At 38.9% G+C, this 60,995-nt stretch overlaps 1 protein-coding gene and 1 long non-coding RNA gene across 3 annotated transcripts in view; both read right to left on the bottom strand.

Moving 5' to 3' along the window:
* Nucleotides 1-6,043: 6,043 nt before the first annotated feature.
* STARD4 (StAR related lipid transfer domain containing 4) lies at nucleotides 6,044-29,508 on the bottom strand. 2 transcript variants are annotated; one of them, XM_082835659.1, is made up of 6 exons: nucleotides 29,304-29,508; nucleotides 15,168-15,281; nucleotides 14,171-14,220; nucleotides 10,105-10,231; nucleotides 9,127-9,241; nucleotides 6,044-7,851 (listed from the first exon to the last, which is right to left on the bottom strand). In XM_082835659.1, the coding sequence occupies exons 1-6, from the start codon at nucleotides 29,340-29,342 to the stop codon at nucleotides 7,622-7,624; spliced, it is 675 nt and encodes a 224-aa protein (XP_082691785.1). In that variant the 5' UTR covers nucleotides 29,343-29,508; the 3' UTR covers nucleotides 6,044-7,621. The 2 variants fall into 2 exon arrangements, with proteins under 2 accessions (XP_082691785.1, XP_082691786.1); XM_082835660.1 differs by lacking the exons at nucleotides 10,105-10,231; nucleotides 29,304-29,508 and having other exon boundaries at nucleotides 15,168-15,233.
* Nucleotides 29,509-42,258: 12,750 nt separating this feature from the next.
* Nucleotides 42,259-60,995, bottom strand: part of LOC309959740 — a 318,024-nt gene continuing 299,287 nt past the window's right edge. The window contains exon 2 of the long non-coding RNA XR_014326094.1: nucleotides 42,259-42,573. This is a non-coding gene — a long non-coding RNA (uncharacterized lncRNA). The remainder of the gene's footprint in view (nucleotides 42,574-60,995) is intronic.

Raw genomic sequence — 60,995 nt, 5'->3', positions numbered from 1 at the left:
GATATATTACAGTATTTTTTAGGTAAACATGTAAGTCTGACCTGGCCATAAATGTAAATATAGAGTATGTTTACAGAGAATTCATCAAAATCATGCCCGTTTGCTTTTGACTGAGCTACCGTTTTGTTCGATGGCAGTGACTGACAGTCCCTGCTTCCAGCATATGGGACACATCAGAGTCACTGGCTCTCAGCTGCCCAAAGCCTGGGGCAGACAACATGACAGCCACAGACAACTGGCTTCTTCTTGGACTCAGGTTAGACAACCCAAGTAAATGAGTAAACATGCTCATTTTTTGGTGTTTCCCAGGAACATAACAGAAGAATATGTGACATGAGGCAAAATGGATGTTGGGAGACTGTTGAAATTGACCTTAGTGAGGGCCAATGTTGCTTTGTGTAAGTTCATTCAGATTTGTCAGAGCATGCCAAAAGAAGCATACACCTTACTGCTGGGAAACTTGTAAAGCAATCTGCATGTATGGTATGATAATAAATCATCTAAGAGCCCACCAATACTTTGCATTCCGTGATTTGAAATGTTAGCACAATTCAAGAGTGACACAATGGACATTTTCCTTATATCTGAAATATGAAGTCGAAGCATTTCTTGATTGTTTTTCCATTCTCTCAGGCAACATTACACTTTGAGTTTCACAGCATTTTTAATATTATACAGTGATGTCATAAAATCATAAAGTTAAAAGGGGATCTTAGTAATCATTTAACCCAACAAGCTCATCTTATTAAAGAGAAGTAACACCCAGAGAGGTAATGACTTATCTAAGATCGCAGTTAGTGGCTGAGAAGAGATCTGGGTTGCCCATCTCCTAGTCCAGTGCTCTCACGACTGAGAAGTCAATTCACTGGATACAAAGTCAATCCAGCGATTCATATAAAAATTGATTTTCATTATAAAAATATGAAAATACAGAAAAGCAGATTACCATAAGAACGCCTTCCAAAGACAAGCATTGTCTTTTTAAAAATCTTGCACTAGTTTATTTTTTTCTTACAGACTTTAATCATATTGTAACTTTTTTATGTCAACCTACCACTACAGCAGGCATTTTTTGTATAATCTTCAGAAATAATTTTGATAGCTGCATAATAATCCATTCTCAATTCTTTTTCTTTTCTCAGTTAACACTACATAAAGCTTTTTTCTGAGTTTGGGGAAATCTATCCTAAGGAAATAATCCTAATGTGGAATTGTCGGGCCAAATGATATTCAGCGGTCCCTTCATTATGATGCTTTCAAACCTGCAGGACCTGAGAATGAAAGGGAAAAACCTTTATGTTCCCTCCTAAGAAGCTGATTGTTAGCAACAATAGTTGTAAAAAGAACTAAAAGTCTTTCTTGAGCTTGGCCACCCAATCAGTTAGCAAACATTTATGTGAAATATTGGGGGGAAGGCATAATATGTCAGTGAGGTTCACTCTCAGAATTGCAGCTTGCTACTAACTACTACTAGGTCCAAAATCCTCACCTAAACAATGACTTCTGAATTGAGGGAAATGCTAGAGGAAAACAAAAACCTCTCCCATCTGCAAGTCCATTTTTGACTATATGAAACATCTTTTTATTTCAACCTGGTTTTGCACAGTCTCTGGACTACTTCTTTTAATAAAAAGCCAGCTGCTTGTACCTGAGGAATGTCACTAAAGCAAAACCTAAGAAGGAAGGTAAAGCTCCTGAAAAAGAACAGTACCATCCAAATAATGAGTAAAAAGCCAGTTTTGGTATTTGTACACTATGCTTCCCCCATAATTTTTATTAGCAGAATACTACACCCCACTATTCACCTGTACAGCTAACACAAGTAACATGGATCCACCCTCTATCTCCTGGGATACATTTGCATTTCATGTTTTCCAGCAATTTTCTGTCATCTCCTGGTCTAGAAGTCTTCATCCATAGTGGACCCTTTGCTCCAGAGGAGTAGAAATGGTGTACTCTAGACATAAGTCATTCACATCGGATGCCATGTGACACCAACCATTAATTAACAACCTTCCGAGGAAGCTCCATCACCTCATTACCTCAAGGACGGACAGCTATGTAGAATCTGCCATACAGAAGCGGCCCAATCAATGTTTCATGGAGGAGTGAAGGACTACTTTGCTATTTTCATTTCTGTTTTGTGAGTCTATCATTTTCCTATTGACATTTAAAGGAGCTCTATACACACTTTCCAGAGGTGACCCACTGAGAGATGCTATGATTGGCTAGCAAGAGTCATTACCAACCCTTTCTCCAAGAGGCTGGAAATACTTGCCTTCCCAGCTAGTGGTAGTCACGTGGCCCAGACTACTAGAAAGAAAAGCTATTGGAGGCTCTGGAAAAGCTTTTACTTTCCTGATAAAAGAGACGGAAGAGTAGTGCCATGCCTTCCCCTGCTTCTTCTTTACTTGAATGCACATGTAATTTCCAGGGCTAGCTGGTCACCTTATCATATCTGAGGGAAAGATGAGAACTGAAGAAACACTGGCCCTGACATGCTAATACTAGTAATTACCGACATCCAGATTTTTTATTAAATGAGGAAAATAACTCCCTATTTCGTTTGTTTTTTGTGTGTTTTTATGGTTTTGGTTTTTTTGTTTGTTTGTTTGTTTTTTTGGCCACACCGCACAGCTTATGGGATCTTAGTGCCCCGACCAGGGATTGAACCCTCAGCAGGTTCAATCAGTCCTAACCACTGGACCGCCAGGGAATTCCCTACTCTATATTTGTTTAAACCACTTAATAGTCATATTTTCTACTGCATATTTCCCACAGCATCCATAACTGCTTCCTTATAATATAGATCAACAGTTCCTTTGTAATCACTTCCACCTTTTTTCAACTCCAAAGGAAATCATCACTACAATTGCTAATCAAGTTAGTACAATTATTTTAAAATGTATACAATAAACCTTACCTATACGTTACAGTGGTAAGAGCAGAATATGTCATCATCCTTGCTATATAACAGCAAATCAAACTTCAGCAGTATTGTGGCTAATATTATATGAGACATCGGCAGGGGATTAGCATATGCATTGTTAATCTTAATTTTCCAGTTTATATTTTTCTTTTGTAAGAGTTCAGGAAGCTAAACTACATACTTTAAATTCAGATAAGGTTAAAGCAACTTAGTATAAATGGTCAATACACAAGCGTCTAGAAATTTTATTCTGATATATTTCATAGAAATTTTTAAATAAATACACATTTTATTATATTAATGCATGCTCTCATTAGTTTAATGAAGGTTCCAGCTTTACACATTGGCCCATAAAAGAAATATAAACTTCTTAAAAATAAAATCTCTATATAGTATAGCTCTTATTGAATTGCAAGAGATGAATTTTTATTTAACCATACATGTAAATCTTTGGAAACAACAAAATAATACAGAAATTATAATTCCAATTTCCTGTGCTCTGGGATTAATCTAATGTTTCTCCTAAGCTCAGATCCCACCATCCCCTACTTCTGGAATAAGAAGAAGCTCAGATCCCACCATCCCCTACTTCTTGAATAAGAAAGGCATGGGAGATAGACTGGACAAGTAATTATACAGCACAGGGTCTAATGGACACCTGGTCAAGTCCCCTAGCTTTTCTGGGTTGTTAATTTATGCATAGGTTTGGGATAGCTACAGTATCCACTTAATTAAAAGAAACTGGATTTTAACAACTGATTCTAAGGATGCTAGCGTGCTCTTAAATAAACAGGTAAAGCTTTTATCCACATCAAAGGGAATTACTCATACCTAAAAGCTCAATAGACATTAGGAGTTTAAATTGGGCAATGTTTTCCTATCTTCTCCAGAGGCAACCTCCATTACAGAGTTTTTAGCTTAAGAGGTTAATTTAATTCAACTTGAGTGTTGATAAAATGTCCTTCAGTTAGGAAAGAAAGAGGGAGGAGAGTAAGAAAGGACTTTTTTATTGGGAGATAATTTTACATATAGAAGTCTACAGTTTCAAATATATCCAGCCTCAATGAACAGTGAAATGAAGAGATTTTTAACATTAACAATCTGTTTTTACTACTCTAGCAGTTTATATTATACATAACTGCAGAACACTAAATTCTCATAATTATTTTTGCTGTGTATTGTGTTAAACTTCAAGGATTAATCAAGGATTATCAATACAAACTAATATTTCATGCAGAAGTATCACTTATGATAAATTATTTTTTTCTTGTATGAAACTAATTTCCTTAAAAAAATAGGTATCATGTACTGAAAACAGTACCATGCCAAGTGTTTCCTGCATACACGTGTTTCTAATACAAACTAGCTATAAGCCAGAGAAAATAATCAACCACATAACTACACGGCAGATTATATTCTTTCATTTCATCAACTGCCCTATGAAAAGTTAATTATCTTCAAAGGAAAATCTTTTGGGGCTGTAATTTTTATTTTACTGACAATTACAACTGATTTATTTCTAATGTTAAGGAGTCCACGTTTAGCAAGCACTGAAGGCTTCAGAGAACAGAAAAGATTTTGTATTTAAGAGAGTGATTCTATGAAATTCTCTACTTCGTATTATAGAAAGAAATTAATATACAGATTCATATAGAACTGTGTGTTATTAAAAGTTATTAAAATTAACTTGAAATGTGGCTAGCCCAAATTAGTAAAATATACACCAGAAATCAAAAAATTAGTATAAAAGAAGAATGTAAGCTCTCTTAAAGATTTTTACAGTGATTACATGTTGAAATGATAATATTTTGGATAAATTGAGTGAAATGTACTGTACTATTAAAATTAACTTCAGCTGTTTCTTTTAATTTTTTTAGTGCGCTGCTAGAAAATTTTAAATTACGTATATGGCTCACATTATTTTTCTATTCTACAGCACTGCCATAGAAACAGCAGACTCTATTACATGTTAATATTAATCCCAATCCACATTGTTAAATTTCATATCTTTATGATATTTGACATAACATATATAGTACATTATCACAAGATTCCTGAGCTTAGAATCAAATACACCTCTACTCTTGAAAACAAAACCAAACAAAACGTGCTCTAATCTTTTCCATCATCTTCTGTATACTAGCAACTGTGCTAAACTTTGGTTATGTATGATTCAGCAAACACGCAAAAGGGATCTTTTGGGTGATAGAACTATTCTAAAATTGGGCTGTTGTGATGGCTGCACAACTATAAATGTATTCAAAAATCAACGGATTGTATACTTATAACTGGTAAATTGTATAGCATTGGAAATCATACCTCAATAAAGCTGTTTTTTTTCTTTTTTTAAGTACACAGCTAGAGCCCAGCAGATTTAAAGTGCCATCTAGAAGCTGCATATACATTTCAGGTAATTCAAATATAATTCTTCAATCCATCATACGGCTCAACATTGCAATGAAACTTTTTCCATGAGGGTCTTGTTACCTGCAATGGGTCCTCATTCAACAGTGGATTATGTCATCACTAGTTGGAGGTATAAGTTACAAAAAAACAAAGGGAACACAGAGTAGCTGAAAGTGGACAGTTTATTAGTGGCACCCAGCTCAGGCGATAATAGCCCTTATAATAATGTACATCTTGTTGCAAACTCACCCAATCTGGGCACCCTATAATTGGACATCTGCTGGTATTTTGTCATGCTAGACTGAATACTGGAATGTAAGAAACCTCCTGCCCTACACTAATAAAACCAAATAAAAGACAATAGATTGAGTCAAAATTAACATTTAACAATTTCCATGCGAAACTGAAAGCTAAACTGCTCATTTCTCTTTCCCTATTGCAAGAAAAAAAAAAGTAGCAGAGAAATCCAGCAGCTCAAAAATTATAGTCAGTTTGGAAAAACATATTGGTGATTAATAAATTTCAAGTTAAGAGCATAGGATCGTTTGTGCATTGCTTCTATTTTCAATCTAAATGAAATCTATTTTCAATCTAAAATAAATTGCTTCTATTTTCAATCTAAATGAAATCTATTTTCAATCTAAATGAAATCTATTTTCAATCTAAAATAAATCTATTTTCAATGCTTCTATTTTCAATCTAAAACAAACTATTTTCAATCTAAAATTTGTGAGATTATTCACTATGGATATTATGGTGCTGCCACCTTTTGCTTTTTTTGAACATCATCTCCATACCAAAACAATAAAAATAAGTCAAGTCTACTTTTTCCACTTGAGCAAAATCGGTCTGAAGAACTATGACTTATGCTTTCTTTACACTCAGGAAAACACAGGAAAGTAAAACACAGATCACACCTTCATGCAATTGAACCACTATACAGTTTTGGTGCTTTTGGTGGCCTATCTAGTAAATACTATTTCCAGAGCTCTCTTTACCCCATATTAACCAAAAAAAAAAAAAAAAAGAAGAGAAAATGAAACAGTAGGAACAGTAATAATAACACATAAATAACTCACATTGAACACTGGAACAGATTTCAAGATGTGTGCATGTACACAAATATAAATATAGACAAAAATTTGCACAGACACTGAGTTCCCTCAAGTTCTCATCTTAGATGTAAACTAGGTGGATAGTTCAAAAGTCAAACACCATGTGGAATGTTAAAATCATTTAGGAATGTTCATTTAATGCAGCCACAGAATCGAGAGACATATTATAGTCCATTCTAGTTATAAAATGACTCATCCAGGCATTTAGATAAATCTATGAATGCATTTGTTCTAGTTCCAGACTGAAGTTACATCACAATTGTGAATGCTTATGACATAGTTATACTTTATGAGTTGAGTGACACATTTAAAACTCAAACATGTATAAAACATTCACTGAATTTGACTTTCTAGAGAGATGATTCTCTATTGGTCAGTATTGGATACCACCACCCATTTCACATAACCCAGAATACTGTCCTATCAATGTGGTGTCCCAGCACATATCTGGCAGTTTTTCACACTGCCTTATTCATTCATAAATGCTTCTAAGACTCCCAAAATAAAAGCCCATAAAGATATGAATACATTTTTAAAGATATCTATAAAATAATACTATCCAGGTATCAAAACTGAATTGCATTTTACTATGATACCTATTCTTTTCTTATTTCTGATATTTTCAATAGGTAAAGTAGTACAAGTCAACTGACAATGAAGTTCATCTTTATAAAGTATAGAGAAGAGCTTTTTTTCTTTAGTCCAAGATATTGTTAAACTCATAGAGCATATGAGAAGTAAAGCATTAATATTTAACTCCTCCCAAAATTAAAACTTTTACAGAATGTTCATAAAGCTCTAAAATAGGTGATTTTAACCTACCAGCATGAAGCTTGGCTTTCTCTAATTTCTAAGAAGCCAAAATATTCATACTGAGGCACTATTCAATTTCTTAAGAGTTTCTGTCAAAGAACTATATCTACTTCTTGGTGGATTTCTGGCATACTCTCCATTCCTAGACATATCACCATACCAAACAATGTGCAAATAACTGTTTAGGAAAACTGAAATGCCCACACTAGATAGCTATTTACTTAGGAATAAAATAAACCAAAAACATCTCAAAATTTTCTACAGGCTATGCAGAAGACAGGAAAGGATGATTTTTACAGGCCATGCAGCTAAGAGAGAGAGTTGATTCAGGGAATATAATACTATAAGTTTAAACATATTATGCCTTTTGTAAGGCTTTTTGTAAATCACCATAGAAGTTGATTAAAGTGCTTGCCATGGCTGTATCTACTGCAGACTGGGGAATCATTCCACGCAGATCCGTCTGAATATAGCCTGTCAAAAGACTCCGGTTTGGACTGTCTTTAAGAGGAACACAAAACCAACCACAGGGATGGTTATATCCACGAACAAATTCTGATCTCTTTTCACTCCAGTCAAGACTTATCCCTACAAGGCAATTTAAAATGACACTATTAATAGCAATGACTGACATTAATCTAAAACTCTCACTAAAAAATATTATCAGATTTCTTATTTACATATTTTTCTTCTTATCCATGTAGATGAAAATTAAGCCCCAAGAGTGACCATGGAAGAATGAAAAAGATAATTACTAAGTGGAATTCTGACAGAGGCTGGTAGATATGTAATGGGGAAAGTTCTAATCCCTTCAGAATAAATGGCATCATGTCATCCTGGTAACTGCTTGGAAACTACAAATCTTCTCTGTAGCAGCCAGGCTTCAAGGTACTAATAATCAAACCTATGTACCACCACTGCTCCCCACAGGCACTACCATATCAAACTTTGGTTCTGGCTGGTTCAGATTAAACAGGTAGATGTGTACCTACAACTGCCAACTCAAATATATCGTACATAGAAAAATATTAATTTACCTATAGATATATTTTAGAAAGCAGGAGCCTTCTAATAGTATCTTTAATTTTGAAAAGAAAAATATTACACAGATCAAGGAAGGAAAAGTACTCTAACACATACCAAGCCTATTTTTTCTAAGTATATGACTAAGAAGCTGTTTCTTGAGAGTGACTTAGAAGGAAACCCAACGACTAGATCCCTTTCTTAGAGGCAGTCATGCGTTCCATATTTGTTAGCTGTGACCTGAAGGATACTGTGTAACAGGGAACCAAAACTCATCAGAAAGATTGCAAAAACCTTCTCGATATTGTTATTTTAATCCCTAGGGTTTAGCATTTGCAAACAGAGCTTATTGATTATAAAATAACTATGGGGACTTCCCTGGTGGCGCAGTCGTTAAAAATCTGCCTGCCAATTCAGGGGTCACAGGTTCGATCCCTGGTCCGGGAGGATCCCACATGCCGCGGAGCAACTGAGCCCGTGTGCCACAACTACAGAGCCTGCGCTCTAGAGCCCACAAGCCACAACTACTGAGCCCGCATGCCACAACTACTGAAGCCCACGTGCCTAGAGCCCGAGCTCCGTAATAAGAGAAGCCACCGCAATGAGAAGCCCACGCACTGCAACAAAGAGCAGCCCCCGCTCGCCACAACTAGAGAAAGCCCGTGCATGCGCAGCAACGAAGACCCAACGCAGCCAAAAATAAATTCATTAAGTAAAATAAATTTTTTAAAGATAAGTATGAAAGTTGAAAATGTATCTTGTGTAGAAAGAAACATCCAGCCTAGAAAACTCAAAATTTAAAACAAACCGAGAGAAAGTAAAAGGTTTTGAGACAATTACCACAGGATAAAAGCCCTTCTTTATAGTCCACAGTATAGGAGAAGTCAACAAACTCTCTTGGGGAAATTATATTCCAAAGCTGACCAGCAGTAGTATAACGCATCACACAGCAATTCTGAAAGAGAACAGGTAACAGCTGTTAGTACTATAGGAAATACATACATAGACTCATATATCATAAGTTAATCTTTAGTAAAAAATTAACACTCACTTAAAATGTGTTATAATAAATATTAATAACATTTCTTACAGTGATTCTGACAGGTTTAGATCTCTATTCTATATCTCACGGCGACTGTATGGACTTGAAGAGGATATACAATCAAAACACAGAGGTAAGTTACCCAGTATCCAAATCTCTGTTTCAGTAGAGTCACCTCTTATCCTATATGATAAAAGTGGAAGCAGGTAGTATAGACTGTACGTGTATAAGATAAAATCCACAAGTACTTTGACTAAAACACCAAATGTGTCAATAAAGGAATCCAAACATGGCAAGGAATGAGTTAATAGAAACAGACAAAGAAAGAAAGCCACTTAGGTTACATAATTCTCTAATGCCTATGGTGGCATTTTTATCTTTGATTTTGGCTAAATGTCAATGGAAAACCTACATACTATTACCTAGAAACCTGAATATGATGGTGGTATTTTCAGAATTTTAGATTTCAGAACCTCAGCTAAAGTTTTACAATTAAAGACACTGATGATTTTCTTAAGCAGCAAGGGTAAAGCTATTGCAGAAAACAAACTCAGTTCTGACTAACACTCATTAGTTAATATGAGGAAACTCAAGCTTTTTGAAAGGCAGCAAGGATTCCCCTGTGAGATCTTTGCCATGACTACTTATTCTCAAAGCAATGAATATAATGAATGCAAGTATACGCACATGCGCGCACACACACACATACACACACACACACACATACACACACACACACACACACACAATCTGAAGCAACATTTCTAAACAAATACCTCTTCAAAGTACTCCAAAATATCCAATGAGGTCATTAAGCTGTCCCAATCCAAGCGACAGGGACCTGGGCGTATATGGTCTATTACACTATTGACGACATCGTCTATAACACCTTGGGCTTTGAAGCTGGAGAAAACATATGAAAGTCAAATGCTATTAGAATGAAAAATTTCAGCATGCTCTCACAGTTCAGAGCTCACATCAGAAAAAATAAAATTTAATGAAGATTTTTTAAAAAGAGTAAATCCCGACTTTTCTGATAAATTAGGTTCTGTCAATTATTTCATCAGAATGTATTCTAAAACGTCCTCAAATCTAATAAGAGATTTGAAGCCTATCTTATGCATTATCATAAACATAGTAAAATACCTTCATGTTATGGTGTAGCCAAGAGCAGTCTGTAGAACACTGTAATGCTTCCATTCATTTCGTATGCTCTTCTTTTCTCAGCTATGTTCTAACATGTTATTAGTATATGCATATTCTTACCCTAACTTTTGAAACCTTTTTATTAGGAATAGAAATATAGGTCACCCTAGAATAGAATGCCCAGGATTGACTCATGAATAATATCAGAACTTGACATATTTCAAAGGTGGCATTACATACCAGTAGGAAAAAGATATGCTAGTTCAAAAATGGTGTTTGGATTCAACAGTTATCCTAACAGAGAGAATAAAAACTGAATTCTTACTTCACATCATTCAAAATACCTCCAGATAGACTAAATACCACTATGTAAAAGGTAAAAATTTTAAATTTTGAGAAAAATATACAAGTGACCATCTTTGTGACCTCAGGATACAGGGGGATTACTTGAATACATAAAACACACAAAAACACAAATTACACAAGATGGTTAAAATTTAAAACTTACATACCACAAATGACAAAATAAGTAATTTCTTTAAAAACTAGCCACAGAGTGGAAGAAGATAAGTGCAACACATATATACAGATATATACTTACTATAGAGGATATATGATTAATTCCTATGAAACAATGAGAAGAGGACAATCCAAACAAAAGATGGGCAAAGGACAAGATTGACCTGAAATGTCAATAAACTTAGAGAAGATGCTCAATTTCACTCATAATCAAGTAATTACTAGCAATACACCATCTCATACCCCTGAAAAACTGACAGAGATTAAAAACTTAATAACAAGTGTTGAATGGAAGGGAATGAGAACTCTCAAAGTGCTACCACCACTTCAGAGAGCAATTTGGCAACATGCAGTAAAGTGGGATGATGTATGTCCCTAAGACACAGGCACACCCCAAGAAAATGTTACATGTGTGTAGAAGGAGACATGTACCAAAAAGCTTACTGTAGAGAAGAATTCACAACAACCTGAAAATTCATCAGTAGGCAAACTTGCAAACACAGATAAGCACATTGTGGTATATGAATACAGAAGTGAAAGACTAGATCAACATGTAACAACATGGGTAACTCTTGAAAACACAGTATTGAACAGAAAAAATTAAAGCGTATTACTAAAACACACACACACACACACAGTCAAAGTGTGAAACAGGAATAATACACACAACTTCAAGAGAGTAGTTATCTCTGGGGAGGAAAGAAAAGAGAGGTAGATTGGCTTTAACTCCATCATTGTTTTCAGGGGTCTTTTTTCTCTTTTTAAGCATCTGAAGCCTTTTTATCATTTTGTAAATCTCTCAAGCTCACGCTTATATTATGTTCCATCCTAAGTCTGCTCTTCTGCCTGTGTTCTCTAACTTGGGATGAGGGTGGGGGTAGGAGGTGGGTAATACAAATTACTTCAGGCACAAATTAGAAATCTGGGATTCAATTTCGACTCTTCTTTTTCTCTTAACCCGATTCTAATAGTCAGAACTAATAAGTCACCATGTTTCATCAAAATGATTTTCCAAACGTAAACTGCTTAGAACAATATCTGGTTTTCAATAAATGTTAGTTATCATCGCCATCATCATCATCACCACCACCACCATCACTATCATAAATCTCTTTCAAGTTCATTTGTCCTTTTCAACTCCCATGCTATGTCCTTAGTTTGGGAACTCTGTGTCCAACTCAACACTGCATCAGTTTCTAGCTCTTCTGATCATATAACTCTTTAAGAATCTGAAAAAAGCCACAGATCTCTTCCCAGGAACATACACATTGTCACAAAACTTTGTATACAATCTTAGGGACACTTTAAGAAGCTAGCCATGGACCCCCAGGATACAAGCTCTTCTCTTAACTTTCCATGCTCATTTCTCTTTCACAATTGTTATTAGAATAAATGCAAAATCCTCTGAGGACCTGGGATGTATGGGTAGGGTTGAGCAGTAGGTAACGCAAAACTGAATGCCTTAGTTTAGAATTCAAAAATCCTTCAGAGAGCTTCCCTGGTGGTCCAGTGGTTGAGAGTCCGCCTGCCGATGCAGGGGACACGGGTTCATGCCCCGGTCCGGGAAGATCCCACATGCCGCGGAGCGGCTGGGCCCGTGAGCCATGGCCGCTGAGCCTGCGCGTCCGGAGCCTGTGCTCCGCAATGGGAGAGGCCACAACAGTGAGAGGCCCGCGTACGGCAAAAAAAAAAAAAAAAAATCCTTCAGACATCCTCTCCCCACCCCCATACTTAATGCTCCAGCTATACAAACACAATTTCAACTTCCCTAAATAAACTCCTTAAAGTGTTTCCCATCTGTGTGAACATAGTAAATGAAATGCTCTCTGCCTGGAATATGAATTTATCCTTAATTCCCTAAGAAATACCTATTCGTTCTTTAAGACTCCGCTCCAATATTAGCTCCCCTATGAAGTTTTTCCATATCACCAAGCATAGTGCTCCCTTGGCACTTTTTACACTTTTTCGCCCCAGCAGGGATTACTGATCTAAAGGATTAACTTCTACACTTGCTTACAATGTTTAATCCAACTCCAGTTTCCCTGTCCTCATAAATACTGTACAACTTATCTTCCTGGAAACGCTATCTTTGGTAATACACTTCAAAATACACTGTATATAGTAAGTTCAGTCAACAGTTTCATTTTAAAAAGTGCTGAGTCCCAAGGATGTGACTATTCCACTCCAATTTCACGTGGCAACTATCTCCTCTGGCTTTAAAAAACAATACTTTTTTTACTGGTTAAAGGCATAATTCGTGTTCAACTATATGCAAAAATCAAAAAACAGAAGTAAAAATCACACATAAAACTGACATCTAGAGGTATATATTTTGTGTTAAATAAAACATTTTAATATATAAAAAATATATATTTAAAGTCAACCCATGATTGTGCTACATACAGTTTAGTATTCTGCTTTATTCACTTTTCACTGTATCTTGAGCATTTTATTATGTTTTTAAAGACTGTAAAATAGCACATTTTATAATTTAATCATTCCCCAACAATTGATTATTCAGGTTGTTTGTAATTTTTAATATTTTAAGTAATACTGTGATGGAAAAGACAAGTTTAAATAACTATTAATTTTCCCATGATTTCTTCAAGATAAATTTCTTAGAATAAAATATGCTACAGGGGCTTCCCTGGTGGCGCAGAGGTTGAGAGTCCGCCTGCCGATGCAGGGGACACGGGTTCGTGCCCCGGTCCGGGAGAATCCCACATGCCGCGGAGGGGCTGGGCCCGTGGGCCACGGCTGCTGGGCCTGCGCATCTGGAGCCTGTGCTCTGCATCGGGAGAGGCCGCGACGGTGAGAGGCCCGTGCAAAAAAATAAAATAAAATAAAATATGCTACAGCACTGAATAAATGCAGAAAGAATATTAGAAGGGTCTTATACACCATAGTAAGAAATTAAGATTTTATCAGCTATCTGATATCATTAACGATATCATATTATTTATGATCCCCTCACCACCAACTCTGTCCACCAGGGATATGGACATTTTAAAGGCTTTGAATTCATAACAGGATTTGCTTCTCAGAAAGTTTAACATCTTAAAGCAAAAGCCAAATTTTGCTGGCAATGATCATTCAGTGATCATGTGTGTAGATGTGTATATATCTGAAGTTTAGCAATGTCCTAAGAGCTACGTAACACTACAGGAATTTACTTACAGATATCCATTAAATTCTTCTGAAGGTTTCCTCCAAATTGTTACATCTTTCTAGAAAAATAAAAACAGTGTATGCTGATAATTACATAGGTGGAAACCTGGATATAAAACTGACAATTTCATAAATTCTACAGCATTAGCTTTTGCATGAAAATAAAACATAAGTAAATATTCAAAGAAATACGCAAAAGTAATTTATACCATAAAATAATCCATATCTGAATTTCTTCTGTATCTGAAAGTAGTACACATCTTATTTAAATTACAAACCCCTACAAAAGGTTTTTCAATAGCTTAATGACACCCAAACACTGTTAAGATTCGGTGATGGCACTATCTCATTGGCCATTATTATTTGCCCCATTCCAATCTCATCTATTTACCATTACCGACACATTTAGACTGAGATAATAGAAATGTTAAATACTTCATTCTGAACTTGCTCACATCTTTTTAAAATTAAACAATTCAAATCTATTATGACACTGCTACCTTGAATTAGTCCCTACATTTTTTTCTAGATCATTTCCCAAGAAATTCTGAATAGCAGAATAGCCAGAGGACTTAACTGGAAGAGTCCTGGGTTCAAGGATTGGCTCTGTCAACACTCAGGTATGTCATATTGGTAAAAAAATACTAACTGGCCATTCTCACAGGCTTGTTAAAATATCTGAAACGATTTCAAATTATCAATTACTATACTTCCTTAAACTGACAATGACACATTTTATTTACTGACTTGAGAGGCTGCTCTTTACAATCTTGTTGCCATGAGTCTATTCTTGTGTCCAATATCTGAAGAACTAATGAAAGCAGTGCAGGATTATTATGTTTCTTCCTTTGTGAGACAGTAAACCATCAACTATATTAGCATGTTTATCTATCCCGCACATTCATCTAAAGTATGGTCCATATTTTTCCGTACCATTTTGAAAGTCATCCACCAGCTCATTAGACAGAAGATACACCCTCAAACATAAGTAATTTAATTAATTTACCATTTTCTTAGCAACTCGCCACTTGTCATCTTCAAGGCTGTGGTATTGGATGAGAGTGTTTTTAAGTCTAGTCGCCAAAACAGCTGCATCAGGCAGGTCTTCCATTTGTTTTCCCTGTTACAGAGACTAAGATTATCATCAGCAAATACCAGAGTTAGATGCAGTTGGGTCTCAAATATGGCTTCATAAAAGAATCACCTGGGGAGTTGTAAAAGATACCTATAACTGGACCCCATCCCAAATCAACTAATCAGGATCCCTGAGGGTAAGACCTGGCCATAGTTTTTTTTCTAAAAGCTTCCAAGGTGTGAAACACATAGGGATAAGAATCACATATGTTGAGTTATTAAAATCACTCATGTAAAAAATAAAATACAATCCTATTTCCCTTTCTAATAGAATCTAACCCAAAGGAATAAATTATAAAATTCCAGATAACTTAAAAGAAAAAAAAATACTGCTTTTTCAAAAATACAAAAATAACACACAAGGCATAAACTCTTTAAAAATTCCTTAGAGATTCAGCCATTGAAAATTTTCATTTTACCAGCCAACAGATATAGGACTCATTCTAGCAAACAAATGACAACCACAATTGGAAACCTCCTCTTACATCCTTTAAGGATAGGGCTAGAGACCTTTGAAGAATTTCCAAACTTTGAAGAACTCTATTGTCTTCAATGTTTTATTTCATTTGATGAAGTGTCATAGGATTCAGTGAGCTATCTGTGTAACATAGGAGGTGATATGAAGACCTTAGAACCACCAGTACAGCATAAATAAGTGGTTTATAATTTTAAGGCAATAATTTTAACTATACAGAGAGGAAAGTACTATATCATTAATAATTCCAAAGGTATGTTATTGTTCAACAATACTTTAAAAGGGAAATGATTACTAATCTTTAAAGATAATAAACTTAATATAATGAGGGATTCTATAATGTGATCATTTTAAAACATTGCTGCAAATCCTGTGACACACTTCCCATCAAGAGGGATTGACATATATACACTACTATGTAGAAAATAGATAACTAATGAACACCGACTGTATAGCACAGGGAACTCTACTCAGTGCTCTGTGGTGACCTAAATGGGAAGGAAATCCAAGGAAGAGGGGATATTTGTATATGTATAGCTGATTCACTTTGCTGTACAGCAGAAACTAACACAACATTGTAAAGCAACTATACTCCAACAAAAATAAATAAATAAAGTGAAAAAATTGAATAAAAAGCAACAAAGCATTTACAATGAAAAAAAAAAAAAAGAGGTGCAGTCTGTGACGCTGCATGACCTCTGCAGCTAGGTTAGAAAATTCCATGCAGCCTCTGTACGTCACTCTTAGAATAATCGCTCTGGGAGCCTTTGATCAACATGTAAGCATACAAGAAATCTGGTTATCCTGAAGCTGATATGTGGAAAGGCCCGGGTGGAAAGAAAAGGAAGGGAGGGAAAAAAGGAGAGGGAAGGACAGAGACAGACAGACAGACACACACACACACAGATCCAAAATCCCACATCCAGAAGCCTATATTTAGGGCTTCACGCCTAATGGGCATCTCTTGCTGCCCCAGTCTTCCTTCAATTTGCCTCTGTCTTCCTCATCTTAATAATTTTACTATTAAAATGATAATTGAGCCAGTTGCTCAATGTCAAAAACCTTGGAATAACCCTTAATAGGTATTAGGAGATTCATCACATACCATTGCCTACAATGCTCTTCTCCTACTGGTTTTCTTTCTGTCCCTTAAATACATCAAGCTTGTCACTGACTTCGGGCCTTTGTATTTACTATTATTTCTCTACCTGGATTAGTAGATCCCAAATCTGAGCATGACTAATAACAACCTGTAATAATAATTTCAGATTAAACCTCCTGTCCTTAATACAACCTTCCCCAAATCACTATTATACCCTTCTTTTATTTTCTTCATAGTGCATCACTATGTGAAATTAACTTGTTTATTTATTGATGTACTATATTCTACTCTTTGACTACCATGTCCCCAACTAATAGAGTGGCTGTCCCATGTCTGCCTTTTTCACTACTATATCCCCACCAACTAGAACACTACCTGGAACACAGTAGGACCTTAATATTTGTTGAAGTGTGTTTGCTTCAAAACATGATTTATTTGGTCTTAACTTCTCTCCTTTTGGTGCCATGGTACTCTCCAGTAAAAGGCTAAAGAAGAAAAGGCTTTGGAAGAAAGCTGTCCATTTACAGGATCATGAAGTTACTACTAAAAAGGAGATCAAGAAAAGATCTAAATGAAATATCAAGGCTCAAACCTCTATGGGAATAAGGATGCAATTCTCACTACAAATGCATACATCAGAATCATGTTGTTATAATTTGTAATAGCTGTTAATGTTGACAAAGAATCTCTCCTTGGTTGGGCTCCTCTGAGTCCTCTTTTTTTTTTTTTTTTTTTTTTTTGGCTGCATCAGGTCTTAGTTGCGGCATGCAGAATCTTCAGTAGTGGTGCGGGCTCTTCATTGCGGCATGCGGGCTTCTCTCTACTTGGGCTGCGCAGGCTCCAGAGCACACAGGCTCAGTAGTTGCGGCACGCAGTCTCTCTAGTTGTGAGGCACGGGCTCTAGAGCACATGGGCTTAGTTGCCTCATGGCATGTGGGATCTTAGTTCCCCGACCAGAGATCAAACCCGCGTCCCTTGCATTGGAAGGCAGATTCTTAACCACTGGACCACCAGGGAAGTCTCCTCTGAGTCCTCTTTGTGACGAGGCCTAGCTCTTGGGCTTGTCCTTGGACCCCTTAGTCTAGTTTTAGCAAGAATCCTGCTGAGTCAGTTTAGTGAAAATCCCCTACCCTCAAATTTCCTTATCCCACCCTCAATCTTATCCCCCTGGCCTGCCTTCAGCAAGAATCCTGTCAAGTTGGTTTAAGGCGAATCCCCCTTCCTCTAATGCTTCCTCCTAGTAATTTTCATTCACTGACACACACCCTGCTTCTTGGCTATACACCCCTACGTGCCCTTGTTGTATTCAGAATGAAGCCTAGTTCTAGACCAAGGTTTCTTTTCCACTATTGCAATAGTTATTGAATAAGATTTGCCTTTACCACTTTCATGTGTGTCTGCCTCTGGTTTTCTGTGACACCGTTTTTGGATATTAGATTTCATGGTCCACAGCCAGATAGTCCGATTCAGTGGGTCTGCTCTAGAATAGGCCCCAGATCTAGGTCCTATAAAAAGCCTCACTGATCATTCTTTTAACCAGTCGGGAGTGACAGCCACTAATCTAAAATCTAAAGTGACAAAGTCAGTGCTATAGTCAATATTTAACCAGCACAAAGTAGAACATAAAAGCCATGAAACATGATAAACACTAAAATGATATAAGGGGATTCAAGATGGTGGAAGAGTAAGACGCGGAGATCACCTTCCTCCCCACAGATACACCAGAAATACATCTACACGGGGAACAACTTCTACAGAACACCTACTGAACGCTGGCAGAAGACCTCAGACTTCCCTAAAGGCAAGAAACTCCCCACGTACCTGGGTAGGGCAAAAGAAAAAAGAATAAACAGAAACAAAAGGATAGGGATGGGACCTGCACCAGTGGGAGGGAGCTGTGGAAGAAAGGTTTCCACACACTAGGAAGCCCCTTCGCAGGCGGAGACTGCGGGTGGCAGAGGCGGAAAGCTTCGGAGCCGCGGAGGAGAGCACAGCAACAGGGGTTGTGGGGGGGCAAAGCGGAGAGATTCCCACACAGAGGATCGGTGCCGACCGGCACTCACCAGCCCGAGAGGCTTGTCTGCTCACCCGCCAGGGCGGGCGGGGCTGGGAGCTGAGGCTCGGGCTTCGGTCCGGATCCGAGGGAGAGGACTGGGCTTGGCAGCGTGAACACAGCCTGAAGGGGGCTAGTGCGCCACAGCTAGCAGGCAGGGAGTCCGGGAAAAACTCTGGACCTGCCTAAGAGGCAAGAGACTTTTTCTTGCCTCTGTTTCCTGGTGCGCGAGGAGAGGGGATTAAGAGCGCTGCTTAAAGGAGCTCCGGCGACAGGGGCGAGCCGCAGCTATCAGCGCGGACCCCAGAGGCGGGCATGAGATGCTAAGGCTGCTGCTGCAGCCACCAAGAAGCCTGTGTGCAAGCACAGGTCACTATCCACATCACCCCTCCCGGGAGCCTGTGCAGCCCGCCACGGCCAGGGTCCCGTGATCCAGGGAGAACTTCCCTGGGAGAACACACGGCGCACCTCTGGCTGGTGCAACGTGACACCGGCCTCTGCTGCAACAGGATCGCCCCTCATCCGTACCCCTCCTCCCCCCGGCCTGAGTGAGCCACAGCCCCCAGAGCAGCTGCTCCTTTAACCCCCTCCTGTCTGAGCGAAGAACAGACGCCCTCAGGCGACCTACACGCAGAGGCGGGGCCAAATCCAAAGAAGGAGCTGTGCAAACAAAGAAGAGAAAGGGAAATCTCTCCCAGGAGACTCAGGAGCAACGGATTAAATCTCCACAGTCAACTTGATGTACCCTGCATCTGTGGAATACCTGAATAGATAACGAATCATCCCAAATTGAAGAGGTGGACTTTGGGAGGAATGATATATATATATATTTTTTTTCCCTTTTTCTCCTTTTGTGAGTGTATATGTGTGTGTTTCTGGGTGTGATTTTGTCTGTAAACCTTTGCTTTTACCATTTATCGTTGGGTGCTGTCTGTCTTTTTTTTTCCCTTTTTTTTAGTATAGTTTTTAGCACTTAGCATTGGTGGATTTTTTTTTTTGGTTTGGTTGCTCTCTTCATTCCTTTTTTTATTACTTAAAAAAATTTTAATAATTATTTTTTATTTTAATAATTTTATTTTATCTCTTTCTTGCTTTCTTTCTTTCTTTCTTTCTTTCTTTTTTTTGCCCTTTTATTCTGAGCTGTGTGGATAACAGGCTCTTGGTGCTCCAGCCAGGCATCAGGGCTGTGCCTCTGAGGTGGGAGAGCCAAATTCAGAACAAAGGCCCACCAGAGACCTCCCAGCTCCACATAATATCAAATGGCAAAAATCTCCCAGAGATCTCCATCTCAATGCCAACACCCAACTCCACTCAATGACCAGCAAGCTACATTGATGGACACCCTATGCCAAACAACTAGCAAGACAGGAACACAGCCCCACCCATTAGCAGAGAGGCTGCCTAAAATCATAATAAGGTCAGAGACACAGCAAAACACACCACCAGACATGAACCTGCCCACCAAAAAGACAAGATCCAGCCTTATCTTCCAGAACAGAGGCACTAGTCTCCTCCACCAGGAAGCCTACACAACTCACTGAACCAACCTTAGCCACTGGGGGCAGACAACAAAAACAATGGGAACTATGAACATGCAGCCTGCGAAAAGGAGACCCCCAAAACAGTAAGTTAAACAAAATGAGAATACAGAGAAACACAGCAGATGAAGGAGCAAGGTAAAAACCCACCAGACCTAACAAATGAAGAGGAAATAGGCAGTCTACCTGAAAAAGAATTCGGAATAATGATAGTAAACATGATGCAAAATCTTGCAAATAGAATGGAGAAATTACAAGAAACGTTTAACAAGGACCTAGAAGAACTAAAGAGCAAACAAACAATGATGAACAACACAATAAATGAAATTAAAAATTCTCTAGAAGGGATCAATAGCAGATAGGCAGAAGAACGGATAAGTGATCTGGAATATAAAATAGTGGAAATAACTACTGCAGAGAAGAAAAAAAAAAAGAATGAAAAGAACTGAGGACAGTCTCAGAGACCTCTGGGACAACATTAAACGCAACAACATTCGAATTATAGGGGTCCCAGAAGAATAAGAGAAAAAGAAAGGGACTGAGAAAATATTGGAAGAGATTATAGTTGAAAACTTCCCTAATATGTGGAAGGAAATAGTTAATCAAGTCCAGGAAGCACACAGAGTCCCATACAGGATAAATCCAAAGAGAAAAATGCCAAGACACATAATGATCAAACTATCAAAAATTAAATACAAAGAAAAAATATTAAAAGCAGCAAGGGAAAAACAACAAATAACACACAAGGGAATCCCCATAAGGTTCACAGCTGATCTTTCAGCAGAAACTCTGCAAGCCAGAAGGGAGTGGCAGGACATATTTAAAGTGATGAGAGGCAAAAACCTACAACCAAGATTACTCTACCCAGCAAGGATCTCATTCAGATTGGACAGAGAAACTAAAACCTTTACAGACAAACAAAAGCTAAGAGAATTCACCACCACCAAACCAGCTTTACAACAAATGCTAAAGGAATTTCTCTAGGCAGGAAACACAAGAGAAGGAAAAGACCTACAATAACAAACCCAAAACAATTAAGAAAATGGGAATAGGAACATACATATCGATAATTACCTTAAATGTAAATGGATTAAATGCTCCCACCAAAACACACAGACTGGCTGAATGGATACAAAAACAAGACCCATATATATGCTGTCTACCAGAGACCCACTTAACACCTAGAGACACATACAGACTGAAAGTAAGGGGATGGAAAAAGATATTTCATGCAAATGGAAACCAAAAGAAAGCTGGAGTAGCAATTCTCATATCAGACAAAATAGACTTTGAAATAAAGACTATTAGAAGAGACAAAGAAGGATACTACATAATGATTAAGGGGTTAATCCAAGAAGATATAACAATTGTAAATATTTATGCACCCAACATAGGAGCATCTCAATACATAAGGCAAATACTAACTAACAGCCATAAAATGGGAAATCGACAGTAACACAATCATAGTAGGGGACTTTAACACCCCACTCTCACCAATGGACAGATCATCCAAAATGAAAATAAATAAGGAAACACAAGCTTTAAATGACACATTAAACAAGATGGACTTAATTGATATTTATAGGACATTCTATCCAAAAACAACAGAATACACTTTCTTTTCAAGGGCTCATGGAACATTCTCCACGATAGATCATATCCTGGGTCACAAATCAATCCTTGGTAAATTTAAGAAAATTGAAATCGTATCAATCTTTTCTGACCACAACACTATGAGACTAGATATCAATTACAGGAAAAAAATCTGTAAAAAATACAAACACATGGAGGCTAAACAATACACTACTTAATAACCAAGAGATCACTGAAGAAATCAAAGAGGAAATCAAAAAACACCTAGAAACAAATAACAATGAAAACACGATGACCCAAAACCTATGGGATGCAGCAAAAGCAGTTCTAAGAGGGAAGTTTATAGCAATACAATCCTACCTTAAGAAACAGGAAACATCTCGAATAAACAACCTAACCTTACACCTAAAGCAATTAGAGAAAGAAGAACAAAAACCCCCCATAGTTAGCAGAAGGAAAGAAATCATAAAGATCAGATCAGAAATGAATGAAAAAGAAATGAAGGAAACTATAGCAAAGATCAATAAAACTAAAAGCTGGTTCTTTGAGAAGATATACAAAATTGATAAACAACTAGCCAGACTCATCAAGAAAAAAAGGGAGAAGATTCAAATCAATAGAATTAGAAATGAAAAAGGAGAAGTAACAACTGACACTGCAGAAATACAAAAGATCATGAGAGATTACTACAAGCAACTCTATGCCAATAAAATGGACAACCTGGAAGAAATGGACAAATTCTTAGAAATGCACAACCTGCCAAGACTGAATCAGGAAGAAATAGAAAATATGAACAGACCAATCACAAGCACCGAAATTGAAACTGTGATTAAAAATCTTCCAACAAACAAAAGCCCAGGACCAGATGGCTTCACAGGCGAATTCTATCAAACATTCAGAGAAGAGCTAACACCTATCCTTCTCAAACTCTTCCAAAATATAGCAGAGGGAGGAACACTCCCAAACTCATCCTACGAGGCCACCATCACCTTGATACCAAAACCAGACAAGGATGTCACAAAGAAAGAAAACTACAGGCCAATATCACTGATGAACATAGATGCAAAAATCCTCAACAAAATACTAGCAAACAGAATCCAACAGCACATTAAAAGGATCATACACCATGATCAAGTGGGGTTTATTCCAGGAATGCAAGGATTCTTCAATATACGCAAATCAATCAACGTGATACACCATATTAACAAATTGAAGGAGAAAAACCATATGATCATCTCAATAGATGCAGAGAAAGCTTTCGACAAAATTCAACACCCATTTATGATAAAAACCCTGCAGAAAGTAGGCATAGAGGGAACTTTCCTCAACATAATAAAGTGCATATATGACAAACCCACAGCCAACATCATCCTCAATGGTGAAAAACTGAAAGCATTTCCACTAAGATCAATAATAAGACAAGGTTGCCTACTCTCACCACTCTTATTCAACATAGTTTTGGAAGTTTTAGCCACAGCAATCACAAAAGAGAAGGAAATAAAAGGACTCCATATCGGAAAAGAAGTAAAGCTGTCACTGTTTGCAGATGACATGATACTATACATACAGAATCCTAAAGATGCTACCAGAAAACTACTAGAGCTAATCAATGAATTTGGTAAAGTAGCAGGATACAAAATTAATGCACAGAAATCTCTGGCATTCCTATACACTAATGATGAAAAATCTGAAAGTAAAATCAAGAAAACACTCCCATTTACCATTGCAACAAAAAGAATATAATATCTAGGAATAAACCCACCTATGGAGACAAAAGACCTGTATGCAGAAAATTATAAGACACTGATGAAAGAAATTAAAGATGATACAAATAGATGGAGAGATATACCATGTTCTTGGATTGGAAGAATCAACATTGTGAAAATGACTCTACTACCCAAAGCAATCTACAGATTCAATGCAATCCCTATCAAACTACCACTGGCATTTTTCACAGAACTAGAACAAAAAATTTCACAATTTCTATGGAAACACAAAAGACCCCAAATAGCCAAAGCAATCTTGAGAAAGAAAAACGGAGCTGAAGGGAGCAGGCTCCCTGACTACAGACTATAATACAAAGCTACAGTAATCAAGACAGTATGGTACTGGCACAAAAACAGAAATATAGATCAATGGAACAGGATAGAAAGCCCAGAGATAAACTCACGCACATATGGTCACCTTATCTTTCATAAAGGAGGCAAGAATACACAGTGGAGAAAAGACAGCCTCTTCAATAAGTGGTGCTGGGAAAACTTGACTGGTATATGTAAAAGAATGAAATTAGATCACTCCCTAACACCGTACACAAAAGTAAACTGAAAATGGATTAAAGACCTAAAGGTAAGGCCAGACACTATGAAACTCTTAGAGGAAAACATAGGCAGAACACTCTATGACGTAAATGACAGCAAGGTCCTTTTAGACCCACCTCCTAGAGCAATGGAAATGAAAACAAAAATAAACAAATGGGACCTAATGAAACTTAAAAGCTTTTTCACACCAAAGAAACCATAAACAAGACAAAAAGACAACCCTCAGAATAGGAGAAAATATTTGCAAATGAAGCAACGGACAAAGGATTCATCTCCAAAATTTACAAGCAGCTCATTCAGCTCAATATCAAAAAAACAAACCCAATCCAAAAATGGGCAGAAGACCTTCCAAAGAAGATATACAGATTTCCAGCAAACACATGAAAGAATGCACAACATCATTAATCATTAGAGAAATGCAAATCAAAATTACAATGAGATATCATCTCACACCGGTCAGAATGGCCATCATCAAAAAATCTAGAAACAATGAATGCTGGAGAGGGTGTGGAGAAAAGGGAACTCTCTTGCACTGTTGGTGGGAATGTAAATTGATACAGCCACTATGGAGAACAGTATGGAAGTTCCTTAAAAAACTACAAATAGAACTACCATGTGACCCAGCGATCCCACTACTGGGCATATACCCTGAGAAAACCATAATTCAAAAAGAGTCATGTACCAAAATGTTCATTGCAGCTCTATTTACAATAGCCAGGACATGGAAACAAACTAAGTGTCCATCGACAGATGAATGGATAAAGAAGATGTGGCACATATATACAATGGAATATCACTCCGCCATAAAAAGAAACGAAACTGAGTTATTTGTAGTGAGGTGGATGGACTTAGAGTCTGTCATACAGAGTGAAGTAAGTCAGAAAGAGAAAAACAAATACCGTATGCTAACACATATATATGGAATGTAAAAAAAAAATATGGTCATGAAGAACCTAGGGCCAAGACAGGAATAAAGACGCAGACCTACTAGAGAATGGACTTGAGGACATGGTGAGGGGGAAGGGTAAGCTGGGACAAAGTGAGAGATGGCATGGACATATATACACTACCAAACGTAAAATAGATAGCTAGTGCGAAGCAGCCGCATAGCACAGGAAGATGAGCTCAGTGCTTTGTGACCACCTAGAGGGGTGGGATAGGGAGGGCGGGAGGGAGGGAGACGCAAGAGGGAAGAGATATGGGGATATATGTGTATGTATAGCTGATTCACTTTGTTATAAAGCAGAAACTAACACACAATTGTAAAGCAATTATACTCCAATAAAGATGTTAAAAAAAGAGTAAATACTGCAAACAAATTATGCTGAAAAAAATAAAGAAAAAAGATATGATATGGAAAAACTAAAATAAAATGATACAGAAGTTCAGGGAGGAAAATAAAAAACTTTTCCTGTATTTTCTTATGCTCTGTCCCTGAGACCTGCAATTAAATTGACAAAAGATAGATTAACAGAAAAAAAGGCAAACTTTACTTGATGTCAATATTTAATTTTTTTACGCAAAGAGGCTTTCATAGAAAATAACTGGAGACCCAGAGAAGCTTATATACCCTGAGCTTATACACCATCTTAAAGGGTGATAAACTCTGGAGAAATGACAAGACAAGGGAAAAGGGGTTTGAGCTTCTAGGGGTGGTAAATTATGGCAAGATAAATATATGGGAAGAGACTAATAAAAGGTAAAGGCAAAAAAAAAAAAGGTAAAGGTTATTTTAGTGAAGTTTGTTTGTGTAGACCATCTCAGTTCAACTTTCTATCTCCAGTGATAGCCGTTATTCTCCTGGTATAGGAGAGAGGAGAGGGAAGACCTTCACCAAAGGATATTTATGTCCCATTTTTAGGCAGATAGTGGAAGTATAAATGGTTCTTTCCGTGTCTGCTGCTTCTTAATTGCCTTCAGCTCAAAGTAACCTTTATTCTGAAGTGGCATGTTTTGGGGTGGTATATCCCTTCAGAAACATGGGAAAGTATATATAGAAAATTCAGTAATATAGAATTTTGGATCTATGAAAGTGATGTGAAATATCTAATAATTATAGATCCTACCCATAAGAAGTGGATTAGCTCATTTAGAAAGTCTGCCAGTCAGGAATAGATCCCATTTCCACTCAAGAGACTGCCAACTTGATAGCCAGTACAATGACCTTATTTAAGGGTATGTTATAAACAAACACAAGTTCTTAGAGAGGACTTGAAACAGAAATTTTATTTATCCATTACTAAGGATCATTATGATTAAACAACATTCTTTAAATCCAAAGGTCACATGCCAGGTTCCTGTGGCTAGCAGGTAAGAGTATTTTCAAAACTCTTTGATAGAAATCAAAGATGAAGTGGAAAGCTACTGTTAGCATAGACAACATTACCTTTAGGTAAATCTAGCATACAAAAAGTAAGCAATAAAAACTACCTATAAAGATGAGAATCTGAAACTTTAAGGTGTTTACCTTAGTTATCATTAACTCCTCCTGGTTAGTATAAAATCCAAACTCCCTAATATGTCTTATGGGCCCTTTTATATTTTGGCCAAGCTCATTGCCTAATTTCTACTCTTCTTTCCTGGACCCCTCTTAAGACTATGTTAGCTCTCCCGCCAATGTTAAAAACTCCTATTAATGAGCCTCTCTAGTGGTGGTGGAGTAGGAGGTAGGAAAGGAAGAAAATAAAGTAAGTATAAACTTGGAAATCTCTCTTTTAGCCCAATGAAGTATTTAACCAGGCAGTTAATCTTGATGAAAAAAATCCATGCAAGGGTTAAGTCCAAAGGGAATAACAGTTACTTTCTAAACTGATCATCTGTGTTTAGACAGGCAAGACAGAGAATCTCTCAAAAACCAAGGTGGGGTGGGGATAGGGGAACAATATTGGGGTTATCAAGGTCTTGGTGCTCCCTTAATATAATAGGGCACTCACATTAATTGAAAAGAAAGCATGCAATATGCCCTATTGCAGTCTCTATCTGTGGAGAATGTCAGGAAATGTTTTAAATACCATTCTGAACCCCCTCTTTCTTTCATTCTCCTTGCTGACCTTATAGCACGAAACTCTCCAACACTTCCATGTCAGAGAAAACAGGTACCACTTAACTGTATCAGAATCTAACAGCTCCATAAATGGGTTATATACTCTTGACAATTCTATAGCCAGGTGCTAAGTAATGTCCACCTTTTTTCTTTCTTACTCTAACCTTTTTGGTCACGTTTTCTATGTTTATGTTTTTGAAGTGACTACTAGTGTAGGCAGTTGCTGCCACCATTGAGTGGGCAGCCTTCACAGGTTAAAAAATTTTCTTGGGCTTCCCTGGTGGCGCAGTGGTTGAGAGTCTGCCTGCCGATGCAGCGGACACGGGTTCGCGCCCCGGTCTGGGGAGATCCCACATACCGTGAAGTGGCTAGGCCCGTGAGCCGTGGCCGCTGAGCCTGCGCGTCCAGAGCCTGTGCTCCGCAACGGGAGAGGCCACAACAGTGAGAGGCCCGCGTACCACCAAAAAAAAAAAAAATTTTCTTGAGGCCATCTATCAGCACCACAGTCTTTGACGGATACAATTTTAATTTTTGTCAAATGTCAGTGAAATGGCCATAGGTTTTAATTAACTATGGAATATAATAAACATTTTAACCTCTAATAAAAAGTGAATGCCATAAAAATCCGTTTGTACTTATGTAATATGATTAAGTCAGAATTCACGTATTAAAGAAACTCATATCAGAATCATTTCACCTTCCATTACCTGATTGATATGTTTCATGTATGTGAATAGCTTCAATTTAACATGCCATAGATCTTCCCCAAGATGTGCAAACCAAGGCCTTGTAAATTAAATATTTTCTACCTAACATAAAAATTCCAGCATAGGCTTAATTGCCAATCAATTCTGAATTAGTAATTTAGCTTTTCCAATTAGTCAAATACGGTAGTTTCTCATTTTTGAGACTGGCTGTGGCAGGAATGCAACAGGGTAAGTCTTCATCTGCAATGTGACTGATGATACTCCGATTCAGTGCTCACTTTGTCTTATTTTAGGACAAGCTTTACAACACCAATGAGACTTTTACAACACTTAAGACAATATTAATTTCTAATAATGTCACAGCTTTAAGTTTGAGTCCAAGTTAATGTTCGAGCTCCTAATGCTCTAATCCTTTATTTAAAAACATAATAATAGCTAACATTTATTGATCATTTACTATGTGATCAGTCTTTCTGGCCACTTCAAATTGTATTATTTCATTTAATCCTCATAAATAACCTTAAGAGCCCATCCTATTATTGTCTCTATTTTACAGAAAGGTAAAGTATCAACACGGAGGTTAAGTCACTTGTCCAAGATCACACAGCCCATAAGTGATGGAGCCAGAATTCCAACCCAGGACCTCTGACTCCAGAGACTGAAGGTCTATTCTGTAAAACACTGGAAGCTGATCAAAGGCTGCAAGAGACTCTAAAAATCTGACATCATGTTGAATTTGCCATATTTTGTCTTGGCTGCTGAACCTAAAAAATCTCAGGTAATCTTTCTTAATTGTAAATTAGGGATAACAGCAACATTAATTTATTGAGGAATTACAAGAGTTAATATATTTAGTACCGAACTTGGAAGATAGTAAGCACTCGGAAAACACTGCCTCTTAACAACACAGCTCCGTCAAAGCCCGGTGTGAGGGAATGGACCTTCTGTTGTCTGTGCACCTACTAAGAACCAGGAAGCACTGTGCCCATCACAGAACGGTATCTCAATGAATCTTCACCCAGGCCCCTCGAAGCGAGGTTATTACCGCCCTTTCCCCATTTAACAGATGAAGTAACTTGGGCCTAATCGGCGTCCTAACGCTGGTGAACTGGGTTGAGGAGGAGAGGGGCAAGCCCTGGGATCCAACCACCGCGACCCTTATCCTCAGTTTTCTCTTACCTGTGAGGTCCACACACGTCCGGACGCCGGTTCCGCCATCCTGGACCTCCACGGCGGCTTCCCTCTCCCACTGCCCGGAGCAGCTCCGGGAAGACCACCCTGTCGCTCCGCCTCTAGGCGGCCTCACCTCCGTGCTTCTACTCAAGGCTACTTGAGGTGAAGCAAGGAGTGCGACCGAGATCAGGCGTGCCAGGTAGACAGGAAACTCACTCTTTCTGCAATACTAACTCTACAGCTCTCTCGGCTTCCCCGCCCGCCGAGGCCACCGGCGGCAGCAGCCAATGGTCGCCAAGCCACTGCCAGTTGCAGCCAATTGGAAGGCATCAAGCCTTCCGGGGGAGGCGGGCCGAACCCCGCAACCACGCCCCCGGCTCGAACCCTGGCCTCCGGGGATGGGTAGCGGCAAAAGTTGGCAGAAGCAACGTGTGTTTGCAGGGATTGGCTGGCGCGGCAGCGTGCGGAGCGCTGATTGGTCGCCGAGAGATGGACTGATTCCGCGTCGGGTGAGAGTTGACGGTCTGCGAGCCAGCTGCGTGTGTGGAGTCGCCTGTGGGTTTGGCTCTGGAAGGGTTCCCTGTGGCCAATTAATTCTGAAAGAATTTCGCGTGGCAGTAAGTCCCGCTGGGAGAATATGAACGCGAAGAGGGAGTGAATGACGACGGTGAGGGATAAAGCTGGCTTAAATTCGCTCTGAAGATTAGTATTGCGCGGCTGCGTTGCCCCTCCCAAGGCCAGAAGTCAAATAAGAAATGAGAAAAAAAAAATGCACCCGTGCGAGGATGACCGGCTCTTCGGCTTCCTGCGGCCTCCCGTGACTCAAAGCTGAGAGTACTATACGAGAAAACATGTAAACAAAGTCACTGCACAGTGTGAATTGATCTTTCGCCAAATGTTTACCCTCAGATATGGGAGTTCAGAGGACAACCTTTTAAGTAGGGAAGAGTTGGGGTGCGCAGGTGGCTTTAGCAGCCTCACAAAGTGTTCTGGTTTTCATCTGTTTGAAGGTGAGTAACATTTATACCAGTGTCTGTGAAGTCACCCATCTGATAGGATGCTTGGCAAATCTGAATACTAAAAATCAGATGTTTGCAAATTACATATACCAGGATATGTAGTTTGAGAACCAAGAATAGGAAGGAATGCAAGGCTACACCATTAGTCATTTTTGATAGACTTGCACTGAGAATAAGCAATACTTAATAAAAATTTTAATTAGCATCACTAAAAGAATCACCAAACACCACTTGCTAGTTATTATTGGCAGATTTTAAAAATCTGACCTCATTGTTTATATATAAAAGGAATAATAATTTGGTGATTACTTTTCCGTTATCATCTTACATGTATTCATCTGTAAAACACACCTACCTTGGGGGACTGTGTGGAGTTAATGAGATATAAAGTATGTAAAACTTTAACCAAAGCACTTTTCCATGACTATCTCAAGGTATTATCTGTACATACATGCAAACAAGAACCACGATAATTGGCCAATAATAACTAGCAAGTGAATGGAGCCCCAGGCATAGATCGTTAAGGCAGATTATGTAATTTCTGAGTGGCTGAACTGGAATTTGGTCCAGGTCTGCTGGATTCTGAAACTGGGGCTCTTTAACCCCCGTGAAACTCATAATGTGTTTCACAGGCTGTCAGGCACATACCTGTGCACAGCAGGTGGGACCAGAAATGAAAGCCCTAATCCCTGCCGGGAAGGTTTACACAGTTAAATGGTGGAGAGGAACAAGTCCACTTAACCGTTTCAGAAAAGTAGAAGATTAGTATCTCTCATTATTAGAATTGAGCTGGGTACATTGCTCAGTAGCTTTGCATATTCTCTTACAGAACCTGGTAGAATGTGTTTAAAAGAAAATCAACGTGACTTTTTTTTGAAAGGGTTTTCTGCGTAAAGTCATACATCACACTTACTCCTCCTGTAGGGAGGTTTTGTTTCTTTGCCCTTTGCTCTTCATCTTTTGCCTTGTTTTTCTTGGTTAGAAAGAAGTTGGGCTAATTCAAAACCCCTCTGTGTCTATCAAAGTGGAATGCTACTGAAAGCAAAACTGCAGCAAAACTCAGAAAAAATTAAATAATATTATCTGAAGCTATTATTGAGTACCATGGACCAGGCACAGTGCTAAGCATTTTACATGTATTAACCCATTTAATCCTGATAACCTCATAAGGTGTGCATTATTATTATTATACTCACAAGAGAACAGTAATATATAGGGCAACAGACAGGTCCCCTATCCAAATAGTTTGGAATAGGTAGAGTAGATGGAAATTAGCTTTCCATCTAAAGTTCAAGTATAAAAGAGATATATAATGTATTTGACCAGCTATAGAAAGTCACCCTAGAGAGGAAAAATAGCTTCGCTGCCAATCCCTGACTGTAATCAGACTGAATATATTAACAAATCTAAAAAAGGAATTTTCAAGAAGAAAAACAAAAAATTCCAAAACACAGAAATAATATATCCACTATTTCTGCCAGGAGGCAATAAATCTAGAATTAAAAAGCAAAATAAAAACATAGAAAAAATCCCCAACTACTTGAAATTAAAAAAAAACCTGTCCCCCAAACTCTGATCAAAAAGAAAATCAAATATTACATACGGAAGAATGTTAATAAAATATTGCAAACATTAATATTAATAAATTAAACATTAATAAATATTAACCCCTTAGAAAAATTCATAGCCTTAATTCAAGTCAACAAGTATTTATTAAATCCCTGCTGTAGGAAACCTGTTGAAGCTGGGGCAGTTTATAAGGTGACCCCCAACCAATTCCAGAGCTGGATTGAATCCTGAACCTTCTATTTATATAATCCAATAATTTTTTTTAACATCAGTTTGAGCTGACTTTCCCTTGTTTAGGATGAAAAGAGCTTTTAAGGAATAGAGGACCGCTTTTCTCTTGTGACACTTTCTTCCTTTGGTCAATTAATCTATGACAAAGGAAGCAAGAATATACAATGGAGAAAAGACAGTCTCTTCAATAAGTGGTGCTGGGAAAACTGGACAGCTACATGTAAAAGAATGATATTGAACATTCTCTAACACTACACACAAAAATAAACTCAAAATGGATTAAAGATCTAAATGTAAGACAGGATACTATAAAACTCCTAAAGGAAAACATAGGCAGAACACTCTTTGACATAAATAGCAGCCATATTTTTTTGGATCCATCTCCTAGAGTAATGGAAATAAAAACAAAAATAAACAAATGGGACTCAAAGGAAACCATAAGCAAAATGAAAAAGCCTATGAACTGGGAGAAAATATCTGCAAATGATGCTACTGACAAGGGATTAATTTTCAAAATATACAAACAGCCCATGAGGCTTAATATCAAAAAAAAAAAAAACAATCAAAAAGTGGGCAGAAGACCTAAATAGACATTTCTCCAAAGAAGACATACAGACAGCCAAGAGGCATGTGAAAAGATGCTTAACATCACTAATTATTAGAGAAATTCATATCAAAACCACAGTGAGGTATCACGTCACACCAGTAAAAATGGCCATCATTAAAAAGTCTACAAATAATAAATGCTAGAGAGGGTGTGGATAAAAATGAACCCTCGTACACTGTTGTTGAGCATGTAAATTGGTGCAGCCACTATAGAAAACAGTATGGAGGCTCCTTAAAAAACCAAAAATAGAGCTACCATATGATCCTGCAGTCCCACTACTGGGTACATACCTGGAGAAAACTCTAATATGAAAAGATACATGCACTCAATGTTCTGGTGGCACTATTCACAATAGCCAAGACATAGAAACAACCTAAATGTCCATAGACAGATGAATGGATAAAGTTGTAGTACACATATACAATGGAACACTACTCAGCCATAAGGAGGAATGAAATAATGCCATTTGTAGCAACATGGATAGACCTAGATTATCATATTAAGTGAAGTTAAGTCAGACAAAGACAAATATCATATGATATCACTTATATGTGGAATCTAAAAAAAATAAAAATGAACTTATTTACAAAACAGAAATTAGACTCACAGACATAGAAAACAAGACATACATACTACTGTAGATAAAATAGGTAAACAACAAGGACGTACTGTATAGCACAGGGAACTATACTCAATATCTTGTAATAACCTATAAGGAAAAATATCTGAAAAAGAATGTGTATATATATATGTGTATATATATATACACATATATATATACACATATATGTATATATACATATATATATATGTACAACTGAATCACTTTGCTGTACACTTGAAACACAACATTGTAAATTAACTATACTTAAATTAAAAAAACTTTAAAAGAAGAATATCGTCTTCGCAGCATTGTTGTAAGTGTTCAAGACTGGCTGCTGGCACAGATTTGGCACTGGTGGGCACAGAGAAATGGTAGCGGGGATTGGGGGGAAGCCCTTGGATGAGAACACGAGTTAGAGTGTGGAACAGAGGTCCCCAAATCTCCCATGCATCTGCCTCATGGATGGGAAGCATTTAAAAGTACAGACTTCGAGCCCTATCCTGAAGCTACTAAATCAGAATCTTTGGAGGTGGGAATCTAGGAATGTGACTTCTGGATGATGTCCCACAGCAAATCTAAAGCCAGTCTGGGGACTTCCCTGGTGGCACAGTGGATAAGACTCCACGCTCCCAATGCAGGGGACTGGTCAGGGAACAAGATCCCACATGCATGCCGCAACTGAGAGTTTGCATGCTGCAACTAAGGAGCCCGTGTGCTGCAACTAATTAGCTGGGAGCTGCAACTAAGGAGCCCACCTGCCACAACTAAGACCCAGTGCAGCCAAATAAATAAATAAATATTTACAAAATAAATAAATAAAATAAAATAAAACCAGTCTGACTAGTGTTTAAGCACTACCAGAAAAGAAAAGGAAGCAAGGTTTGTGTGAGAAGAGAGTGGGCCAGAGGCACAGGCAAATGTTAAGATTCAGTGGGTAAAATACTGAATTGTCCTTAGTATTTATTTCTGTTACTTAATTTTGTGCTTTACTCTTTTGTGCTGTCTGCTCTATTGTTTAAAGCTTATGCTAATTTTTTATTTATTTTTGTTGTTATTGTTGTGGTACCCAGGCCTCTCACTGTTGTGGCCTCTTCCGCTGCGGAGCATAGGCTCCAGACGCGCAGGCCCAGCAGCCATGGCTCACGGGCCCAGCCGCTCCGCGGCATGTGGGAACTTCCCAGACTGGGGCACGAACCCGCGTCCCCTGCATCGGCAGGCGGACTCCCAACCACTGCGCCACCAGGGAAGCCCTAATTTTTTTTTTTTTAAGTGCACTTTTAAGAAAATTTAGGGCAACTGAATAGTAAAACATGCTCTACCAGTGTATAGAAAATATTCATGTTAGAACATAATTAAAATGAACAAAACAAGCAAACAAAACTCAAATTTTACTTGTTGTTCATATATCAAAATATTCAGATGAAAATGAAGGCCAACCAGCAATATTATAATCATCATAAATTATATAACTGGCTGATACCAAATTCACTCTTGTAGATAAAATCTATGTACTGTTTAATATAGTCCAGGCACTGCTCTAGGTAGATATTATCATGATCTCCATCTTGCTTACTAGGAAACTGAAGCTTAGGAAGTTTAGGTAATTATCCTAAAATCACATAGCTAATGAGTGACAGAGGTCAGAGGTCAGTAGGAAAGCTGATGCCCCAGCAGGGACAGCAGTAGAATTTGTCTGGGTGTGGGAGGCCATGCCAGCTCATGTGTACTCACGGTACCTGAAGATCAGGAGCCTGTAGGCAAAGCCAGCCCACAGTCGAGGCCGACAGAAAAACACACTGGTTGCTTCACCTGTGACTGAGCACATTTGGTAGCAACTTGCTATCTCCACTGTAAAGATGGTTATTGAAGTTAAAGAAATTTCCTGTTGTATTTAGGTTCACCAATGGTCAGAACATTGTTACATGACTGTAAAGTGAAACCAAGCGGAGGGAAGTGCCAGTCTCAAACACCAGAAGTTAGGTTGAGTGTTTGTGTAAAAGAAAGGACTCTACACGCAGAGAGAGAAGAGAAAGGACCAACGATAGTCCATATCTGTGGACTGATATGATCTGCAAGGTAACTCTGATAGAATTATTTTTTAATTTATTTCACACAATTATCTAAAAACAAGGGTCCGCAAATGACAACCCATGTGCCAAATTAGGTCCGCCACATTTTTTGTAAGTAAAATTTTGTTGGAACATAGGCACACTCACTAATCTATGTACTATGATTGCTCTCACACCACAATGTCATGATTGAGAAATGGCAACAGACATTATGTGGTCTGCAAAGATGAAAACATTACTATCTGAACCTTTATAGTAAAACTTTGCTGATCTCTGCTCTAAAACATATTTCACAAATCTAGGTTTAAGATTTAAAATTTTAAAGAGATAAACGCAGTCTTGATACACATCTGAGAGCCCTTATTTCCTTGGATCACAGGTATCAAACACATGGGGAGGTAAAACCACTTGAGAAGGAACAAAGTATAAGAGAATTCAGTTGGACCAGGATCTTTGACTTACAAGGTCAATTTTTCCTCCAGAGAATGAACTTTGTTCACTGCAAGGGTACATGTATAAATATTCCAGCTCAGAAAACACTGTATTGCACTTGGATAAGCAAAAGTGCAAAGCAATTGTGACATAGTTTGCCTTTTGCAAACCTGATCTCCTGGATTTTTTTAAATAAATTTATTTATTTTATTTAATTTATTTACTTTTGGTTGCGTTGGGTCTTCGTTGCTGCACGTGGGCTTTCTCTAGGTGCGGTGAGCGGGGGCTACTCTTCGTTGTGGCGCACGGGCTTCTCATTGCGATGGCTTCTCTTGTTGCAGAACACAGGCTCTAGGCGCGCAGTCTTCAGTAGTTGTGGCGCACGGGCTTAGTTGCTCCACTGCATGTGGAATCTTCCCAGACCAGGGATTGAACCTGTGTCCCCTGCATTGGCAGGTGGATTCTTAACCACCACACCACCAGGGAAGTCCCTAATCTCCTGTTTCTGATTTCACATTTTCTCTTTTAAGAACTTGTATTGTGTTTCCATAAATTTGTCAGTAAGGGCCTGCTCTGTGTCAGAGATAATTCTAAAATATTTACATTCATAATCTGACTACTTCTTCTTTATCTCCTTCCCCCTTTTCTCTCCCTTTTCTCTCACAGAATTAGAGCTGTTAATTTTCAGCTGGGCACATCAGAGTCCAGAAAAACAGACATTTCCCAGGCACTCTGATAGCTAGAGCTCTGAATGGTCTTGGGTCCTGCCAATAAGATGTACTCGTGAGAGATCTGAAAAGATGTCAAAATCATGCTTTACTGCTTCTGCAATTCTAGGCAGGCTTCTGTCTTCCAATGCCCTGCCCCAGTTTAAGGTTGCCTTATGATCCAGATGGTTTCCCAACAGCTGTAGGAACATCGGCATTGTTGGCTCCACACTGTTGTACTGTTCAGAAAGGATTTCTTCAGCCTTCCAACTGATTCTCTAAGCAATAACAAAACCTGTACTAAATCTTTTTCTGATTAGACTAGTTAAAATGGCTTCTGTTCTTTGCAAGTGAACGTTGACCAATACAAAATTTGGAATTTAGAAATGGGGTGATGCCCTAAAGGATATTAATGTACGTTTTCTTGACTTAGCAGTCCAAGAAGCAGATGATGAGGACAGGTAGCAGTAGGTCCTCCTTATCCACGAGTTCTGCATTCACCAATTCAACCGCAGAACCTGAAGATACTGAGGGCAAGCTGTATCTCTGCTAAGGAAGGGATAGAGAATCTAAAGCTGTAGCAGAATCTCAACCTGTGTCAGAGAATCTAAAATATTTGTAAGCCTGACGATTTGGTGCTTCACAGCATTAAAAAATGTCCACTGTGTCTGTACCTCCACACTGAAGTGATAATAAAAGTTAGCTGTGAAGGAGTACAGTGGCCCCAACTATTTACAAGAATCTCTAGAAAGCCTTCTGGGCTGGGCAAGAAGAATCAGTACAGCAGCACAGATCAGATTAAGGGTTGTGCCCTACCACTCAAGACCCTTATTTTGGGGCATTATGGAAGCTGCCTCTATTAGTTGCTAGGGCTGCTATAAAAAAGTACTGCAAACTGGGTGACTTAAACAATGGAAATTTATTATCTTACAATTCTAGAGGCTAGAAGTTTGAGTTAAAGGTGTCCATAGAGTGGTTTCTTCTGAGAGCTGAGAGGGAAAATATGTTCCATGGCTCTCCCCTGGCTTCTGGTGGTTTACTGACAACCTCTGGTGTTCCTTGGCTTGTGGCTGCATCACCTTGATCTCTGCCTTTATCTTCACGTGACATTGTACCTGTGTGCATGACTGCATCCAAATTTCCCCTTTTTTTGTAAGGACACCAGTCATACTGGGTTAGGGCTCACCCAAATGATCTCATTTCAACTTAATTACCACTGTAAAGATCTTGTCTTCAAATAAGGTCACATTCTGAGGTACTGGGAGTCAAGAATCAAACATATCTTTTTGGGGGGGACACAATTCAACCCATAAACACCATAATTAGGTTGAAAAGAGGCTTGCAGACCATAGCAGGTAATAATTAAAACGATCTGCAGACTTTTATATATATATATGTATTTGATTGATAAATATATATAATATATATAAGTGTGTATACACACGTGTATATGCACATGTGTGTATATACATATATATATGTGTGTGTGTGTGTGTGTACACACACACACACACACACACACATAATGTCTAGATGATTTCTTTGGGTACAATTTTTACACTGCAACTGACCAGAAGAAAGACTGGATGCCTATTAAGTTAAGAGGAAATTCTTTACCAGAGAAACCATAAACCTGGCCCGCCAAAGCCTGACTGAGTACAATGCAAACTTAAGTACCCAAACCTACACTAGCAAAAAGTAGGATGTGAAAGTTTTGCAGCCCCAAGAAGGACAGACTCTCCAATGCCCAATGAAGCTGTGATCGAGGAGGCTAATGGACAAAGAAGGACCTCCAAGAAAACAAAGCCAGTAGTCATGGAGATGATAGAGGAACCAGAGGTTTTGGATGGGCTAACCTAGAAAATTATAATAGTCTATTGCCAGGGCAGACATCTCTGAAATTTCTGCCCATTACAATATTTTTTTTTTGGAAGGGAACTTTTTGTTATAGTTATCCTGTTCCTATTCCACCATAGAAGTGGTGTGTGTGTGTGTGTGTGTGTGTGTGCTGGGCATGGGGGAATAACTCACCAGTCACTTCCTGGATCATCTGTCCACAGGTAGCCACATCTGGACCTAATGGAGAGAACTTTGTGTCCCTCAGATATCCTGGTCTTTGAGCTGGGTTTAGTCTCTGAAAGACAGAACTTTGAAGTCATACCTCTTAGGTAAGGTATGAATTTTCCCTATTTGGGAAAAAGGGTGCTCAGAGATCTCAGGGATGGAAGTGGTGGTCTATGGCAGACTGCTAGATGTCCTCCAGTAGCTGTTCTTCCCCTTTCTTTTAATCTATGATGATAGAACCTCCAATGTTTTATTTGGACATAAGGTCACTCCAGGGCTTCCCTGGTGGCGCAGTGGTTGAGGGTACGCCTGCCAATGCAGGGGACACGGGTTCGTGCCCCAGTCCGGGAAGATCCCACATGCCGCGGAGCGGCTGGGCCTGTGAGCCATGGCCGCTGAGCCTGCGCGTCCAGAGCCTGTGCTCTGCAACGGGAGAGGCCACAACAGTGAGAGGCCCGCGTACCACAAAAAAAAAAAAAAGACTGTATATCTGAGTCTCCCATGCAGCCACAGCTGTGATTATGAATTAGTTTCTGCCAATCAGATGCTCTCTTGAAACATTTAGAAGGCAAGAGCCAGGAAAGACAATGTGGAAGTCTCTGGTTTGCCTGCAGTGGCTTCTTTTTTTTTCTTTTTTACATTTTTATTGGAGTATAATTGCTTTACAATGGTGTGTTAGTTTCTGCTTTATAACAAAGTGAATCAGTTATACATATACATATGTTCCCATATCTCTTCCCTTTTGTGTCTCCCTCCCTCCCACCCTCCCTATCCCACCCCTCTAGGTGGTCACAAAGCACCTAGCTGATCCCCCTGTGCTATGCGGCTGCTTCCCACTAGCTATCTACTTTACGTTTGGTAGTGTATATATGTCCATGCCACTCTCTCGCTTTGTCACAGCTTACCCTTCTCCTCCCCATATCCTCAAGTCCATTCTCTACTAGGTCTGTGTCTTTATTCCTGTCTTACCCCTAGGTTCTTCATGACATTTTTTTTCTTAAATTCCATATATATGTGTTAGCATATGGTATTTGTCTTTCTCCTTCTGACTTACTTCACTCTGTATGACAGACTCGAGGTCCACCACCTCATTACAGATAGCTCAATTTCGTTTCTTTATATGGCTGAGTAATATTCCATTGTATATATGTGCCACATCTTCTTTATCCATTCATCCGATGATGGACACTTAGGTTGTTTCCATCTCCGGGCTATTGTAAATAGAGCTGCAATGAACATTTTGGTACATGACTCTTTTTGAATTATGGTTTTCTCAGGGTATATGCCCAGTAGTGGGATTGCTGGGTCATATGGTAGTTCTATTTGTAGTTTTCTAAGGAACCTCCATACTGTTCTCCATAGTGGCTGTACCAATTCACATTCCCACCAGCAGTGCAAGAGTGTTCCCTTTTCTCCACACCCTCTACAGCATTTATTCTTTCTAGATTTTTTGATGATGGCCATTCTGACTGGTGTGAGATGATATCTCATTGTAGTTTTTATTTGCATTTCTCTAATGATTAATGATGTTGAGCATTCTTTCATGTGTTTGTTGGCAGTCTGTATATCTTCTTTGGGGAAAAGTCTATTTAGGTCTTCTGCCCGTTTTTGGATTGGGTTGTTTGTTTTTTTGTTATTGAGCTGCATGAGCTGTTTATAAATTTTGGGGAGTAATCCTTTGTCAGTTGCTTAATTTGCAAATTAAGGGTTCTTAATTCCTTTGCTGTGCAAAAGCTTTGGAGTTTCATTAGGTCCCATTCGTTTATTTTTGTTTTTATTTCCATTGCTCTAGGAGGTGGGTCTAAAAGGATCTTGCTGTGATTTATGTCATAGGGTGTTCTGCCTCTGTTTTCCTCTAAGAGTTTGATACTTTCTGGCCTTACATTTAGGTCTTTAATCCATTTTGAGCTTATTTTTGTGTATGGTGTTAGGGAGTGATCTAATCTCATACTTTTACATGTACTTGTCCAGTTTTCCCAGCACCACTTATTGAAGAGGCTGTCCTTTCTCCACTGTACATTCCTGCCTCCTTTATCAAAGATAAGGTGACCATATGTGCATGGGTTTATCGCTGGGCTTTCTATCCTGTTCCATTGATCTATATTTCTGTTTTTGTGCCAGTACCATACTGTCTTGATTACTGTAGCTTTGTAGTATAGTCTGAAGTCAGGGAGCCTGATTCCTCCAGCTCCGTTTTTCATTCTCAAGATTGCTTTGACTGTTCGGGGTCTTTTGTGTTTCCATACAAATTGTGACATTTTTTGTTCTAGTTCTGTGAAAAATGCCAGTGGTAGTTTGATAGGGATTGCATTGAATCTGTAGATTGCTTTGGGTAGTAGAGTCATTTTCACAATGCTGATTCTTCCAATCCAAGAACATGGTATATCTATTTGTATCATCTTTAAGTTCTTTTATCAGTGTCTTATAATTTTTTGCATACAGGTCTTTTGTGTCCTTAGGTAGGTGTATTCCCAGATATTTTATTCTTTTTGTTGCAATGGTAAATGGGAGTGTTTTCTTGATTTCACTTTCAGATTTTTCATCATTAGTGTATAGGAATGCCAGAGATTTCTGTGCATTAATTTTGTATCCTGCTACTTTACCAAATTCATTGATTAGCTCTAGTAATTTTCTGGTAGCATCTTTATGATTCTGTATGTATAGTATCATGTCATCTGCAAACAGTGACAGCTTTACTTCTTTTCCGATATGGATTCCTTTTATTTCCTTTTCTTCTGTGATTGCTGTGGCTAAAACTTCCAAAACTATGTTGAATAAGAGTGGTGAGAGTGGGCAACCTTGTCTTGTTCCTGATCTTAGTGGAAATGCTTTCAGTTTTTCACCATTGAGGACGATGTTGGCTGTGGGTTTGTCATATATGCACTTTATTATGTTGAGGAAAGTTCCCTCTATGCCTACTTTCTGGAGGGTTTTTATCATAAATGGGTGTTGAATTTTGTCGAAAGCTTTCTCTGCATCTATTGAGATGATCATATGGTTTTTCTCCTTCAATTTGTTAATATGGTGTATCACGTTGATTGATTTGCATATATTGAAGAATCCTTGCATTCCTGGAATAAACCCCACTTGATTATGGTGTATGATCCTTTTAATGTGCTGTTGGATTCTGTTTGCTAGTATTTTGTTGAGGATTTTTGCATCTATGTTCATCAGTGATATTGGCCTGTAGTTTTCTTTCTTTGTGACATCCTTGTCTGGTTTTGGTATCAAGGTGATGGTGGCCTCGTAGAATGAGTTAGGGAGTGTTCCTCCCTCTGCTATATTTTGGAAGAGTTTGAGAAGGATAGGTGTTAGCTCTTCTCTGAATGTTTGATAGAATTCGCCTGTGAAGCCATCTGGTCCTGGGCTTTTGTTTGTTGGAAGATTTTTAATCACAGTTTCAATTTCGGTGCTTGTGATTGGTCTGTTCATATTTTCTATTTCTTCCTGATTCAGTCTTGGCAGGTTGTGCATTTCTAAGAATTTGTCCATTTCTTCCAGGTTGTCCATTTTATTGGCATAGAGTTGCTTATAGTAATCTCTCATGATCTTTTGTATTTCTGCAGTGTCAGTTGTTACTTCTCCTTTTTCATTTCTAATTCTATTGATTTGAGTCTTCTCCCTTTTTTTCTTGATGTGTCTGGCTAATGGTTTATCAATTTTGTATATCTTCTCAAAGAAACAGCTTTTGGTTTTATTGATCTTTGCTATTGTTTCCTTTATTTCTTTTTAATTTATTTCTGATCTGATTTTTATGATTTCTTTCCTTCTGCTAACTTTGGGGTTTTTTTGTTCTTCTTTCTCTAATTGCTTTTGGTGCAAGGTTAGGTTGTTTATTCGAGATGTTTCCTGTTTCTTAAGGTAGGATTGTATTGCTATAAACTTCTCTCTTAGAACTGCTTTTGTTGCATCCCATAGGTTTTGGGTCGTTGTGTCTCCATTGTCATTTGTTTCTAGGTAATTTTTGATTTCCTCTTTGATTTCTTCAGTGATCACTTCGTTATTAAGTAGTGTATTGTTTAGCCTCCATGTGTTTGTATTTTTTACAGATCTTTTCCTGTAATTGATATCTAGGCTCATAACGTTGTGGTCAGAAAAGATACTTGCAGCGGCTTCTTGATCAGAGAGGCTTTCCTGGTCATGGTAGAAGCAAAGTAGTTTTAAAACTGGTAACCAGGGCTTCCCTGGTGGTGCAGTGGTTAAGAATCCTGCCAATGCAGGAGACACGGGTTTGAGCCCTGGTCCCAGAAGATCCCACGTGCCATGGAGCAACTAAGCCCGTGCACCACAACTAATGAGCCTGTGCTCTAGAGCCGGCGAGCCACAACTACTGAAGCCTGCGCGCCTAGAGCCCGTGCTCCACCACAAGAGAAGCCACTGTAATGAGAAGCCTGCGCACTGCAACGAAGAGTAGTCCCCGCTCGCCGCAACTAGAGAAAGCCTGTACACAGCAATAAAGACCCAGTGTAGCCATAAATAAATAAATAAATAAATAAATAAATAACCGGTAACCATAGCAGCAGCTTCGCAAATGGACAGGTGGCTTCCCGAACATAGAAAGAGGCAATAGGTCCCTTGGTGGCCTAGTTTTTTTTGTGTTTTTTTGTGTGTGTTTGGTACGCAGGCCTCTCACTGTTGTGGCCTCTCCCCTTGCGGAGCACAGGCTCCGAACGCTCAGGCTCAGCGGCCACGGCTCACGGGCTGAGCCACTCCGCAGCATGCGTTATCCTCCCGGAGTTGGCCTAGTTTTATGCTATGACTCTCAGATTTATTTATTTTATTTTATTTATTTATTTATTTATTTTTGGCTGTGTTGGGTCTTCATTTCTGTGCGAGGGTTTTCTCTAGTTGTAGCAAGTGGGGGCCACTCTTCATCGTGTTGTGCGGGCCTCTCACTATCACAGCCTCTCTTGTTGCAGAGCACAGGCTCCAGACGCACAGGCTCAGTAGTTGTGGCTCACGGGCCTAGTTGCTCCGCAGCATGTGGGATCTTCCCAGACCAGGGCTCGAACCCGTGTCCCCTGCATTAGCAGGCAGATTCTCAACCAGTGTGCCACCAGGGAAGCCCCTCAGATTTATTTTTGAGACCTCAAATTATAACTGATTTTATCAGTCTTCCCTGCAATTCATAGTGCTCTCTGGAAAATTCCTTTTCTATTTAAACTAGCAGAGGGAATTCCCTGGCAGTCCAGTGGTTAGGACTCCACGCTTTCACTGCCAAGGGCATGGGTTCAATCCCTGGTCAGGGAACTAAGATCCCGCAAGCCATGCAGCACAGCCAAATGAAAAGCAAAACAAAACTAGCAGAGAGATTCTGTTTACTGCAAGTGAATATGTCCAATACAGATTGGAATTTTTTTTTTCATTTTATGGATGAAGAAACTAAGGCTTAGAGGTAAACCAGCTTTCTATGGGGAAAAAAATGCCCCCATTTGTAGCATTTGACACCATCTGTGGTAAATACTCCTACCATGGCTTATTTCAAGTCTCCAAAGGTTTAAAAACTTTTAGGCAAAATTCCTGAAAGTTTAACAATTGGCTCTTGCAAGCTGGCTCCTGTTCTAACACACCCCTGCTTACAAAATTTAAGTAACTTTCCCAAGGTACAAAGTCAGTAAGTATTTAACAAAATGATTGAAAATAGAATGATATTTATTGTGCCTAAAAAACCATTATACTACAGAACGTTACTTAGAAATATTAAGGAATTCTAAAGAATGTTGTTAAAAGCAATAATGGAACTACATTTATATAAGAAAGCATCTATCTTTTTTAAAGATAACACACTGAACTATTTCAAAGTGAAAAAAAAAACATTATCAGGAGAGTTTTGGGCTGCCAGCATTTACACTAAACAGAAATTTACATCACATGGTATAAATGCTTCCAATGTGTTCACTTCAGAGATTTCATTAATGAATGTTGAGGCGGTAGTGGAGAAGTTCAGAGTGTTTTTAAGCTTTAGGTAGGATTGGGGTGAGTAGTCATTACCGATGTTATTACATGCACATGACATAAAGGGGATTTAAACAGCTTAAGACCATCAAAGTTGCAAGTGGAGCTTAAGGAATGAGGGAAATAATTCATAAATTGAAAAATTTAAAGTTGGTGCTTCTTGACTGCTGTGAAACTGAGTTTGTGGTTGAGGTAGTTATGCAACTGACCTACTAGAAAATTCCCGAAGACCAAAAGGTAAACGGAAACTGGGCTTTCTTCAAGCATCTTTAGATCATCATAGTATTGCTTTTCGACATTAAATGAGCCATAGAGAAACATATAGTGTACTTCCTATTTTTCTGGGGGGTTTGTGAAGAAATGTGTTGCTTAGTCTAATGAGTTGTACCTGGCCATTGATTGAGCCTCCTGATAGCAATGACGCCAGGCATCTATTTCTTAACCTCGCTGTGACTGTGACGACCCGTCCAGGGCAAACAGTTTTAGGTAAGTGCTCAGAAGAAAACTTAAAATGAGATGACAGATCTTATTTTTAAGATTTTGAGCAAAGAGCTAAATAATCTGCTAAAATAAGAGATAAATTGTGCAAGTCACAGAATAATGAACATTTCTTAGATCTTAGCATTCAAAAATTATAAGGTCCTACTGTATAGCACAGGGAACTATATTCAATATCCTGTGGTAAACCATAATGGAAAAGAATATGAAAAAAAGAATGAATACATATATATAACTGAGTCACTGCTGTACAGTAATAATTAGCACAACATTGTAATTCACCTATACTTCAATAAAAAATAAATTTAAAAAATATTATAAGGCAAGAGAGGTAGGAAAGGGAAGTACAAAGGAAAGGAGGTGGGTAAAGAAAGATGTGGGTGGAAGGCTTAGACATGGGCCTTCTCCATCCATTGAACAAGCCCAACAAGCCTCTGCCCAGCTCCAGGCACTCTGGAGGCACTGCAGGAACCAGGGGTGGGCTATGTCCTCTCAGGGGTTTATTGACAGGAAGACAGGATGAGTTCTCCTTCTCTAGTCAAGTGACCAAACAGGTTTTGCTTCTACACATTGCAGGGTAACAAATAAAGGTATAATAAGATAGAGATAGTTCTCAAATTTGCTATTTCTTTATGTGGAAAGGATATAATTCAAAAGGGACTAAGAATTTCTTAGAAGGTAATGTGGAGTTATATGAATTCTGTTCTTTCTCAGATATAATTGCTTTAGACACATTTGCCCTGGTTTCCTTCTATGAAGAAACCCTTATTGAGTAATTAGAAAATATTACTGCCTGACAAGTGAGAATAAATGTTAAGAAAATAGATATTTTAAAGATAAAAGTGAAGACCCAATTTTACCTTAAAATGCCACTGCTTTAAAGATAAACTAATTTGAATTCCTACATCTGTCAATAAGTCTTTTAAATCTTTTGTTTTAATATTTCTTCTACCCATCCTGATGTCTTCATTCCTCTGTCACCACCACAACCTCATGTTTATAGTATTATATTAGAATCTTAATGGTATGGAATACATTTCCCTACTTCCAGTCCTTCTCAGCCAAAATCTGAGAATGGAATTTTCTTTACGGGAAGGTTTAAAATTTCAAATTCAATATCTTCAGTAGATATCGGGCTCCTCAGGTTATCTACTTCTTCTTGACTAAGGCTTGTGGTTTGTATCTTTTAAGGAATTTGACATTTGTTTCTGAAGGTGGAAGCTGATGCCATTGACTCAAGGTCTTTCTCCTTTTTTAATATAGGTATATACAGGAAGAATATTCCCCCTATATTACTGCTTTAGGTAATATTACTTCTTTAGCTGTATACCATAAAATTTCTTATGCTATGTTTTCATTTTTATTCAGTTAAAATTTTTCCTAATTTCACTTTAGATTTCTTTTTTGACTCATGGGTTATTTAAAAGTGTGTCACTTAATTTCCAAGTAGGGTTTTGTCCAGATAACTTTCTGTTATTGATTTCTAATTTAATTCCATTGTGGTCAGAGAACATACTTTGTATGTCTTTTGTTACTCTATCTTGATTGCAAACAGAAATTCAATCCCATATTTTTGGACTTGTAGGTTGTTTCTAATGTTTGTGCTATTAAGAACAATTCTTGGGCTTCCCTGGTGGCGCAGTGGTTGAGAGTCCGCCTGCCAATGCAGGAGACACGGGTTCGTGCCCCGGTCCGGGAAGATCCCACATGCCGCAGAGCGGCTAGCCCGTGAGCCATGGCCGCTGAGCCTGTGCGTCCGGAGCCTGTGCTCCGCAACGGGAGAAGCCACAACAGTGAGAGGCCCACGTACCGAAAACAAACAAACAAAAAAAAAAAAACCCCACAATTCTTGGACGAAGATGAACTTGGAATCGTTGAACCCATTCTTTAGTATTTTCTTAGGTAAATTTCAAGAAGCAAAAATTCTGAGTCAAAGTGTGTTTACTTTTTATAGAATTTGTACATACTGTTAGGTGGCTTGTTTCATGCTTTCCTTCATATTCAATAATGTGCAAATACTTTCTTCAGATCAATTTTTTTCTATAACATGTTGTTTCTGATTGCATAATTATTGATACACCAAATTGTATTTAATAATTCTCTCTTGTTGGACATCTTGGCTCTTTCTAATTTGGGACAAATTTCCATAATGCTTTAATAAATTATATTGTGGATCATTAGTTTCTGGGAAAATATTGACCTCATAAAATCAGTGATTTGGGAAAATTAGTCAGGGACTAGGTATCTGTTGAAGACATTGAATCAAATCAAATCTAACACCATATTAAAAGGATAATACATCGTTACCAAGAGGGGTTCATCTCAGGGGTGCAAAGTTAGTTTAGCATTCGAAAAGCCAATCAATGTAACTTACCATGTTAACAGACTAAAAAAGGAAAACAATATCATCATCTCAATAATGAAGAAAAGGCATTTGACAAATACCCGACTTCGATCCTGATAAAAACACTGCAAACTGGGAACAGAAGTAATAGCCTCAACCTGACAAAGGACATCTATGTACTGCTAACATAATGATGAAAGGCGAACTTCTTCCTGCTAAGATAAGGAAACAGGCAAGGATGTCTACTCTCACCACTTCTATTCCACATCGTACTGGAGGTTTTCACCAGTCCACCAGGCAAAAAAGAGAAATAAAAGACATCGTGATTGGAGACGAAGAAGTAAAATTGTCTTTAATCACAGATGACTTGATCATCTATATAGAAAATCCTACGGAATCTATATATCTATATATTTACTAGAGCCAATAAGTAAGTTTAGCAAGGTTGGAAGATGTGTGACCAATATACTGGCAACAAACAATTGGAAATTGAAATTAAAATAACAATACCATTTATGATCACATAAAACATGAACTACTTAGATATAAATATAAGGAAAAAAATGTGGAAGACCTGTGCACTACAAATATAATGAGAGAAATTAAAGAACTCCTGGGACTTCCCTGGTGGTCTAAAGAACTCCTGGGACTTCCCCAGTGGTAAAGAATCTGCCTTACAATGCAGGGGACACAGGTTTGATCCCTGCTCAGGGAAATAAGATCCCACATGGTGCAGGGCAACTAAGCCCAAGTGCCATAAATACTGAGCCCACGCGCTCTGGAACCCACTCACCACAACTACAGAGCCCATGTGCCCTGAAGCCTGTGTGCCATGACTAGAGAAGAGAAAACCTGCACGCCACAACTAGAGAGAAGCCCGCGCACCACAATGAAGAGCCCACGTGCCACAACGAAAGATCCCGTGTGCTGCAACTAAGATCCGACACAACCAAAAATAAAATAAATAAATAAAATAAATAAATCTTTAAAAAAAGAAAATAAATTAAAGAACTCCTAAATGAATAGAGAAGAAATGCCATGTTTATGGATAAACATGGATAAAATATCAATTCTCCCCAATTTGCTATATAGGTATAACACAATCCCAATTAAAATCTCAGCAGACTCCTTTGTAGATGTTGACAGCTAATTCTAAAATTCATGTTGAAAGGCAAAGGATGTAGAATAGCCAAAACAACTTTGAAAAAGAAGAACAAAGTTGGCTAATTTATACTCTCTGACTTCAAGTTTTAGTATAAAGTTACACTGATCAAGGTTGTGATATTAGAATTAAGAAGACAAATACATAAGTAGAACGGAATACAGAATCTAGCAATAGACCCACACACATATGCTTAATTGATTTTCAACAAAGATGCAGAGGCAATTAAAAGTATAAGGTTAATTGAGTAAATTATTTTGTATAGGATGCAGCCATTAAATTTTGCTGTAAAAATACATATGTCAACATAGTAACATGTTCATAATACATTAAGAGAAAACTATAGGGTCTAAAACCGTTTATGAATTATTATTCTATTTTTGAATAGGATCTATATTTTTTTCAAAAGGATACACAGATAAATACATGCATACACATACAATAGTGATTGTTAATAGTAGGAGCTTGGAATTGCTTATAATTTTAGTTTTGCTTTTAATGTTTATGCTTCTATTTTGTTTATAATAGATATACACTGTAATAAAAGACAAAACCAAAACATTAAAATGCTGTATAATTATTACATAAAGTGCAATAACAGTATTATTTGGGAAAAAAAGGGGGTTGTGTGTAATATAAAGAATCGAGGGCTTCCCTGGTGGTGCAGTGGTTGGGGGTCTGCCTACCGATGCAGGGGACACGGGTTCGTGCCCCGGTCCGGGAAGATCCCACATGCCGCGGAGCGACTGGGCCCGTGAGCCATGGCCGCTGAGCCTGCGCATCCGGAGCCTGTGCTCCGCGACGGGAGAGGCTACAACAGTGAGAGGCCCGCGTACCGCAAAAAAAAAAAGAATGGAAATATATTCCAAGTAATACAAAGAGAGATGGAGTTACAGATGGTCTTTTAGCTTTCTCTTTACTGGTTTCCAAGTTTTCTGCATTGGACATATCTAGCTTTGAAAATATTACAAAGGCAAGGTAATCCATATTATCCACACTCGCAATAATTCTCTATAACTACCTGGCTAAAGATCTAACTTAATCTGATGTTAAGATCCTCCATGAACAATATGGCCCAGACCGACCTTTCTGACTTTCCTCTCTTCCCCTGCAAGTCCTCCTGTTCTCTGCTTCATCTACCTGGTTCTGTTCCCGGCACCCACCCTCCCTCCCTTCCTCCACTGCTGTCCCTTCTTATTTGGGCTATGCTTCCTCCTCTGTACCTTTCTACTTCACCCCAAAGTTTGAAGTCAAGTTCCTGCTGTCTCTGAAACTTCTCTGAAAAATGCTTTTGTCAAGTTCTATCTGTGAATTCCTATGGCACTTCTGTCTTTCCCATACATTTGACACTTAACCACATTCTAGTTAAAGGATAAGCAAGCATTAGATTAATGGGGAGAATTTTGATTCCACAGTACTAATGTACATGTTGACCCTATGCTACGGAGACTTAAGGTTCTGGAACTAGACTGTTGGGTTTTCAATCTTGGCTTTACCTTGTTAATAGGTGGTTGATCTTGGGGGAAAATTTTAACTCGCTTTATCTCAGTTTTCTCTTTTAAAAATTGTATAAAAGAGAACTTACCTCATAGAGTTGATGTGGGGTAAATGAGTAGTACTGAAAAGTATTAGAATGTTTTTTGGAACATAGTAAGCACTCAATAGATGTTAGCTATATTATTACAGTGATTGTTTTTATTATCATCACAACCTTAGAACCAAGTCTCAGTCATATGTGTCCTTTTGGTAAACCTGGAAACCTAAGGGCTTAGAAAGCATTATGAAATAACCCCTATATTTGAATTTCTAATATTTAGTCTCCTTAGTTAATTTAAGATTTCTCATATGCTATCTGTCTCCAAGCTGTATTTAGGCAGCAAATAAAGCTAGAATTTAGAGCTGATTGAAAAATTAAATGTCCATTGCAAAGCCCAATATTTGCCACGAGGTGGCGATAAAAGACTAGTCATGATTTTTAAAATCAACTACAAAAAACATTCATAATTTAAAGAAAAGTTCCATATTTCACATTTACTTGCATGATTTCTAATTGCTCCCTCCTCAAATAGGGAAGAAGGAGAGAAAGGGAACCAGGAGTCAGAACTGTTCCTCTTTGAGACCAGGGGGCTTGTTCAGAGTTAGTATTTTAGGGACCTCCCTAGTTTGGCTGCACACCCTGGCGAGAAGCCTGACAAAGGTCCTGTTCTATCAGAAGCACTGCTTGCCTAACCTATGCACTCTGGACATGAGGAATCTTGACTTTTCCATCACTTGCTGCCTAATAATAGGCGAAGTCTTCTTTACCTGCAAGCTCCCTCTGGCTTAACTGTTCCATAGGTGAGAGCAATGCTGTGGTCTGACATGATAGGGCATGGGCATCCAGCAAGAAGACGGAGACAGAAATGAGGTTTAATGCTGGGGAGGTTGCCAGTGACTCATATGAGCAACCTGTCCAGGTTCAAGGGAAGATCTAAGTCCTTAGGAGTCGGTGCTGTAATATTATGAAAATACAAAATTCTCTTAGTCTCTGTATCTGCAGGTCCTAAACATTCAGATTTAAAATATGGGATTGTCCACTGTATTTAAAGTTTTTGAATATATTCTCCCCAAGATGGCTGCCACCAGTCTTTCTTTTTTTTTTTTTTTGTCCATGCCACGCAGCTTACAGGATCTTAGTTCCCCGACCAGGGATCAAACCCAGGCCCACGGAAGTGAAAGCACCAAGTCCTAAATACTGGACTGCCAGGGAATTCCCCACCGGTCACTTCTTGCCAAGGAACAGCTCCTCTCTGCACCAACAGGAGGAGTGTCTGTGTGGCTCTGGCTGCTGCCTGTGCCTGCCACAGGTGTGGAGCTCAGAGAGAATCACATCCCATCCTCCTTTTGCTGGGGAGTAACTTCCAGATCCAGGTCAAGCCTCCAATTGGTCTAAACATAGACTCCATTCTCCTGCAATACTATAAATGTTCTCTACGGATGCCACTTCTCAGGAGGATTCGTTATTATTACTGTAGTAAAAACATCAAAAAACATAAAATTTACCATTTTTAAATACACAATTCCGTGGCATTAAGTATATTCACAAATTGTGCAACCGTCACCACTACCCATTCCCAGAAGCTTTTCATCATCACAAACAGAAAATCAGTGCACATTGGACTAAACCTTCCCATTACCTCCTCCCTCAGGGGTTTACGTGTAAGCAGTTTTGGTGCCCACAAAACCTGCAGCTGTTTTTACACCTCTTTTAAAGGACTTTGTTATTTCATTTCTTTAACAGACATTTATTAGGCAACCATACTGGGTGAAATCAAATAAATACCTGAAGGAACCTGCAGCGAAGGAGCTTGTAATGAACTGATATAGAGACATAGATAAATGATATCAGCGCAGTGTGATAAACGCTATGAGAAAGGAAAGAAGAGAACTGGCTAGAGATCTAGTGTTTATGGAACACAAACTGTCAGACTGTACCAAAGTGATTAGGCATTTCATTTCTCTTCATAATAACCCTGTAAAGTAGTTACTGTTACCCCATTTTGCAGAGAAGGAATCTGAAATCTAGAAGAATCTAGCAGTTTGCCTACAGGAGCTCAGTAGCTCAGGGTGCAGTAGAGGGGGCAAGCCCTAAACAGACAGTTAGGAGTTCTGGGTGCCAATCCAGACTGTGATTGACCAGCTTCATGCATGTAGGTGTGTGCTCACAGTTCCCTGGGCCTTAGCTTCCTTTGTATAAAATGGCAGAATTACACTAGTAGACCTCTTAGGACCTTTTCATCGAAAGATGAAAAAGACTGAGTGACTACTGGAGAGTTCTAGTCGCAGATCTGAAGAGGAAACAGACTGAAGAGAATTCTGTACCTCTGGACTCAATGCGGGAGTGTCCCAGAGCTGAGACCCCATTAGCTGGGTAGGTGGGGCTTTGAGACCACAGATGTATGGCTTTTAGATCAGTTTGGGACTCAAGACTGCTTAACAGAGGAGGTTGGACTTGGTCTGGTAAATTTTGTTGAGTTATTAATTTATGTTTTCTGCCTCAGTTTTCCATTTTCTTTATGCCGTATTCAGACAGTTAGCCAAACTCCCCCCCTTGCCCCAGGAGAGGACTAAGGCAGGGTGGTTTGTATTCAAACCCACCCATCTAGGGGATTGTATGGAGGGAGCAGAGGGAAACAGTAGTAGGAGAGGACTGAAGATGTAGGTCTTGGATGAGATTCCTCCAGGCTGGGAGGGAGAGAAGATACTAGGTGGATTCTCAGAAATGCACCTAACTCTGTCCTGGCACTGCTGATGGGGTGGAGATGGAAAATTCTCAGATACAAGTGTACATAAAGTGGAGTGTGGGCAGAAGGGACTGTAGCCTCACTTACATAGCGAATACGGGTAGATCTCCCCATATACATAGCAGAGTATGATGCTTCCAGGCCTTGACCAATGCTTTGCTCTCTGCTGGAGAGGTCCTCCTTTCTTGTCTACTTGTTGACTTTGTGTTGTCGGAGCAAAATTGCAGCAAAGTTAAACAGGCAAGGAAGACCTAATCCAAAGCTATTGCAATTGAGGAGAGGATCCAGAACCAAATCTTAACTCCACTGAAACAAAGGGCAGGAGGGTTTTTAAGAGCAAAATGAGCTAGTGGAAGAGTACTTGGGGACTTTAGAAGGGGGCTAATCAATGGGATGTGTCCAGCACATTGAGTTATTCCTGATTATGTAAATGGTTTTCTCTGTGATGAGGCCATGTGTTTGCCAGTTGGTACCATAGAAGTTAGGCTTCTCCCTCCCACAGAGAGTGGGTATGGGGGTGCCATATTCCTGATGATTACATTTCAAAGGAATGGTTCCCAGGTCCTTGAGAAATACAGTCTTGGGTTGTAAAACTGGCAAGCCGCTTTTAAGAAGGTTTACATCTCAAAGGGCAGAGAAAAAATTTACAATTACAAGTTTTCTAAAGAATTGCTCTAAGAAAAGGGAGGTCAGGGCCTAGAGTCAGAAGCAAGCCTTTCTAAAGTTGCCAAGCTGAGGGGAAACTTAAGGCCATTTGGTCACTTATTTTTATTTAAATTAATTTATTTTATTTATTTTTTGGCTGCGTTGGGTCTTTGTTGCTGTGTGCGTAGGCTTTCTCTAGTTGTGGTGAGCGGGGGCTACTCTTTGTTGCGATGCGCAGGCTTCTCATTGCAGTAGCTTCTCTTGTTGTGGAGCACGGGCTCTAGGCACGCGGGCTTCAGTAGTTGTGGCACGTGAGCTCAGTAGTTGTGGCTCGCGGGCTCTAGAGCACAGGCTTAGAAGTTGTGGCGCACGGGCTTAGTTGCTCCGCGGCATGTGGGATCTTCCCAGACCAGGGATCAAACCTGTGTCCCTTGCATTGGCAGATGGAGTCTTAACCACTGAGCCACCAGGGAAGTCCCTATTTTTTTAATTAAATTTTTTTTTTTTTATTTTTGGCCACGCCACATGGCTTTGCGGTTATCTTAGTTCCCCAAACAGGGATTAAACCCAGGAGTCCTAACCACTGGACTGCCAGGGAATTCCCAGTCACTTATTTTTAAATTCCATTTTTTTGTCACTGAAAATATAACATGTCTCCTGAGTCTCTTTCTTTCCCCCATCCCTAATTTTTTACTTCAAAATCTATAGAAATTCTGATTCTTGTTCATGCATCCATCACCAGTATATGGAACTGAACTGCAAGTATTGATTTATATATTTGAGATATTTGGTTTTATTTTTGTTTGTTTGTTTTTTGCGGTACACAGGCCTCTCCCGTTGCGGAGCACAGGCTCTAGACGCGCAGGCTCAGCGGCCATGGCTCACGGGCCCAGCTGCTCCGCGGCATGTGGGATCTTCCCGGACTGGGGCACGAACCCATGTCCCCTGCATCAGCAGGCGGACTCTCAACCACTGTGCCACCGGGAAGGCCCCTATTTGAGATATTTGAAGCAGGGATGGTATCTTATTCCATCAGTACTGTCATGATCACATGGTTGGAAATGCAGAAAAAATATTTGCTAAACTAAGTCTTACCAATTCATACAGGCTATTCCGACTGTTTTCACTGACTGACCTTTCCATCAAACTGGCTAATTACATCAATAAATGCACTTGCTTTCCCTCACCTGTTTACCACATATGACTTGTTTTTTTGTTTTGTTTTGGTTTTTGTTAATTTGAATAGTTTGTGTTCTTAGGTTGAGTGACCAGAATTCTAACAGGACACACTACCACTCAATTTGAGTCCAGTTCAAAGACTGGATAATTTTATCCAAATTCTCAGTTTTGTCACTAAGTTTTCCACTTTCTCTGTTAGCAACACTCGGGGATGGTAACACCAAAAAGAACCTTCATGGGTGTTATGATGGTTACTTTTGGAAAAGGAATTTGAGTATCCAAATGGCTCCCAATTGTCCATCAACGAAAACACTGCCCCTCACATGGTCCCATCAGTGATCCTACTCAGGCCAAGACTTCGCCTTCACACAGCAAAGGGAAGCATTGAAGACATGGTTCGCATTGATCTCAAATTCCCTCTTCAAGACTCTCTAGTAAGAGGAAACGTTATTCTTTTGGTCTGAATTATCCAGCACTGGTGTCTATTTTGATTAAATCCACCAGACAATTTCTAGTCAGCTCTGAGCAGTAACCCTATTGAGCCACCCAGATGGCTGAAGATGCCATGCCAACATCCTTTTTCTTAGTATGTTGTCTACCAGACACAGCCTGATTATTACCTTGGCTTTCAATAGGCTCACACACAAAAAATATGAAATATTATATGGTTGTTGTTTTTATATCAAGCAAGAGCATTATTCTACCCCTGAGACTTAATTTAGGCAATTGTGGACCAACAGTTCCTGTTGGCCACTAGAGTAGCATTTTGTCCACAGCACCAGTAGGTTACTAAATGGGTCCCATCACATGAAAGAGTTAACGTATTTCTAAAAATTATTAGTTGCCAGGTCTCAGAAAGTCGGTTATGTCCAGACCACCAGATGACAAGGAAATAACATCACATACAAGTCTCACGATAAAGTGCATCCAAATTAATTTTGCTCAGGCTAGAACATAAGGATTTTTTCTAACTACAAAGAGAATGAGGTCCTTTGAGACAAACCATATTTCTTAAAATATGGGCTTCTGTTTTCAAATATCTCTTCCTCACAGCTTCCATTCTTCTACTGCTTCATTTATATCAATTACAGTGTATTTTTAATATAATTATCTGATTTGTTCACATGGAGATTGATGCAATATATATGCTGGAATGAAAAACAGTTGCATGAGAAATACATATGAGAAGATGGACTCTCAAGGGAAGATGTTTTTTCAGCACTTTTAAATCTGAGACTCCGATTGGTGCTGTGTTTGTTAGAGGCTTGTTATTTATATTGGTTTTTAAAATATTTCCTCCTAAATATCTTTGGTATGGGGGAAGAAAAGTACACATTTAGTTGCTAAAAACCTCCTCTGTTTTTATGACATCTTATTAATTTGATGTGACATTGGGCTCTGATGCCAGTAAAGCGTTGGCATGAATACATGCTACTAAGTCTGGTTCATGGTGTCTCACATTTTTGAGTATCCTCCATGTTTAAGATTTTTGTTTATACACATAGAGCTTTGGAATGATGTCATTAATAAATTGTACCTCTAGTTCTCTCATGGAAAAGGTCGTGCCTCTACAAGGCCACTGAATCAGTTGATTGAATTAACCTTGCGTTAAATTCAATTCAGTTAAGAAAGCCCAAACTGCCACGATGAACCATTTCTCATTCTGTGTATCTGCTTAAAGGAGAAAACAATAATCTAACAAAGATAATCATCACACTCCACTTTTTCTCAAGGAGAAAGTTCATTGTATGCACATGGCAATCATTAAACAAAGGAGATAAAATTTAATACATTTATGATAAATCATAAGATAATTATCTTACAATAAAAAAAAAATACCATGAAAACGAAGTCCTTACCCACAGATAAAAGAGAGAGGCTGGCTAAGAGATGTCAACTTTCTCTAAATCTGAGTCTAGGCGGAAATATGAGCAAATTATTCCTTTTTCCAGCTGTGCTACTGTGGAAAGTTATTTCATGCCATTTGACATATGTTTTTCAGTGCCCTCATCTGTAAAATGGGAATAAAACCACCTGCCTCTTAAGTTTGATGTAAGAATTAAATAAGACACTGTTTAAAGCACTTAAGAAAAATGATTGGTGCGTATTAAATTCTCAGTAAATACTAGTCATTATTAATTTCATTGTTAATTAGAGAGGAAAGGGCCTGAGAAGATAGGTAAAATGTCATAGCCCAATGCCTGCTGGAGAGATGTGGGAATCAGGAAGTCCCAGGGGTTCATGGTTCCCTCAGTCAGTCGTGACATTTCTCTTTCTCCTCCAGACATTTCCCTTGCTTTTCCTCTTGGAGAAACCCACAAAGGTGCTCAAACTTCTAAATCCCACTCTTATTTCCTTATTAATCACAGATCTCTAGGCCTCAGCCTGCTTTCTTCTCTTCATAACTGCCACTACCCATGTTGTCCCTGGATGTCTTGTTCCTTCCAAGATGCTAGAGTTGGGGTATGAACTCCCCACCTTCTTCATTCATTTCTGGTTGGAAAGTATGAGACTCCCACAGTGGCATATAAGCATAAGGGAGGATAGCTTATGTAGGAAAAATAAAAGTCAACATGGCTTGCACTGGAGCACAGGGGCAAGGGAAGAAGCAGGAGAGAAGGGGTCAGATCATGGAAGGCCTTGAAGGTTTCGCTGGCAGGCAGGATTTTATCCTGAGGGCAAAGGTGAGTCAATGAGGTACAGTTTAAGTCTGGAGGGACCTGATCACATTTTCATTTTATACTGAGGACTTGGGCTATAGCATTGAGAATGGGTTGGAAGGCCAGATTATTTGAAAGACATAATAGGAGCCTCTTTAAAAGCTGTGGTAATGGGGATAGAGAAAAGAGACCAATATGAGGAGATATTAAGGAGGTAGATTCACCAGGACGTGGTGGCTCACAGGAGGTGGGAAGTGAGGGGCAGAGGGAGGCAAGGACTCTGGGGTTTCTGGCTTGGAAGACTAAGTGAATGATGGACATAATAAGAGGAGCCAGCTGTGAAGAAAGAGAATAAGGTGGAAAAGGCAAGCAAATGGGCTCTCTGCTAGAGCCTGCAGAAGGAACATGGCCCTGCTGCCACTTCGATTTTAGCTCAGTGAGACTCATCTCAGATTTCTTTCTTTGTTTTTTAAAAATATTTATTTATTTATTTATTTATTTATTTATTTATATAGCTGTGCTGGGTCTTAGTTGCGGCATGTGGGATCTAGTTCCCTGACCAGGGATTGAACCCAGGCCCCCTGCATCGGGAGCGCAGAGGCTTAACAGCTGGACCACCAGGAAAGTCCCTCATTTCAAATTTCTGACCTTCAGAACTGTAAGATAATATATTAGTGCTGTTTTAAGCCAGTCAGTTTGCGATAATTTGTTACAATAGTAATAGGGAACCAATATAGGCCATTTTAGCTCCAGAGCTTTCTGTGAGGTCAGACAAGGATGCGCTGGGGCCTACGTCATAGCGTGACTTCTCCCTCTTTCCATGCTGCTCCCTTCACCTCCTTTCCACACATGTTGGGGCACCAAGGGCACTCCCAAGTAAGCATCCTGCACGTGAAACTCTGTCTTGGAGTCTGCTTCCCAGAAAACCAACCTGGGACAAATTGTAAAAGCTCATGTTAACTTCCTATGATTGTAAATATATGACTCACAAATATAGTAAAGCTTATCATTGTTATCCCTTTTCAGTGTCACTCAAAAAGTATAATGCCTAACATGAATTGCACTGGCCCTGATATTAAGACATGTGAAGTAAATATGAAGAACATGAGCTTGACAGGAAGATATGAGTTCAATTCCAGCTCCTTTACTTGGTCACATTACTTAAACATTTTGGATTTAATTCCTCTCACTTGCCATCCCCTGCCCCATAAATAGGAATGATAAACACTTTCCCCCACTAGGTAGCATTAGAGTATTTAAACACCATTACTGATCTATGACAAGGGCTCAATGAAAGATAGTCAAGCCCCCTCAGCTCTACCTCACTGTTATAATTGATGCTCTAGGTGGCGGAGGCAAGTCACCACTAAACTACATGATTCTGCTGTCAAAATGTGTGCTTCAAGCTAGGAGGGGTCTGGGAGATCAGTGTGACCTGGGGAGGTGAAGGAAGGCTTCTTGAGGGATATGGGAACTTAGCTGGGCTAATAAAAACACCTGAAAGAGAGAAGGGCCGGGAGAAGGCACCATAGGGATCCTCATTTCCAACCCTAGTGTGTAGTTCTAGTTCAGGTAAACAGAATTTGGAAGCGCAAGTACCAGATAATCAAGTTTGCACAGTGCTGCTCTTGTTTTAGTTGTTTTAACTGGCAACGTTAGACATGGAAGACAGTATATCTTGTAATGTATACAGTGTATTTTGATCTGTTTTACATAAGTATGAAGTATTATTATAATCAAGAGGAATCTGAGAAGGAAAAAAACTGGATAAGGACAACAATGTTGAGCTATGTACTCATCGCAAATAAATGCATAAAACCTTTGAAATTATGACATAACCAGTACTGTTAGATTTATGGTTATGGGTATTGCTCTCATTCCAAGCTCCTACTTTACATTTATCAACTTTATATTCATATGGCATCTCTATTTTCAACGTCTTAGAAATTTCTCCCTTTCCTAGTAACCTTTTCAGCTGAAATTTCATATGCTTCATATTAGCTCAGAAGGAAATTTTTTTTTTTTTTTTTTTGGCTATGTTGGCTCTTTGTTTCTGTGCGTGGGCTTTCTCTAGTTGCGGCGAGCGGGAGCCACTCTTCATCGCGGTGCATGGGCCTCTCACTGTTGCGGCCTCTCCTGTTGCGGAGCACAGGCTCCAGACGTGCAGGCTCAGTAGTTGTGGCTACGCGCCCAGTTGCTCTGCGGCATGTGGGATCTTCCCAGACCAGGACTCGAACCTGTGTCCCCTGCATTGTCAGGCAGACTCCCAACCATTGCGCCACCAGGGAAGCCCCAGAAGCAAATTTTTTTTCTGGTAGGTTGAACCTATCTGTTCAGCCATTTCTGAGTTACTCAAGCATGAACAAATGTTGTTTAGGAAATTTGTCAAGATCCACTTTTTATGTGTTCAGATTTAATTCAAGATGGTTTAAACTTAAATCCCCAGAGCTGTCATGCACGTATTCTCTCAGGAGAAAAACATCCTTTGCTTTGAGATATAATTGGTTGAGGTTTACACTCCACTTTCTGTGTAAATGGAGTTTGGTTATGAAGAGATCTACTCAGATCCTGGAAAACCTTTTGGGTTTCCAGACCCTCCATGCATATTTATAAGAATGCTTTTTTTCTTTTTTCCCCCCCAAATTATCAACTTTCTAGGAGAACTTGAAGGTAACAACTCCTATCTGGCTGTTTACTGTCAGAAAATAATAAAATCTTATTCATGAAAAATTGTAAAAATAAAGATTTTAAATATTTATTTATTTATTGAAACTTGGGCATTAGTCCTTGTTCAGTTGTCGACAGCAATATCTGTATTGCTAACAGCATCTTTTAAGCAAATATTATTGGGTATATTGATAAGACTTTTCCAAGATGGCATACTATTCATCATAAGATTTTAAGTGCTCTGAAATACTGGGAACTTACAAAATTAAAAAGAACTAAAGTAGGAATAGGTGGATGGGGTAGAGACAAGAGAGAAGAGGGCAGAGACACCTTCCTCATGACCTGGCAGACAGTCTCAAAACATATGAATGTATCCTAGTTATCTATTGTTGCGTGACAAATCACCTCAAAACTTATGACTTAAAACAATAATCCTTTTAATATCTCTGGGGGTTGGCTGGGCTCAGACAATTATTGCTCAGGGTCTCTCATGCATTTGCAGCTTCTAGGGCTAGCATCCTCTGAAGGCTCACTCACTGACTCACTCAGGTGTAGCACCTGGGCTGGGAAGCCTCAAACACCTAAGGCTCCTTGGGCATCTCTTTCTGTCTTTACATGGTCTCTCGACATGGTTTCTTCAGCATGGTAGCTTCAGCATAGCCAAACATTTTTCAAGGTAGTTCAAGGCTTCAAAGATCCGTGTCCCAAGTGAGACAGCCAAATGGAATCTGTATTTTCTTTTCTAACCTGGCCTCAGAAATCAAGTCACAAAGGTCCACTCAAGTTGGACGGGAGGAGACAGACTCCACCTCTTGATGAGAGGTGCGCCAAAGAATCTACAGGTGTGTTTTAAAACTTCCACAGGATTTCATAGACCTCTGGCAGAAAGTCTGGGACAGAATAGTGAGTCATTCACTAAACCACAAATTAGTTCATTGTGGTTCCTTTTCTGCTGTGGTAGAAGGATACTGCCATGTTTAAGGGCTCCTGCTCTGGAGTTAGA

The sequence above is a fragment of the Leucopleurus acutus genome, assembly GCF_964270905.1.
Source record: "Leucopleurus acutus genome assembly, chromosome: 3".
Taxonomy (NCBI): domain Eukaryota; kingdom Metazoa; phylum Chordata; class Mammalia; order Artiodactyla; family Delphinidae; genus Leucopleurus; species Leucopleurus acutus.
The sequence above is the reverse complement of the archived record's forward strand: the minus strand, read 5'-3'. Positions and strand labels throughout refer to the sequence as shown.

Bases quoted from the DNA above. Each gene is read 5' to 3' on its own strand.
- STARD4 (XM_082835659.1), bottom strand. From the start codon at position 29,342: ATGGCGGAACCGGCGTCCGGACGTGTGTGGACCTCACAG. The intron at 14,221-15,167 runs GTAAATTAATTA...TTATTTTTCTAG, and splicing joins GGCGAGTTGCTAAGAAAATG to AAAGATGTAACAATTTGGAG. The intron at 7,852-9,126 runs GTAATTGTCTCA...ATTGCCTTGTAG, and splicing joins AGAAGGGCTTTTATCCTGTG to GGATAAGTCTTGACTGGAGT.